At 31.3% G+C, this 72,089-nt stretch overlaps 3 protein-coding genes across 21 annotated transcripts in view; 2 read left to right on the top strand and 1 right to left on the bottom strand.

Moving 5' to 3' along the window:
- The window catches only part of LOC132757826 (very low-density lipoprotein receptor-like), a 10,801-nt gene extending 621 nt beyond the window's left edge, over positions 1-10,180 (bottom strand). Inside the window, exons 1-13 of the mRNA XM_060749268.1 lie at positions 10,026-10,180; positions 9,428-9,574; positions 8,363-8,494; positions 6,101-6,229; positions 5,494-5,610; positions 5,013-5,279; positions 4,679-4,795; positions 4,317-4,448; positions 3,964-3,981; positions 2,101-2,533; positions 1,699-1,938; positions 1,032-1,156; positions 606-887 (exon numbers count right to left, since the gene is read on the bottom strand). Of these exons, the coding sequence (XP_060605251.1) occupies positions 606-887; positions 1,032-1,156; positions 1,699-1,938; positions 2,101-2,533; positions 3,964-3,981; positions 4,317-4,448; positions 4,679-4,795; positions 5,013-5,279; positions 5,494-5,610; positions 6,101-6,229; positions 8,363-8,494; positions 9,428-9,574; positions 10,026-10,098 (2,212 nt within the window). The 5' untranslated portion in view covers positions 10,099-10,180. The remainder of the gene's footprint in view (positions 1-605; positions 888-1,031; positions 1,157-1,698; positions 1,939-2,100; positions 2,534-3,963; positions 3,982-4,316; positions 4,449-4,678; positions 4,796-5,012; positions 5,280-5,493; positions 5,611-6,100; positions 6,230-8,362; positions 8,495-9,427; positions 9,575-10,025) is intronic.
- A 5,656-nt stretch (positions 10,181-15,836) lies between these two features.
- On the top strand, positions 15,837-25,114 carry LOC132757816 (peroxiredoxin-like 2C). Its single transcript, XM_060749252.1, has 5 exons — positions 15,837-16,355; positions 16,750-16,872; positions 17,787-17,895; positions 18,465-18,587; positions 19,749-25,114. Exons 1-5 carry the CDS (start codon positions 16,146-16,148, stop codon positions 19,874-19,876), a joined length of 693 nt encoding a protein of 230 aa, XP_060605235.1. The 5' UTR covers positions 15,837-16,145; the 3' UTR covers positions 19,877-25,114.
- A 4,344-nt stretch (positions 25,115-29,458) lies between these two features.
- LOC132757814 (dual specificity protein phosphatase CDC14A-like) lies at positions 29,459-71,085 on the top strand. 19 transcript variants are annotated; one of them, XM_060749233.1, is made up of 18 exons: positions 29,460-29,804; positions 36,183-36,273; positions 36,681-36,756; positions 39,825-39,917; positions 46,318-46,397; positions 47,455-47,521; positions 48,280-48,342; positions 50,175-50,262; positions 55,873-56,103; positions 56,406-56,596; positions 57,036-57,158; positions 57,756-57,874; positions 60,081-60,272; positions 60,868-60,918; positions 63,833-63,986; positions 65,630-65,671; positions 66,163-66,192; positions 66,961-71,085. In XM_060749233.1, exons 1-17 carry the CDS (start codon positions 29,756-29,758, stop codon positions 66,175-66,177), a joined length of 1,725 nt encoding a protein of 574 aa, XP_060605216.1. In that variant the 5' UTR covers positions 29,460-29,755; the 3' UTR covers positions 66,178-66,192; positions 66,961-71,085. The 19 variants fall into 19 exon arrangements, with proteins under 19 accessions (XP_060605227.1, XP_060605231.1, XP_060605216.1 ...); XM_060749232.1 differs by lacking the exons at positions 50,175-50,262; positions 66,163-66,192 and adding an exon at positions 51,434-51,521; XM_060749231.1 differs by lacking the exon at positions 66,163-66,192.
- The last annotated feature ends 1,004 nt before the right edge of the window (positions 71,086-72,089 follow it).

Raw genomic sequence — 72,089 nt, 5'->3', positions numbered from 1 at the left:
AATAATTATTTTTAATTATTTTTTTTTTTTTTTTTAAATTATTTATTTACTATTTATTTAAAGGGATACTAATGGCAAATATATGACAAAATATTAAATTTACCATATTTACTTAACTTACGCTAAAATGAAGTTTAAAAAGTGATTAAAAGTCCCTGCATGTTTTTCGTCTGTATAAATACTTTATAATGTGAGTTTAAAACCTAAATAAGTCTACATATGTTGAATGAAATGACGACGCAGAAAGAACTAATGAGTAGTTTTAAAACAAGTCATTTTGACAATTACAATCCCTAGAAGTTAACAAAACAAATATTGTAGATATTGTAAGATTAAAACAAGCCTAAGTCGCTCATTTGACAGGTTCTTTTACGTTTTTATAGTTCACGGTGATAACTATGGTGAAATCTAAATGCTGTAACTTGACCCGCGTGGGTCAGGTTAGGAAACCAACATTTTTTTCTTTATATGGAAAAAATTTTTGTTCCAAGGACTGCTTAGTCTATTCATTTCGATGACATTTATAGAATATTGGATAAAAAATTAAAATCTAAAATATGAAAATTTTGACTGTGTCTCCCTTTAATGATTTTATCTGTTCTTACCTCGAACTTGTCTGAGCTCATGATACACCTTGATGTCCATCACTGAATATGAACCAAGTGATAATGTCTTAGGATTTCTACCAGTAACCTTGTGGATAGAACGGATGGAGTTAGTATGCCAGTCTGTCCAGTACAGAGAATCTTCAAACACAGAGATGGAGAATGGTCGTCTAATCTCAGAAGAGTCCACTAGAACATGGCGCTGGTCACTTCCATCCATGTTAGCAGTTCCAATCTTGTGAAGTTTTGAATCAATCCAATATATACGCTTCCCGATGTAATCTGGAAAAGAGAAAATTCATTCTGTATAAATCTGTTAAACACTCCTCTGTCATAAATGCCTACCTCTAAATTACAATACACAAAAGTATAATTCTTATAAATTCACAGAAAAATGCAGGAGTTGTTTGATAAATAAAGCCTTACCAATAGTAAGACCGTTTGGCCACTGTAAGTCATCACCACCTTCGACAATAGTTTTCCTGTTTTCACCATTCATACCACATCTCTCAATCTTGGGTTCATGTCCCCAATCTGTCCAGTACATATATCTACAAAATAAGATAATTCAAATTGTTAATTAATAACAGGATACTTTATAATCCACTTTATCACATAAACCACGGCACAGGAGTGTAATAAAGCCATTTAATAAAAACGGTATTACACTAGACGCTATTACACTAGTGTAATAACACTTTGACGTCACGTCATTTGCGCTATAAACATAGCGTTAAAGCGCGCTAATGTTAGCGTTACACTTCTAGGCGCGTCAAACAAAAATGACTCTTGATAACAGTTTACCGTTCTTATTTTATATATTTGATAAATAGAATATTATATTCGTGTAGATTCAATGCTAAATTTATTGAACTCGTTGAATAAAACAATATTATGCTCGCCAGAGGCTCGCATAATATGATTTTATTCAACTCTTTCAATAAATTTAGTATTAAACCTACACTCATTCAATATCCTCTATATGTTGTATAAATCCTATTGCAAATAACAATACTTGTCATAAACATTAAAATCTGACAAGAAAACTAACATTTATACACATTATAGGTAAAACAATAACCTTTTAACTTACCCATTTTCTGGATCCACACATATAGCTCTTGGATCATCAAGATCTTCAGAAATCAATGTCTTAGATTTGTCACCAGCATAAGTTGCAACGCTGATGGTATTAGATCCAGTGTCTGTCCAGTAGAAATTCTTGTTAAGCCAATCTACAGCTATACCATCAGTGGAAAAGGGATCTCCTTTTATATTACTTATCACTGCCTGGATATCATTAGCAAGTACTGCATCACCACCAACCTTAGCTCTGTAAAAATAAGTAAATATATCTGTAAAATACTTTACACAACTACCTATGTTATATTCTTCTAGTGTCCCTTTAGACGATTTACTTAAGAAAGAAAAGAAAACATCCAGGTGTCCACAATGTTATTGCAAAGGAAATAAGAAATTCAAAGTAATTATATACCTCATTATTTTTTCAGTTCCACCATCTGTCCAGAACATCAGGCCATCTTCATAATCAATATCTAAAGCAATGCTGTTAGTTGTTTCTTCTACAATTATCTCCATGTATCTAGAGTCTGTTCTCAATCTACGGATATCCCTACGGTTTGCATAGTACAACCACGCTTGTTCACCATCGGCCCGACAGAAGTAGTGCCTCTGAAGAGTGTAGCCAGGATTACAATCACATTTATATCCACCACGAGTGTTGATGCAAATCTGAGAACAAAGACCCGGCTCTTCACATTCATCAATGTCTTTACATAACTGCTCATCTTCCACCCATCTATATCCACTATCACATTCACATATAGCTTGAAATGTGTTATTGTGAAATGCTTTTCTAACACAATGCGAGTCATGAGTGCAATTATGATTCAGGCATGGGTTTCGTTCTGAAAACAAAAAAAAGTTCCATGAACATTTAGTAATGCAAGCAGATATATTTAAACTAAATAATACAGATAGGAATTCAAACTTGAATTCTATTTTTTCAATCATTAAATCTCAGTATTTTCTAAAAGGATTCAGTTAGATGAAATATGATTGTAAATGTGATATACATGTATTAAGCTCATTAATGTACGATTTATTTTAAAATATTGTTTTCATTAATTCAATTTTACAATCCAAGATAGATTTGAAGTATCTGTCAAGTCATCCCAATATGCAAATAACTTTTAAATGAGAACATTATAAGTAGAACAAATGAACAACAAAAGCTTTTACATTATCAAATTATTATATTAAAACATTGGTAATTCCAAATTTAATGAATATTTCATTTATTGTTTGTTTTACATTTAAAATAGTCCATTCCTTGAATTACACACAATTATCTAGTGTTATTTGATACATGAATTTTGTATAATGAAGGTTTTCTGGTTTGTTAGTTAATATATTATCTCAGCCAAGGAGAATACAGTAACTTTAAGGGCTTAAAATAAACCTTTGGTAAACACAACAAATATAAATGAACATGTGGATTCTTCTCTTTATCACTTCAAACTAGCAAGAATTCATTTTCAAAATTTCTTTTTAGAACAAAAAAGATTTCAAAATTCATATATGATGTCTACATGCCAATAAAAAAGTAACAGAAAGTTAATATTTTCAATACACCAGTACTATTTTCAGACATTCAATAAACAAAAATGCTATAAAAATTTCAATGCATCAAAAAACAATAAAGAAGCAAAATATATCTAAATACTATCTAATGAAAGCAAACAGCGTTTAATACTTGGCATTTTCCAATATAGACTGATAACAATGTAAAAAGCAAATTTCTTTTTTTAAATCACAAATTGAAACATATTAAAGTGCACTATCATACTAGTATTATCTATTATTTTTGGCATCAGTTAACCAAGGACCAGATGATGGCAATGAATATTGTACAAACATCTTCATCTCCATATAATTCTTTCCCCTAATATAATTCTTTATCATTTACTTAATTCATGTGTTTTTTCCCCAAATCTAAACAACATAAATGCCAATCTATAAACATTTGAAAATAAGTATAAATATAAAAAATGCAATTAGATACTTTTTAATGCAAAAAAAAGAAGAAGACAAAAAAAAACCCAAAAAACAAGATTTAAAATAGAAGAATTTAATTTCATGCCATTCAGAGAACAATCATTCATATTACATGGATTTAACTATCAACAAAAATAGGTAGTCACAATGGACAACAACAGAAAAGTAAAATAAGGATATGAAAATGTTTGTACTTCACACAAAGAATTTAAGCATGCACAGAAATTATGAGACACAATATACTATAAAGGGAATGACACTTGTATAGGCAGAATCATACCAGGTAAATCCTCTTTGGCTATAAATAAAACAAAACTGAGTGAAAATATCATGATACCCATGATAGATGTTAATATGAAATCTAAAATGACAGTTTGTAGGTTAATAAATATGGGTGAAACGGTGAAGCGTGTTATTAAAATCTGCAGATGATGCAACTGTCCTCTACCCATGAAACATTATGGCCGTTGAGCAATACATGTATTTCTTGCGAAAAAAAAGGGGGAAAAAAAGAAGAGAAAAATGATCAATAGATGAAAAATGGGAATTATATATAAGTATATCAATCAAATTTAATGTGGAAAACAGTAAAACCCACCACACAAAAAAACAATGTTTTGTAGAAAAACTTACTATGACAAAGAAAAGGGTCCTCATCTTCTCTACGCTGACAGTCATTTTTACCATCACAAACTTTATGCTCCGGAATACAGAATGAGCCATCTCCATTACAATCAAATTCATCTATTTCATCACATGTTCTCGCTACCACAAAATAAAAGGGACAAATACAAGCAGATTTCCAAAACTTGCTAATAATTTTCAAAAATCCATGAAATTCCCATGTACATGAAAGTGTTAAATATTAAGTAATTTACATAATGACAACATTTTCATGAAAATCTATAGCATAAAACATATGCATCAATTAACAAGCAGGTATATTAACTTTCGTATCATAACATTTACTGGTATATATCATTAATTAAACTTACTACATTCTTTTTCATCAGATCCTTCTAAGCAGTCCTCATTCCCATCACATTTCAAGCTATTTGATATGCAAACATGGTTTTCACACATAAACTGATCATCTCTGCATGTGTAATTACCTGAAATGTCCAAAAGAAAAACATTTTTCAGAAATCAAAGTATATCCATGTACAAAATATGCCAAAATTATTATTTTCAAATTAAAAGAATCCTTTTAGGAAAAGTAAACTGGATGCCTAAAATGATTTAAAATAATTTATGGAATGAAATTAAATGTTGAATATCTTAATCAACCGGATAAATACAATCTTTGAACGAGTCTGTGTATGTACTTACAATTTTTGCCTTCATCAGAGCTATCAGTACAGTCCGGATCACCATCACACTGCCATGACTTGTGTATACATTCCCCAGATGTGAGACACTTGAATTCTGATGTTGGATTGCAGACTTCTGGTTCTTCTGAGTGAGTGTGACTGTGTGTACAATTGCTAGTTTCATCTGTGTGATCACCACAATCAAAGTCACCATCACATTTCCATTTGATATCAATACATCTTGATTTATCATCACATTTGAATTCATCACTTGTGCATACTTTCTCTATAAAAGAAGACATAATGTAAAGTATTCTGAAATAAATTATCTCCAGCAAGTTAAGTAAACAACTGCCAAATACCGAATAAAAACGAAACAGTTGTAGCCAACAATACATGTACATTCAGTCCTCAATTCTACAAAGTTTAAGAAGCAACAACACTAAAGTTTATCACTTTACACAATAATGAAAGATATATTAAAGACTTGAAGTACAAACCTCCACAATTTTCCTCATCTGACATGTCTAAACAATCATGATCACCATCACAATGCCATGAACTTGAAATGCATCGGCCATCTTGACACATAAACATTTGTTCATCACAAGTTTTAGCTGAAATATTATAATAATTTCTGGAACTGTTTATACCACACTTTTAGATACAAATCAGGTACATTTATTCTTATTACTTATGATAAAAAAACAATAACTGTTTTTATCAAGAATCTCCATCAAGATTGAAGTAGCTCATTAAAATTTAATAGTAGCTTATCTGCTGGTGGTATAATCCAGGGCATACTTTTGGAAAAGGGGTCTCAAATTTAAAACAAACTTTTTACAAGTTCTTTAAAATAGAAAAGTAAAAAGCACTGGGAAATACTAATAAGACCTTAATTCAACACCATCATTTTTGTTCTTAATTCTATAGGAAATTTCAAAAGACTGGGGAATTTTGAGGACTAAACTTGGAAAAAAAGAGGTAGTTTCCTTGGGGAAGCAGCCTATATTCAGCCTCTACAAAGAAGGTTTTTTGGCCCTGTAATCACATGCAATGTTTATAAAAAAAACTATAACTGAACGTCTTAAAAGTAGGAAGTCTTACTGCAGTTCTGTTCATCAGCTCCATTTTCGCAATCTTCAACACCATCACACCTCCACTCATTGCTTACACAGTTGCCATCCCCACAGGAGAACTCGTTATGTGGACAAATCTCTGTGCTATTTCTTTTCTCTAAAAATTGAAGAAACCATATGTTTGAAATTTACAGAACTGTAATTTAATTAGCAATTTTTTGTACTGTATCTATGTTTGAATCTAACGAACACAAATACTATAAATAACACTTAGTTTTATTTAGTTCTTAAAGATATTTAAATAAATAGAACCATTTGACCATGGATATTACAACAAAAACAATAACAAAATGAAAAGACATAAGAAATTTCACCAGAAAGTAATATTATATCAGACAGAAATTTAGTGAAAACAATTTACATTGTATTTGGAAATACATGATGCCCTTATGTCATACAAAAAACAAACAAACACAAAACTCATAACTATCACATGATTTCTACAAAGAGGTAGAAATGCGTTAATAAATAAATGAAGTTCATCAGCTATGATAGGAAATACAAATAGATATATCAAATAATCAAATCAGTCCAAGTAGAACTTTGATAAACCCACTCAAGCATATTTTAACAGAGTGTAGTCTTACAGTCAGAACAGTGTTTTGAAGAAATAAAATGCACTTTGCGGAAGATGATTTATGTTTAAAATTAGATAGAGAGTAATATTGGATGTGTGATCTTATTTAGAATTGATTTACCAGTCCTCTTCAAGCGTTGCATGTCAGTCTATGCAAAAGACTTCAGAGTTTTACTGGACAGTAGGTCCTGTAAACTGAAAATTTTTACTGGACCAAACATGATTTTACTGGACCGAAAAAAAAAACCTGATTGGTATAGCATTTTGAGTCACTTGTTAAGTGTCAGCAGTCAAAAAATTTGTGTACAAAAAGAAAATTATATTATCAACGAAGTGAAGTTATCTTTTTTCACCGCAATCAAATTGTAAACATAAATATTGTTATACATGTATTCAATGGATTTTGCTATTTAAACTTTAATTCCATACAGACTATATATACTAGCAAAATGAGAGGGTAAATTTCAGCAACAGTCTGGCATATGTATGTAAACATAATTATATATATCGGTAATTTAGTTAAGTTGACAGATTTAATAATTGTTCAATGATTTTGGCACCTTCACAGTATAGTTTAATTTTTGTCAACATCTTGGACGATCTTTCATATCCGTTATTGGCTGCTAAACACCAGTTGAGCACATGTGTAATTTAGCATTACTCTAAGTCTGTGGATTAAAGACGTAAATTGTTTCAATTAATACACTGACACTTTCAACTGTGTAAACAAGCTAATAGTGGGTGACCTTTCACATCTGGGCCGCTTATGTAATTTACGCAGCCACTTATTGACTTTTAATTGTACTAGTTGTCGGATATTTTTATCTTACGTTGTTACATAAAAGTTTGCATTATGAGAATGCATAACAGTTGACAAGCATTGCATGAGCTTACATTATCTAATGACAACATTTTGAATTTAGGTAAATGATCAGCCTTTGCAAAATGTTGAATGTAAGGTTTTTATAAAAGTTAAAAACCTTAATTTTTTACCGGACCGTTGGGCCGTCAATACATATATTTTTATCGGACCTTCTGATTTTTTACCGGTCAGGGCCGACGGTCTTTCGGAAAGACTGGCATGTGCAGTTGGGCTGTAATTTTACAAGTCTCGTTAAATTAATCAATCAACAAGTATATTTGAAAAAATGAAGAAAGTAAAATTGTTTATCACCGAGTCTGTTCCTTTCAGTTATATAGTGTACAAATTAAAGATCTACTCTAAAACAATTTGCCACTACCAGTGTTTTTTTTTCACCAAAATATTCGGCGAAATTCTCCCTATTCCCCACTCAAAATAGTATGTTTTTTTCCCCCCTCAAAGCTGAAATTTCCCCCTATAATATGGCAGCCCAAGTTTGCCTGCAATAAATATCATTTTTTTGCAACTAACTGCCGAAAAATGCGTTATTTTATGCCTGTAAGACTTACTGTTAAGCAAGGTTTTTCATATAGGTAAGGGGAGCTACTCCTGGTATCCCAACAAGTTTATCATGTGACACATCAATATTTTAGATCCGTATAAAAATCCCCCTCCTATTGCATTTTTCCCCCTCCAATGGGCACCGACCCCCTTCCCCCAAAAGTGAAAAAAAACACTGACTACTGCAATTCTAATACATTTTCACTGACCATGGAGAGAGAAATACTCACCACAGAGTAACTTATCTTCATCTTCTCCTTCATCACAGTCAGGGTCATTATCACATTTCCATCGGTTAGGGATACATCTGCCAGTGGAATTTTTAGAACAACTAAATTCTTCTTCAGCACATGTCTTAGGAGCTGTAATTAAAGCATCTTTAAATTTAAAAAGATAGTTTTGAATCAATTGAATAAAATCATGTAAATTTATAAAAAAAAATATATTTTATCCATCAGTTCATTGTAACAAAAGCCACAATTCTGGGGCAATTTGCCAGGGTTTTGCCTCATCTATTTGCCTCCTCGTTGCTTGATGTTTTGCATCAAAATATTTGGCACATTTTTCTACAGCAGTGCTGAAATTAATGGAGTATCCAACTCCATCCTTTACTAGGTAATTGAAAATCAAGTGTTCCTGCTGGGTGTGACAAGATTGAGTGATTGGTGCATTCATTATAAGATTAAAGACTTTACTGACAATTTATGAATCTATGAATTCTATATGATCTATCATAGAAATGAAACCTTGTTAATCATTATCACTGAATCGCCAAAATAAGCACTGTTAAATTATTATTTTCGGTAAAAATGGAAGGACAACAACTAATAATGGACAAATAGTTTTAATTTTATTTTAACTAGTTCTGAGGCCTTTGATTCCAGTTCAAACTTTTAGATTTGGATAAACATCAAATATATCAAACAAATGTACAAAATCTTTTCAACAACGTTGTTACTATTGATCATACCAAACACTCCAGGTAGTATACACACCCTCGCTTTTGATTGGTTAAAGAGTCAGACCATCTAGTATAAGCCAATCAAAAACCAGACAGGCTATGACCGACATTTTTTACCGGCATAGGCATCTATAGTGTGTTTCATAATAAACGTAACTTGCCACACCCCCTTGTAAATAACGATGTAATAGAGCTAATTCTTGGTAAAAAAGACCAAATATATTAATATATGTCCAAATATATAAAATATGTAAACATGAGGTGGTAAAACACAAATAAATTTTACAGGATAGATCTATCATTGATATGCTAATAGAGCTCTAATTCAACTCACGACAACTTTGTTCATCAGATTCGTCACCATCGCCACAATCTGGGTCTGAATCACATTTCCAGCTAAGTGGAATGCATTTTCCAGTTTTCAAGCACTTCCAATGTCCAAATCGACAATTTCCATCTTCGGTTTCTGCATTATCCTCAGCTGTCAAAAAAGAAACAGACTATAAATGTGCTACCGATTTGAATGTCAACTTATTTTCAGAACGTTACGTGGAAAAACAATTGAATTTAGTAAAGAAACAGACCTCCATTCTGTTGAATAGCTCGTTACAACTTACAGTTACTTCGGCCTTAATGATGATTTCTTTAATTTGAAAATAGACGTGTCACTTGAGAGAAATGAAACCGGTCACACATGTGCAATATTGCTGTGGCAATAGACTTAATAGTAAATTTCTATTTCGAAATGACAACAAAAAATAATAATTAGTTGAAAACTATTTGATATACAAGAGCATGCCAAATTAAATAGAGCTACTGAGGTATTAAATTGAGCCAGAAAAATATTAATCTTGCATCATCATACACATCAATTTATTTTTCACTATTAAAAGCATGATAAAATTCCACTCAAAAATAGCAAAAAAGCTCACCTCTCGTAATAAAAATGCAACCAAACACTAATAATAGAAGAAACAATCCATAATTTTGTATAAAATCCTTCATTTTCAAATAAATATTTGGTTGTTTCACAAATGTCTAAAATACAAATAGATCTAACTTATATGTGACCAGCTTAGGTGAAACTCGCTGTAATATGCTCGTACTTTGTGTTGTTAGGAAAGACGTTCATCCAATGAAACGACTGGCGCCAACGCTGGGGTATTAGAAACTGGAATCGAGCGCTATTCCATTTACTTTCTTGCACGAGAATATCTTTCGAATTCAAGTCATATACAAATGCATATAAATGCACAGTATAATTTAAAGTAACTACTGAACGAAAGTTTATGTTTTAGAATATAAATACAGGTCTATTAGCTCCTGATTGAAATAATGTAATATAAAATAGAGTAAGTTTTATTTTAACGATTAGTGTAACAGCCATTGAATATTAATGACATCACCCCACATTCTACTCATCAGACAGAAAGGTCACTATGAAAAATACCCATTCATGACAATGACCAATGTAATTACGTGTAGAAAATACAATAAATAGACGTGAATAAGTGAATTCATTTTTTTGTTTTGTGTATTCACATTTTACACATACTACTACATAAAAATGATAAACCAATGTCATTAACGCAAGATATTAATTTACCACGTGCGCACGTGAGGAATTTATGTCGGAATTCTATTAGATCTAGCGCTGTGCAAATTTTGAAGTTCTCAGTACAGTATGTACAGTATATTGTACTTTAGAGTAGTTTGTCTTCATATTTGGACTGGACAAGAGATTAATAAAATTTTAAATGGCCATGATCGTCGTATTCAATTTAATGCACTTTGCTTAATTTGTCATAACATAACATTATTATTAATAAGAAGTTTAATGCTTGGACAAAAAAGAAAATCTATGACAAAACTGATATAACAAATTAAGCATAGAGTATCTTAACTTTGTTAATTACTATTAATATTAATTATAATGGGCATATTTGATTGATACTGGGACAAAAACAGCACATAATGATATAACAACATTGGCATTATAAATAATAAAAGCATGACCTTGATATGATCGTAATTTATGAGTGACCTTGACCTTTTAGGTCAATATAATAAAAAATTGAATTTTGCTTGATATTTTTTTTTATAATTAGCTTCATTTAGAGTTCATTATACCTTTGCCATAAAGCCATTTGCGGTCTCATACTTTAACACAAATACCTCTAGGACGCTCGATTTGACATTGAATCGAAAGTGATATTGTTAGTAAAGGTCAAATTATTGAACATCATTTCAAAGTTTATTTTTCTTTGATTGGCCTCAACATTGTAAATAATACTTGGATAGGACACAATTTGACCTTGACCTTTATTTGCCCTTGACAATAATGGTTTAATTTGTTATTGAATTTTGCTCGATTTGCTAAAACTTTGTCATTTATTGATGAATTTTAGACTTGGAATGAACACTCACATCAAAACCGCATGTTGAGTCTGAGAGTAATTCAAATATAACCTTAAACTATAGACATGTATAATCTTGACCTCAAGCTTTAGCTTAGATTGTCATGATATATCTATTTGCGGATTTGGTTTATACATGGACAAAAGAACGCTGGATGATAAGCCATTGACTTTCAGCAGGGTCAAATCATTTTAATTTGCTGTGTATGGGTAATGAATAGATTTAAAACTTCATAATTTCAAGAACGATCGCGCTTCGTCTTTCACAATCTGAAAAGGCACAGACCCTCCTCAGTTTACTGAAAAAGGCTCTGGTAGTTCATGTTGCCATTCAAACCGCCTGTTCCTATGACAGCACAGAACAGGAACTTTATATATGTGCGTCGTTACACAGGCCGATGTTCTAACTGAAGCCGACTGCCAAGTAGCAACCGGAACTACGAGGAAGGTATAGTCTTGTCAAAGAGACACCGAGATACGGGCGCTGTCTTTGTTCCAACGGTTTGACAGTAAGAAAAAAAGTCTGTAAAATTGGTCGAACCGTTCACGCCGAATTAATTAGGCTACGAGGAAGGTTGCTATGGTGCATGAGTCAAGTGACTGCCCTTACATTGGCATCGTCGTTATTGTCACAGGGTGCCTATGGACCGCTGGATGGTGAACTAGCTTCGAATAAAAGTTCATTTCTTGGGCTAATTAATACGCTGTGAAAATTGCACAATAGAGCTTCAATATTGAACCTTACCGTCTCAAGCAGCACGATTCCAGATTCCTGGTAATTTTCACGAACATTTTGAAAATGTATTGAAAAGAAAAATAATGTAATGTAAGCAAAACAAATGATAAACACATTGCAAGCGGCACTTACAGTCAATGTAAAGTACCCAAAAGAGGTCAAAATATGCAAAAATAGCCCTTACTGTGTTGGTAACTCAGTAGAAATATGGTGAAAATACTGCAAAATACGTCATTAATCGCAAATGACATGGAAATAATTACTTTTATCTTGAATGTTTTTTACTTTTCTTAAATAAAGCTAAGTTTAATTTTCTTGAAATATTTTGGCTCATATGGAGGCATGCAACTTTAAGCATAGAATTATTTAGTGTCCTTCATTCATTAATTTTAGTACTTATGGCCCTTTTTGATAGATAACAAAATCAAAAAGTCAGAGTCAAAAACAACATCCTTTGTATAGAAAAAAGCAAAAGTTACATTTCATTCGGTTGAAAGTTAATAAACACGAGACTTGGGATTCCTTGATGCAAATGGCATACATGTATATACAAAACGGTTTACTCCCAAACAAATAAACCATACAAATTACAACTATAGATGCAAAATGCTGATATCGACCCACATGACAAATTTAATCATAATTAATACAAAATAATGTTTATTAACTCGAAGGACTGACAAATTGTTCTTGTAATATCTATTTACATTGACTTAATCAGCTTATTTGAATATATTGTGCCTTGATCTTTATTAACATATTCATACATGTATTATTTTCTTCTAGGCGAGTACCTGTACCCACCAATAAAACCCGATTAAAATTAAGTACTCAGTCATATTTGCTGAATATCTTCTTAAAGACGTCAACTTCGAATTCTGTTAAAATCAATACAAACATGGGAGTCTGGAAACTGACAAACAATGTATCCAATCGTATGACAAATAGAATAGCTCTGCATCGGCAGACGCGAATCATTCTAATAAATAATGCTAATGACGTCCATTTCGTTCCTAAACATAGAAATTCTCTTTCACCTTAAAATTCTGCACAAGATTGCATTTTTTCCAAACTTTCAAAAAAGGGGAAAAACAAAAAAACTAAGAAACTATATCAAATGTTTGTGTTGTTTGGAAATATTTTCACTGATTGTTAAAATACCCAATAAATTACTATTATCATTAATTTTATTTATTTGATTTATTTGTACATAGACCAAGGATACAACTATCTAGAAAAGAGAGTCCTGCATGGTACATTATAATTATATTTTTATTATTTTAACAGCTACGGAGTGTCCCGAAAAATGTACTCGTATACATGTGTGAAAGAAAGAGGAAAACTTTCCTCTCATTACTACAAAAATAATAATAGTAAAAAATAAAAAAAAAAACTAGTGAAATGTCACTCTTTTCGTCTTCCCAGCTCGAACAAGGCGGTATGCAGTCTTAGCCAGTCAATGCAAATTCACAACCCGTTTCTACTAGATCCCTCTTACACCAATATACAGAAGCACGTGCACCCTTAAGGAAAAAATAGAGGTTTTTTCCGGTTCAGTAGTTGTAATCAATGTAATCAAAGTTGACCCATTATTATTTTTTTAATCATTATGTGCACCGAGGGACTGGAGTATATGATACGTGTGACGAGTTGCTGTAGAGGGTTCGTTGCTTGGTTGTGGAAGCTACTTTTTATAAAAATTAAATGCACAAATTGCTTTTTTCGTAACATTAATTATGGTTCTAATCAAACGAGTCATTTCTAAATGTATTGGACGAAAATTATGTTTTTTGTTTATCTATTGTACATTAATTATAAACACAATTAATGACGGGTGACAGATTGAATTTAATTATAATTAGTGGTTGAAATCCAATTTTGTTCGGTGACATCATTCCAAATTACAAATTCTGTGTTAAATTCCATTTATTTTAATTCATTGCCATTTCATAGATCTATTATCCTATTAGCGTACTGTATGCATGCAGCTTTAAGTAAACTGCCATGCAAGAGAGGCGCAGCCAGTCGACAGATTTATTTTAAGCTGCATGACCCAAGAAGCCAGCATACTTCAAGAAAATAAAATGTGAGAGAAATGGTAGGCCTACTGTGGTTTAAAAAAACTAAAACGATTCAAGATTCAAGTAGGCCTAATACTTTACATGTTGTTTTAATTATATATTGAAATTTTCATGAAAATAAGCATGAATCTGGAGTTGCTAACGTTACAGCAGGGTTTTTAAATTGAAATTCTATTTGAAAGACCCTGCTAACACGTAGATCTATTAACCTATTGTCTTTGAAATAATATTTTTGAAATTTTACACAGTGTATGATATACGCTGACTTTTAAAACAGAGAATATCCATATGTAACGCTCTAGATAATGTTTTAACTGTATGTACAGTAGGCCTATATACTGTACGTACAGATGTGTCTACAGTACCGAAGATTTTTTTTTTTTAATTGAAAGGATCTTATTGGACAAATCACAGGGACCCAGCACAGTGTTGGGATAGTGTAAAAAAGTAATTAAAAAAAAATATATTGTATACTGTGCTCCTCTTAGTTCACGGTACTTAACACTTTAAAACAGTAAAGAACACAAACAATAAACTTACACTACAAAAACTGTCATAAACTGTATCATTTAGTCATTTTTCTGCTATATGGCACAAGGAAACAACAATATATTCAATCAAAATTAGTTTTAATTTGTCAGATGTAGACCGTGTGTCGGCCATTTTGAAAACAGTATGTCATCATTTAACTCGCGGTAATGGTGTTTTATTTCAGTTTTTTTCATGTTTCAGTTAAAATTTCTTTATGTTATTTTTGCATAATTTTTTAATATTAAAAGTATCTTTACATTCTAACTCAAAATTTATTTTTTCAACACACAAAAAACATTTAGAAAATGATGATTGTTTTCAGAGGTATGCACAAATTTAATGGACAATTGTTGTTTTTTTTGCCGAAGTTTTGAAAATGTTTGTTCAGTTTTACGTAAAAATCTATAGATTTAGATTATTTTGCACAAAAACTTTGTTGTTAAGGTGTTTGAATAAAATATGTCAATTCTGACCAATTTTAATGCTGGTCACATGAAAATATGCCCTTACCGTGAGATTAGTGATGACGCGGAATTAGTGATGTTGAGTATATATATAATATATTATATATAAAGTGTAATTTGTTTTCTAGAATTACTTTTTTTACACTATCCCAACACTGTGCCGGGTCCCTTTGGGACAAATATATAATTTAAAAAACATGAAAATTGCAGACTGTTTGATCACGGATTTATATTCCATGGTTTCATCAAGTCTTTGTATCATGAGGGATAACAAAAAGTGAAAATTTCTGGAAAAAAGTGATCCCTCGGCTCGGAAGCATCAAAAAAGCAAAATTACATGAAAATTGCAGACTCGGTTACCCACTAAATTTAAACCACTAAAGGGAAGTAAATGATACACTTTATTAAATAGATCATGATATGTTTAAGGTCACACGGGTTGCTTCCCATTACACCCCTTAGTTACGCGTTGCTATTATAAACATTTATTAGAGACAGGGAGGTAATTCAATTGTGAATTATTTAGCGGTTTTAAATGTAAAAATTAAACGCCCGTAAGTGATAAGTTTCATGTTTATAATAATGAACATGTATCGTAAGTATATTAATATGTTTAAATAGAGATTTACAATAAAAGAAAATACTTGACATTATTTTATTTTTGTACACTGTCAAGAAAATTAGAGTGATCTCCCCTGGATCACCTGTTCACTTCCTGTGTTTTGACATGTTATTTCATGCGAAATACATGTGAGAATTTGCACTAATAACATAGTCTACCGGCTCAGTTTTCGTTGTCTAGTCAAATAACAATAACAAAAAAATGGCTGATGAAAAAGATGTTGTCACAGATCCTAATGAAGAAGGAATTCTGAAGACAGTTGATGACTTGAAAATGTCCAGGACAGAAGAACCCGAGTACACTGTGGACTTTGAGAAGCTTAGGGACAAAATAGTGTATGATGGAATGGGGAACAAAATCAAGTTTGGAGACATTTATAAAATGCAGAAAACTATTATTGTATTTGTTCGGGTAATTTTCATATTTGCAACTTTATTTTTTATGCATATTCAAACATTTTAATTAGAAACAGTGTGGTTTGTAAGCTGAATGTTATAGTTATATATAATTTATGTCTTATATTTAGTAATGTTTATAATATTATCCATATATATAATTATTCTTATATTTAGTAATGTTTATAATATTATCCATATATATAATTATTGCATTGCTTAATTATGTTGTATAATTTGCATGCTCATACTCAAACTGTGAATAGTTGGGCAAAAAAGTTTCACCACTAAAACTGGAAAAGTCCATTTGTTATGTACATGGATGTCTATTATTCTCATAATGATAAATGAAACAGGCTGCCTGTGTGTCCTCAATAATTTAAATATCAGACATTGCTTTTCTTCCTTAGCATTTGTTGGATTTTGTAACAAAGGACTATGTGGAGGACCTGGGTATGATACCATTAGAGTACTTGCAAGCTTCTGATGTAAGACTGGTGGCCATTGGACCAGCACCATATAAATTTATCAATGTAAGTACTTCATATATTTTATAAGATATAGCAGTCCTTTTTTTATTTGATTAAGATGGTGTGGTTGAACCTCTTGATTGGGAATGTTCTCAATTATGTTGTATTAACATGTATTTAATTTAAGTGTTCCATGAATATACATTTGTCATGAAAAAACCTATTATGATTGTTGCATCAATGTTATTGTGTCATTGTCATATAAACCATTACTCAAACATGTTAAATATATCAACATGAAACTTGAAGTAAAATGCAAGATGAAGTGTAAGACAATGGGCATTATTTTTGGAGTTAGCTGCAAAACGGTATTCCAAGGGTCCCGGGTTCAAGTCACGGTCAGGCAGCACATTTTTCTCACCCTGTGTTTGCAGTGTTTTCCCCTTCTTAACATAGAATATTTGTTAAAATTGCTTATTAATAGAATAATTTTAAAACTAAATGTATTAATATGAAATTCACAATATTTGCCTACCATGATAAGGCAAAGTTTTGGAACAGGGTAGTTATTCTATATGTCTTACATACCTTTTTAAATTAGAAGTTTTGTGAAACTACTAGCAAGGTATCAAGAAGAAACTTTGAATACTTGATCATCATGGCAAGGTGTTAGACAAAAAGCATTATCTTTGGCTCAATACATGTAAAGTTATTGTATAACAACTTTATACCATATATACAATTTATACATTTATCAGACGTTGTAATTTAACTGCAAGTTTGCTGCTCTTTACCAGAGTCTAAGTGGTCTCTTATAACAAGTGATCTTTTTACACTTAAGTTTTACAAACTTTCACTACAGTATGATAGATAGAAAATTATCATTTGTGGGAGTAAAGACTTTACCAGAACATTCAGTGTTGTTGATAATTACTTATGATAATTTGATTTTAAAGTTTGTGTGTTTTAAATTTCAGGATTTTAAAAAGGAAACTGGTTTCAATTACACATTTTACTGTGATCCTGAGAGAGAATTGTATAAGGAGTTACAATTAGGTCAGGATTTAGAGCCTACAGATGTTAGCAGTAAGTCAGTTTTATATCAAAATTTTGCAGTATTATATGCATTATTGGGGTCGTTAACATTGTCAGTGTGATTTGAAATCAAACTAGGGTTTACTCCAGAAAGTTGACTTCATTAGTTCTTTGAATGCTAATGCTAATTCTGGTTGGTGAAAGCCATTAAGTCATTCTAGTCTGCATATTCATGCTTAACTTGAACTTTTTGAAATCCTTTAAAATTAAGGCAGGTCAGTTCGAGATCTGGAGATCACCAATGCTAATTACGAAAATGTATTTAAAAGTAAAGTAAATAAAAAAAAGTAATTTTCACATTGCAAATGGCTCTTACAATCTACATAAATCACAAGAAAGAGGTCAAAATATGTAAAAATACCCCATATAGTATTAGTCACATAGTAGAAATATGGTGATAAGTAATGCAAAACAAGTCACACATAACATGTAAATTATTAATTTAATCTCCTCTTAAAATCGTAGTACAATGTTCTTAAGTTTGATTTTCTTGCAATATAAATTTTGGCTTTTCTTGAGGCGTGCAACTTTAAAGTATATTTTTTATGTTCTTATTCTAGAAAGCAAACATGTAAAACAGAATTCATTAATGGGTGTGTTAAGAGGAATGTGGAAAATAATGCGTGTTCAGGAATGGCAAGGAGATGTAAAACAACAAGGGGGTGCTTTTATAATTGGGCCAGGTAAGTTTAGGAACTTATTTGTCAGGATTGTTACTCCAAAACCTATTTAAATATGTTGACCATATGTATCTTTTGACATAGCGACTATGACAGGTGTATGTCATGTACAGCATCTGTGTAATTATAGGCTTTTATTATATAAAGTTATAAAATAATTCTCTGAGTGTTTATCTGAAACTAGTTATTATATACATTGTACATGTATCTACACTTTTTTTAGGAGAAAAAAATAGAGTATTAGATTATCAGTGTTTACATAAGTCTTTTTATATGAGAAAGATCTACTGGCTGTGGCTTCAGTTACTTTTTCCACTTTTTGCTTCTTTCAATGCATTTTGTTTGTAGATCACAGTCATGTTTTGTAATATTTGTTTTACTGACACTCATTATGCTACATTTTACTATGGAACTACTTTATTCATACATTAAAGAAAGAAGTTGGACAAAAAATTTTCATATTGTCTTAATGGTAGCACCTTTATTATTGTTGAAAATCATGTTACTTTGTTAATTGTTCTCTTCATTGTAAGAACACATTTTGAACAGGCCCATATGATATGGCCAATATCTTGTCATGATTATCATTTAGTCTGTCTAATCCTGTTGGTGATAAATGAAGTAACAAATTGTTGTCTAAATAATTGATTAATACATAAGGCTGTAGGGACCTGGCTTTTCTCTATGAGTAGACTAACTAGACTTGATACATGTACTTTTCTTCTTTATTTTATCTCTGCAAACATGTAGATAATGTAAATAATGTAATCTGAGCTTATTTATATGTATATAACATATAACAAGCAAAACATAACAAATTATGAAAATGAGTAACACAGTCTTCATACAGCCTTCATAATTGATTGTATGTATTTGTATATTTGTTTTCTAAAGTTCAAGATAATATCAGAAGATCAAAGATCAAAATAATTTACTTCAATACATATATAAGTGATGGATTAAATGATGGATTTTATAACTTAAAAGGTTTAATATTGTGTATTTTTCTTGAAATTGGTTATGTTTTGTCACAAGTCAAAGTCACACATGATATGGATGTCAAATTCTGATATTGAAACATAAAAGTAAAAAGAGCACATGTTTAGAATATAATCATTTGTAACATTTATTTTAAAATATCATTTTGTCTTATTTTTTTTACAGGAGAAGTTGTACATTACACTCACATAGATAGGAACCAGATAGATCATGCACCAATTAATGATTTACTTAAAAAAGCTGGGGTACAGCAAGTTAGTTTTCCTAAAGACCCGAGAGTACAGGACTTGTAGCTTATTATTATGTATATATGTGGCCAGGATTACCACATATATTAGGCAATGAGGATACTGCTGCTGTTGTTTGTAGAGTTATGGAGCATCTATAATACAACAGAAAAACATGAAAAAGTGCAATTACTCAGGAAATCCTATGTGGAACAGAAAGTGTTATTTTGTAAAGTTAAGATATGCTGTTAAGTGGGACGTACTTCCATAGTTAATTACATGCATGTTGTATAGATAACAACAAGCAATTTTATCACATACCCATACCACTTTTGCAACTGGTATTAGACAGCTGTGTATTTATTTTGATGTGACATCATTTGCATTATACAGTTATAGTGTATCAGCATTACACTTTAGGTGCATTAATGAAAATTGATTCTTTTTCACTTACAACAGTCTTAATTTTGGGTAATGTGATAAATTAAATATTATCTTCATGTAGGTTCAAAATTTAAATTTATCACTCACCCGTGCCGATTTTGCGACTCCGTAGATATGGTATTGGCATGGCTATGCATATATTTTGACGTGACGTCATTAGCGTTATACAAACATAGTGTAAAGATGCGCTAAATGTTTAGCGTAAATCTATAGGCGTGTCAATGAAAAATGACTCTTATTTCACTTTAAACGGTCTTTATTTTGGGTATGTGATAAATAGAATATTAAATTCGTGTAAGTTCATTACTGAATTTATTGCACTCGTTGAATAAAATAATATTATGCTCGCCAGAGGCTCGCATAATATAATTTAATTCAACTTGTGCAATAAATTCAGTATTGAACTTACACTTTTTCAATATCCTCTATTTATGAAGAAATTTAATAAAATAATATAATACTTGCCAAAGGCTTGCATAACATAATTTTATTCAGTTTGTTCAATAATTCAGTATTGAAATTACCATATACATAATATATGAATGGTAAAGAGAAAAACATGTCTTCTGGTATTATAATAAGTTTAATGATATCTAAATACATTTACTTAATCTCAGTGTAGTAGTCTAAGAGTATGATTACCGGATAAGTTGGTGCAGGGGAATGGGAAATTTTGCATAATTTATTGTCTTTCATGTTTCTAATCATAAAATGATCATAAGTCTGATATTTGCAGTATATAACTGCTGTATGTTTATCATGACATATCATGTACTCTCATGAAAACTTCATTTCAAAGTTTGTAAAGGTTAGTGTTTTGAGAACATTGGCATAAATAATTGATATATAATTTATCAAAATATTATGATAGGTAGAATTTATAAGCAGATGAATTGCTAAATGTTGAATGATTTCATTGATAGAAGTCAAAAATATATCTTGACAAAATATACCTTTAATGCTGATTTATTTTACCATGTCTGTATATTTTGAAGAATGGTTTTCACTATGAATGTCTTTGATTAAAACCTTAGTTTAAGGTGATTTTATTGTAATTGTGTATGGTTTATATACAATTTATAAATCATTTCATATAGATAATGAATTACAAATGTTAATCTAATGTTAACCAAAATATCTCTGTAATATCAATAAATGATATAGAAAATGTGCACATGTAGCACTCTACATGTACTTAACTACTTTTGACATCACCATTTTTAATTTAATTGACAACCACAACTTTAAGTGGACAACCTTATCTTTAATCTCATTTCAAAGTTGACAGTGCAATCTAAAACTTTACTTCCTCATTATAAAATTGCAAATTCATATTGCAAGTTCATATTGCAAGTGTTGTCATCTAAAACTTGACATTCTCATCTTTAAACTTGACATCCTAATCTAAAATTTGACATTATCATCCAAATGTCCTCATGTCCAACTCTCATCTTAAAGTTGACATATCATCTAAAATTTGACATTCTCATCTAAAAGTAGACGATGTCATCTGAAAAATTGACAGTGTAATCTAAACATTGGACGTTGTTGTTACTTACCTAAACGTTCATATCCTCCATTTAAATTTGGTCATATAGAATCATTATCCATGCCAGATGGAATAAAGTTGAGCATTAATTTCATTTTACCCCTCATTAATATATACAAATATTTATATAGTCAAGAAGGTTTTGTAAATACCCCATACTTTGCACACAAACTGTATCAAACCAGCTGATTTTTTTATGGTTGTAAGGTATTTTATATAATGTTCAAGATTGCATTGATGTGAAAAAATAAAAAATGATGTGATTTTATGCTATAATTCAGACAAGCTTTACACTTATCTTTTGCAAACCAAAATATTTTACAGATGTAAAAGCTTAGATTGACCAATAATATCATAAATTGTCTTTTATTTACTATTCATAATCATTTTGATCGAGTACATTATATCCAGTTATCTTTGTTTTGATCTCACACATTTGCACACATTGTGTGTTCTAGCACTGGTTGCATTGTGATGTTGACTATATTCTCTATTTTTCTGCTGTTTTTTGCATGAAATGTACTTTACTTGTCTTGAATGATTTTAAATGTTTTCTGTAGATCTATTTTGTTCCACTTGTAATCATAGTACTTGTAGTTTATAGTTTTTTTAGCTCACCTGTCACAAAGTGACAGGGTGAGCTTTTGTGATCGCTTTTCGTCCGGCGTCCGTCCGTCCGGCGTCCGTCCGTAAACTTTTGCTTTAAATGACATCTCCTCATAAACCACTGAGCCAATTTCATCCAAACTTCACAGGAATGTTCCTTTGGTGGTCATCTTTAAAAATTGTTCAAAGAATTTAATTCCATGCAGAACTCTGGTTGCCATGGCAACCAAAAGAAAAATCTTTAAATATCTTCTTTTAAAGAACCATAAGAGCTAGAGCTTAGATATTTGGCATGAAACATCTTCTAGTAAGTGTCTACCAAGTTTGTTCAAATAAAAGCCCTGGGGTCAAAATTGGCCCCGCCCCAGGGGGTCATTGATTTTCCCTATATGCATATAGTAAAAACTGAAAAATTCTTCTTTTAAAGAACCGTAAGAGCTAGAGCTTAGATATTAGGCATGAAACATCTTCTAGTGAATGTCTACCAAGTTTGTTCAAATAAAAGCCCTGGGGTCAAAATTGGCCCCGCCCCGGGGGGTCATTGATTTTCCCTATATGCATATAGTAAAAACTTAAAAAATCTTCTTTTAAAGAACCTTAAGAGCTAGAGCTTAGATATTAAGCATGAAACATCTTCTAGTGAATGTCTACCAAGTTTGTTCAAATAAAAGCCCTGGGGTCAAAATTGGCCCCGCCCCGGGGGGTCATAGATTTTCCCTATATGCATATAGTAAAAACTTAAAAAATCTTCTTTTAAAGAACCGTAAGAGCTAGAGCTAAGATATTAAGCATGAAACATGTTCTAGTGAGTGTCTACCAAGTTTGTTCAAATTAAAGCCCTGGGGTCAAAATTGGCCCCGCCCCGAGGGGTCATTGATTTTCCCTATATGCATATAGTAAAAACTTAAAAAATCTTCTTTTAAAGAACCGTAAGAGCTAGAGCTTAGATATTAAGCATGAAACATCTTCTAGTGAATGTCTACCAAGTTTGTTCAAATAAAAGCCCTGGGGTCAAAATTGGCCCCGACCCGGGGGGTCATAGATTTTCCCTATATGCAAATAGTAAAAACTTAAAAAATCTTCTTTTAAAGAACCCAAAGAGCTAAAGCTAAGATATTAAGCATGAAACATCTTCTAGTGAGTGTCTACCAAGTTTGTTCAAATTAAAACCCTGGGGTCAAAATTGGCCCCGCCCCGGGGGGTCATTGATTTTCCCTATATGCATATAGTAAAAACTTAAAAAATCTTCTTTTAAAGAACCATAAGAGCTAGAGCTTAGATATTTGGCATGAAACATCTTCTAGTGAATGTCTACCAAGTTTGTTCAAATAAAAGCCCTGGGGTCAAAATTGACCCCGCCCCAGGGGGTCATAGATTTTCCCTATATGCATATAGTAAAAACTTAAAAAATCTTCTTTTAAAGAACCCAAAGAGCTAGAGCTAAGATATTTAGCATGAAACATGTTCTAATGGGTGTCTACGAAGTATGTTCAAATAAAAGCCCTGGGGTCAAAACTGGCCTCGCCCCGGGGGGGGGGGGGTCATTGATTTTCCTTATATGTGTTATAATAGCAAAAACTTAAAAATCTTCTTTGAAAAAACCCAAATAGCTAGAGTTTAGATATTAAGCATGAAACATCTTTAAGTAAATATCTACAAAGTTTGTTCAAATAAAAGCCCGGGGGTCAAAACTGGCTCTGCCCCAGGGGTGTCATTGTTTTAAACTATATGTGTATAGTAAAAACTTTAAAAATCTTCTTTTAAAAAACCCAATGAGCTAGAACTTAGATGTTTAGCATGAAACATCTTCTTATGGGTGTCTACCAAGTCTGTTCAAATAAACAAATAAAAGCCCTTGGGTAAAAATTGGCCCGGGGGTGGGGGGGGACCTATATACAGGTGAGCGACCTCAGGGCCATCATGGCCCTCTTGTTTTTCATTTTCATAGAATTTCTGTCTGAAAAAAATGAAATCCAATAAATTGATTGTATTTGTATATTATCATCTAAATATTTATTATATATTTTATGTTTTTTTTATTTACATTGCATGCAATGTACTTTTTTGAGATTAATCAAATTATTATCTGTATACTAAAGCTCTGAGATCTACGTTAAAACATTGTGTGAAAACAGTGTTAATCTTTTATAAGTAATAAAAGGGAATGCTTCATTTTTCCTTGTCTGTTAGATGAAATTAGTATATTTTTTACATTTAGAAATATTGCTTTAGTAAAGGTGTCTGCTGACAAAATATTCTGATACTATAATGTTTTTTCTGTAGAATTGTGTCCTTTTATGCCTCAAAAATACTCCTTTTTCCAGCTATGCAAGCCAACTTCTAAGAAGGACATTGGTTGAATCACAATCAGTGATACTTCTAGTTTTATCTTTCCATATTAAAGGATTTGGTAACATATCAGTTAAAAACATTAAAATTTAATTAAACTTTAAAGACACAATACATCTATGATCTATATTTGTATTAGAATAACAAAACAAAGAGATAAATAAATTTAAGAAATGAAGACTGACAAAAAATCAGTAATTGATTTCCTAGATTTGTACTGCAGCATTACCCTTTTTTGGTTCTTGTTGTCCTTAATTAAGTGTTTTTGAAGTATTTATATATTATACTTACAAATGTAATTCATATTTACACATTTGTATATATGCTCATGCAATAAAACATTATTATAAACTTTATTTGAAGTTTATCTTTTATTGTCTTTCATTGTTACAGGCTGAAACTTTAGGACTGTTGATACAGTATACTGCATACTGATGTTCCGTGTACTGGTGTTTTACATGTTTAAATAAAGCAAGAAAAAAGTCGTGATGGTCATGCGATAAAACAGTTACAGAATAAATACTCAGACTTCACCGGCTGGTATCAGCGCATGGGGCGACAAAAGGGTCAATCATGGAAATTAATCTCGACGTTCCGTCTCGATTAATTTCCTATGATTGACCCTTGTTGTCGCCCCATGCGCTGATACCAGCCGGTAAAGTCCTCGTATATATTCTATAACTATTACATATAAAAATTTTAAGAAGTACCCACAGAAATACACCCATTAGATGCCGTTGAAGAAGCTGAACATAAATAACCATTTCACGAGGTAAGTTGATGCATTTTTTCTAAATTGCGAAATAATAGTCATCTTTCCAGCTCATTTTCAAAATATAATCTAGGAAATATTGTCCATAAGTATTCGGTTGTATATTTCAGAGGTATATCTTGTACGCGTATTTTTTAAAACTAACGACAATGTAGTGATTTTTACTTAAAGGCACATTAAATTATGCCTCAGAAATCCTTCTTTATTAAATTCTTTAGAAATATAAAACACATGTTTAATAATGTTTTAATAATGAATTTAGAACATGTAAGATATTTAACAGCTGAAGAAAGTAGTGCTGAATGTGCAGTAATGTGTCGTAAAGGTAGCAAAGTGTAAACAAATAGTATTTTGACTTCCATACAAAATACTAGTTCTGGCTTCCAAAACTTTATAAGCCGCTTTTTAACATTTTTGTTTTTCATCAGATGCGGCATGTCATATATATAAACGGGTACGCTGAAGACCTTAAGCTAACAAAATACTAATTCATTATAATTATACCAATTGCCAGCAAAGCAAAAGATGCAAAGATAGTTCATTTATATGGCAAATAAGTATTTTTTGTGGAACTTGCAACAAGACACCAAATATTTAAAATTTTGAGAAATAAAAATGATAGCATTTCTGACGCATAATGTGCCTTTAACACTACTTCCATCTATTAATAATTACGCTAGAATATTATGTTCATATACGTGTAGTGATTTACTGAATGGCTTACTGGTCAGAATCTCCTGTAAAACGAAGGCATTGTTTAAAGCAAAAAAAGAAAGAATACTTTGATCATTGTTTCAGGTTTGTCCTCGAGGTCAGGATGCATAAAATGGCGATTACTTTCCACTGGAGTCAACATCTTTATAATAACTGCATTTTCAGATTTTGAAAAAAAAAAAGATCGAGATAATGTTTAAATATTAGAAAAAGTCTGTAAACTGTGTAATGTTTTGTTTTGCTCTTTTTCAGGTATGCTCACTTTATTATTTGAAATAAAATAATAAACTGGGCATGCGCGAGAAAGTGTACTGATACCTCATTTAGAGCACCCCAAAGCGTACTGATACCTCATTTAGAGCACCCCAAAGTTTTCCAATACTGAAATTTAGAGAACGCCGATCTTCAAAGGAAAGTTGTGGCGGTCATGCGATAACAATGCAAATGTAAGAAATGTTATAATACTACTTAAGACAAGGGAGCCATTTGCCCAAATGCCCTCACTTTAGGACAAACTTATTTGTGTAGGTAGTGTATTGCAAGAATTTGAACGATGGTGGTCACTAGACTATACTATATGCAAATTTTACCTACATTGATTGTCCTAATTTCATAGCTGTACAACAAACAACAAAAAAGTAGGTCACTAGGTCAATATTTAGGTCAACAAACATCAGAGTTTAATTATACACTTTAAACTGCACATGGTCGAAACTTCATAGCACAAGCTCAAGAAAGTAGTCAACTTGGTTAAAGACTATGTCAGCTGATATCAACGACTATTTTTACATCTAAAACTGTACAAATTGTCCTAATTTCATAGCTGTACATCAAAGGAGAGGAAAGTTGGTCACTATGTCAAAATCAAGTCCGGCTCATATCAAAGTTCAATTCTATGTCTAAAACTGTGCGCATGTTGCAAATGCCATAGCTGCATATCAAATAACAAAAAAGTAAGTCACTGAGACCCCTAATACAGGTCAAGTGTTTACCCCCCGGCTTTAAATTCAAAAATATTTTATATAGGTCCCCAGGCAATCTTCTTGTAAATTCTAAAACTGGCTGTCTCGGTTTCAGAGAAAATTTTTGTTTTTTTGTTTTAAATGCATTTAAAATTCTGACCCCCAGGGGGGATTATTTTTAACCCTGGGTAAAGGTAAAAACTTTTTTATGTTCGTCATATATTAATTAACTTAGAAAAACTTTAGAGGGTAATTTTCCTTAAAAATTTTTTTTATGTGTAAAAGAAAGGGGAAAAGCTGTTTGCGAAGTTTTTGCTCAATTAGTGTGAGCGTTTTGCAAATCGCCAAAAGGGGAAGATAGAATAGAATAATTTTTCCAGTTTAGAAAAACGAAGCATATCATTAGTCCTGTTAGGTAAGATAACCTAATACTAAAATTTGGATCAATCACAAATTTGTTTGCATTTTTGGATTGTTTAAAACAATAAAAAGCTATGATCATAGCGGCGAGTCAATCGAATCCACTGCCGTCTGCGTTGAAATATTTTATTTTATAAACATGCAATAATAATTTCCCATATTTCCAAATTATGGTTAATTTGTGAAAGTATCATTCAATACGATGCGGTGCCGTTGTATTATGGGGTCGTTTTGCACACATTTATAAGTACGTGTTTCAACCAAAATTAGGCAAAAGTGGCGTCCCCTCGTCAAACTGTACAGAAGGTTTTGCATAAACGGCAATGAATTGCATCGTGTGCGTGTAATAAGTTGAAAGAGCACATACATGTGACTCCAGTCTCACTATAAGTGTTTCCAGTAAAACATTAAAACATAAAACAAAATTCAGTCATATACTTATACCGACAACAGCGAACGGTCATATTTTATCCACCGCTTCTGCGACGAATACTCCACCGCCGCTGCGATGGACCCACCACTTCTGCGAAAGCTATGGCCAGTGTTGGCAACATGTCATTTTAGATTACATAATCGTCAACATTTACCAAAAATATCCACAAGTAAATGTTTTGTAAACGCTCCAAAACCATACATATAAACACATTTTTGTTAAAAAAAGAACACATTTACTTATGCTTCAATGATTTGGTTAAGAATAAACTAAACTCATAAATTCACTGGTTTACGATTACTAAATTGGTATCGCTAATTATGAAATTACTATTTCTTAGCTCAATTAATTCGTCATCTCATGACAGTGCTTTCAATGGATCACAAACAATTTTAAAGTTCCGGGTGTGCTTAACTTATTTCCAAGTGTATATATAGTAAGTGATCTGGTACATTTTTTTTTTTAAATACTACATGCACATAATGTGTCTTTACTCTTTTATTCAAAAGAAGGCCAGCGAAGATCTACCTTCATGATAATGGGAAATATCGCGGTCTCTTTTGGCCATTTCATTTGATATTGTATGTGGGTTCCAAACTGTGAACACAATGGGTAAATGCGTCTATACTTCATGAGCTCGCAAGAAAGGATACATCTTGAATTAAATTAACTTGCAATAAATCATACAGTGGTGCCTGTTCTCGCAGTAAACCATATACATCGAATTATAAAAAGTAGAATGAAATGATTCAGTGTTTTCCCGTTTACCCACTGTGGTAAATGTATAGGGACCTACTTGTCCGGTCGAATCTATCTATCTTTCATGATATCTTTCATACTTTTGAAATCATTCTACTAAATATGCAATTTTGAGAACAATTCTTAGTTAACAAAGCCGCGGATTTATGCGTGACAAAGAATATTGTAACTCTAAAACTACTATACTGTAGATCTATATTGTTTTCATGATAATATTAATGTCCCCTGTTTGTGCACAAGTGCTCCAAAATTCACTTGTTTTGAAATCATTCAACGTAGAGGTCCAGATAATTAATTTAATAAACTCTTTTGACAAAAAAAGACAAAAATTCTAAAGAAAAAGGGGTATATAACATTGCTTTCAGAATAATACTGTCTGATAAATGCTTCTTGTCATGATGAGCAGGCATTTCAACCATTAAATAGTTTGAGTAATGGGCAGCATAGCCGTTCAACAGACTATATAGAGTTCCTTCCATAGAAGAACTAACTCCTTCAGAACTGTCGTAACAGTATTCGCGATTTATCTCCCTTCTCACACATTGATGGCTTGTTATTACTTGATTATGAAAGCGTTAGTCCCATTGGCTGAAATTTGAATTGTCATGACGACTGTTGTTGTTTAGTAATTGATTGGTCTAGACATGTTCACGTGACTGGTTTTACGTTCGATTTCAAACATGGCCGCTGTGGATAAATAAAGATTTGTGACAGAAGATTTTATCGATTTATCCAAAACTTCAGGATTTATTTCAGATTCTCGAATATGGAGATATAATTTCTAAATGGTTTGAAGAGTGTGTTATTATTTTAATTTTCATACGATCAAAAATTCCGACAGGAGCCGATAAACTTTTGACCCTAATAAATTTGTTCGAATTGGCTCAACAAACGTCAAATAACTAAACATAAAACGGCCCTTGCATTGTTATCAAAAATGGCAGACGAGCAAGATATCATTGGCAGTGCGTCGGAATTTATTAAAGGTGAGAAATAAGTATTAGAATAAAGTAAATTGTATGATTTGTTGAAAAGTGTATGTCGCTAGTAACATACATACGGATGACCTTGGTATTTTTCGTATACAGAGTTAAAAAGTAAATTGATTAGTGAATTTGAAAGAATTGCAAAAAGTGTTCTTTTACTGTATTGTTATTTTCTTAATTTATTTTTGCTTCATGATTTTGGCTTTTGCTCTGATGTAGTTTTAATCTGCTCTGACTTTGTACAGACCTTTTTATTTTATTTAGAAGGGTAGCAGAATGAAATATATTACAAGAATGTCCTAGGAGGTATTTTAGGGACCTTTGTGCCTCCTTACCAGAATGGGCCTATACAACTAGCTTCTACAGTGTACATATATGGCTAATAAGTCACTAGTCCAAATATTTATATTTAAACCGCAGATTTGAAGCTATTTTGTTTATTGGTCAAATCCGCTTTATCTATTTAAAAGTCCATGCACAATCATTCAAATTTCCCATGTATAACAGGGTTCTCGGGGACGCTTATTTCGGCGTCCCGGTACGCATGTTTATTACAGCTGGACGCAAATATTTCAGAGCAAGGACTCCACGTACGCTTAATTTTGCCTGGGCGCATAAACATTACCGATTGTTTACAACCACAAATGCGGCAGCGCGTGTCAGTCTAAAGATAGGCGGTCCTATGCACATCGACCCGTGAAGCGATTAGCCAATCAGCGATAACGCTTCCCAGGGTTTTACATCTCTTTGAAATTTTAGGGGTCCAGTGGATGCACAGCCTAGAAAAGTAGGGGTCCAGGCCTGAATTTTAGGGGTCCGAAATTATATTCACTATAAAAGACTATGAAGACCACTCTATTTTGCATAAAATCACTTACCTGTGAGAAATATGCATGTATATTGTATGTTTTCATAACTTAAGAAGTATGATTTCAATATCTTTTATCACTAGGTTTTTTATAGCCCTTTACAAAATGTCATGTGCTATTTCCAAGGCTTATTTAAGTCTTTGAGTGGCTGGAATGTCAAGTTTTAGTAGCATATTTTGTTATTGATAAGGTGATTACACCAACAGACTGAAAATTTGTACTGATCTATTTGTAAATATTTTAGCTGAACTAGTAATCACACAATAGATATCTTTACAGACCAGTCAGCTAAATATGTTGCGTTTTTAAAAATATCATACAAAAAGGCCGACGAAACCGCTTTTGCACCTCCTCATAATTTAAGTTCCCTGAAACCATTATATTTATAACACCAACGATAATAACATACCCAGTAACTTAATTTCTTTAACACTACATGAAAATAGGTTTGCAAAAAGCACTACTTTTTTATTATTGCCGTTCATGTACAAAATACATTCGCCGAACTGGTAGATCGACATTTTGGATACGCTAACCAATAGTAATTGCTTGTTATAAATAGTCTGTCTAAATATAGCAACAGAAAAACCAAAAACGGCTACCTAAAATAGATTTTACGGTAAGCGTCATCAGTTACTGTAGCTTGCACGATAAACGTCATCAGTTTCTGCAGCGGGCACTTGCAAATAGCATGCACAGTAGATTTCAATTATGTTAACTTCAGAAATAAACAAATGCAAGCATTTCTGCACGCTGTATTAGATTAAAATGGAATTTTGTGAGCTTCGAGAAGAAAGAGATAAAATCATGTTGGGTCAGAAACAATAATATCTATTGTCTAGGATTATTTTTGTGCGTACACTTGGACGCAAGTGGATAACTTATATGCGTACATGTCAAAATTTATGCGTATAGGGACGCAGAATTCTGCGTCCCGTAAAACCCTGCACTTCCGATCATTATCATGCTAATTGATCAGACTAATGTATACACGCGCTGCACAGTACATGTAATTACCAGATATAACACGAGGTGATAATTTTATATCTTTGATCAACAGTTGATTGGAAATTAGCAAATTTTACTGACAAAAGGATAAAATTATCGACTATTTACGCCGCAAGTTTAAAGACTGTTTTCTCAAATTACAAATGAGTGTAATTTTGAATGATTGTCGAATATTTTGGGCATTTTCTAGGCACAATTTTGCTTTAGTTTCATTCTTGCAAAAACTTTCTATAAGAGTATTAAGAATTTAAGATATTGTGCCGAAATGTCAGGACAACAAACCAAAATACACATACGCTTTTCTTTGATATTTAGATTTATCCCGAACATCGACGATTTCACGTTCGTCAGAAACCCTAAAATTTCACAAAATTTCTCGGTTTCCAAGGCAAACATGCGAAAGAATTGTCCCTTAATTATTTAATCAACATTAAATCTTTAAATATCGATCTTCAATTTGCCCCCTTTTGAAGATATTTGCTAAAATAATTGTCGATCGGATGAATCTCTTACACACTGTGTGAAGCTGTACACTTTTTTTCTATTCATTACGCTAAACGCTGCCTATATACATTTACGTTTTTTTTTACAAATATAAACTTTTTGTCTTTAGAGTGGACTTATTTAACCAGAATAAAATTTGATTTGGTATAAAAGTGAAAAAAAAAAACAAAAAAAAAACGATTTCCATGTGTTGTTGCATTATAATGAAATAATTTCATAATAAATATTAACAACAAAAGTTAACAATATTTATACTATGTAGTTTAGAGTTTCTTTTGAATAACTATAAACTTTGGAAGTCTCTTGAAGATTCAAAATATCAGCAATACTATTGTGAGCATTATATGACTAATCTGTAAACATATTAATTGCGATGCGCTTTTGGACTCCAACTTCTTCAGGGTTGGGAGTCCATGTACTCCATGTTTTAAAGTCCTAGTGAGAACCCTGTATAATGTTACAAATAATGCTTGGTATTCATAATCCTATCACAAATGTGTAATTTTTCATTCTCAAAAACAACTGATACAACTTTTACACAATCTGGTGTAAACAGCCTCCATATTGGTGTGTACTGCGTATAGCAATGATTACAATAACCTTTTTTTTAGACAAAATTTTTACTGCATGCTTCTGTCAGCGCCTAAACACAAGAGAAAAAATTTCCTTCAGACTAATTTCGTATTATGTTTTACAAGTGACATCATAGTGCAACGTGGTATTTCCAATATTTGTGGTCAACTCAAAATCATTAAATGTCTTTCATACATGTGTCTTCTTGAATAAATAAATAAACCTATCTAAGTAATTTTTGCATATTTATACAGTTTGGAGAAAAAATGCTTCTTTTTTTTGCAATCAGTTTTTGTGATAAATAACATTTAAGTTGCGATTTACCAGTAAATTCAAATCGACTTGAGAAGCATGTCATTCTATGAAGGACTAGTCACTCACATACGGCTAGAAATTTTAGCTAGAAGTACAGGCCTGTACTGCCAGACACATGCTTCTAAATGGGAAAAAATAGCTCTGGTAAAGTAAAGTTTTATGACAAAAAACATTAATGAGAATACAAACTTGTGTTTCTAGAAGACTTTACATAATATAATGAAATATGAACTTTTAGAGGTTTTCTGCTTGATATATATATAAATTCTTAATCATCATTATTTCTGTAGACAATATAGATCATAAGATGTATGACACTTGAAAAAAAATTATATGACTTGTGAAAATTTTGGCCAAAGAGTCTTTGACTCGTGAAATTTTGACCCTACAAAGAGCCCTGTTGTGACACATCATGACAATGTTGTATAACTGTTAACTGTTTTTACTAACAGTTCATTATGCATAGAAAAGCAAGTTTTGCTAAGGATTTTGTGGACCTTTTTGAACTTTTGAAAATTCTTCATTGTCCAGGCTCTCCTTTTTAGCTCGACTTTTCTATGAAAAGGGGAGCTATCCTACTCGCCCCGGCGTCGGCGTTGGCGTCACACCTTGGTTAAGTTTTTCGTACCACCCCACTTTATTTCAGAAGTATTACAAGTATGGCTTTGAAACTTACCATACTTGTTCACCATCATAACCTCCATCTACAGACAAGAGTACATAACTCTGTCAAGGTTTTTGACAGAATTATGGCCCTTTTTTGACTTAGAAAGTGTATTGAGCTTGGTTAAGTTTTTTGTACCACCTCACTTTATTTCAAAACCATTGGAGGTATTGCTTTGAAACTGACCATACTTGTTTACCATCACGACCTTCATCAACAGACAAGAGGACATAACTCTGTCAAGGTTTTTGACAGAATTATGCCCCTTTTTGACTTAGAAAATACATTGAATATGGGTAAAATCCACTTATTGCCTTAACCCTTTGAGATATTGCTTTGAAACTTTTAATGCTATTTCACATCATTACCCCCATCTGTACGCAAGAGAAGGTAACTCTGTCAAGGATTTGTTTTAAAAATTAAGGCCTTTTATCGACTTAGAATTAAATTTATTTAAGGCTCAACTCAGTTTTTTTTTCTTTCTTACCAGCCCTCTTTTGACTTAAACATTTCAAACTTTGCTGCAGTGTTCAAGGGTATCACACAATTCAGTAAAATAATTCTTCACTAAATATCTTAATGCTCATGGCCATTGTTCACTTTAAAAATACAGAGATTCTTGTATTGCCTTTTACTGCAAAAACTTTTTTTATTGGCAAGCAATAAAAAAGTCGAGCGCGCTGTCTTACGGACAGCTCTTGTTCTATCAAGCATTGCGAATAGTCCTATCAACAGTTCTTGTTTCATTTTACCAACTGGATGGGTAGTGCTTTAAGCTTTAGTTTAAAATCGCATTATTTTGACTTTTTCCAGGGTATGTTGTTTTGTATGTTCAAAGCAACTTATTTCTTATACCCCGGTCACATATTCACGGAATACGCCCACAGAAGAGCCACGGATAAATTCCAGCATCGTCCGTAGCTACCCGTACTGGTCAGTAGCTCTTCGTATTGTAACTGTAATCAATTGTAGTAGTCCTTGTATATCCGTAGCGATCCTTGACAATTTTTGATCATGCACAAAAATTTGCTACGGAAAAATCAACCATAGCGTATCCCTGATAGTCCGTATTAAACCGTACTGATACGTACTAGTCCGTACGAAAACCGTACAAGTCCGTATTGATTCGTAGTCAACCAACTTGCCAAGGATTTCCACGGTTTGGTACAGAGAACTACGTATTTGTACGGTTACCCTACGTATAAGCTACGGTTAAAATACGGATTAATAAGGAATTGTCACGGAAAGCCAAGATCGTAATACGTTGTACTACAGAGAGGCAGGGATTAGCACAGTCTTATACGGTTTATTGCGTTGCAACACGAAACGGTACGGAATGGTACGGTCCACCACTGTTAAGTACGGATGAATTAAGTATCATGTACTTTTTCAAGGGTATAAATACTACCTTCTTGTTAAAAACAGACATATTTGCGGGAACATTCAATAAATGATAATTGCCATTTACTGGCTGCAACTTAATGTTAAAATGGCTCAGAATGAGGAGGCAGTGGTCGAGCTGCTTGATGACATGCATAGAGGTAAAAATATATTAATATCGTACTACAATTCAAAAGTTATAGAATAACATTTAATGTTACATATTTTACAAACATTGGATCGTGAAATTGGAGTAAATATGTACATAAAACGAAGTGTCTCATAAGCCTCGGGCGCTGGCCCATGAGTGATAAGATTAATTAACAAGTTTTTACATATTTATAAACGTAAACATTCACGATGATTAATATAATTGTAAAAGGAACAGCAAATTTTAAAATTAAAAGAGAAGCAGTATTGCTTAATGATTACTAGTCCATATCTAATCAGGTAAGACAGACGAGATGGTGGACTAGAGATGAGCTTTTACGAAGACCGCTTCATGTTTAGTATGAGGCTCTCATGGCAAACTTGTTGTGGATCCAGATTCACTTTTATCTGACCTGATGTGTCTCGGGGTTCGGACGCGATTAGGCCGAAACCTCTCCGCCAAAATCATTGAACTCTGCAATTTGTTTTCTAGGTGTTCTTTTCTTGTGAGGCATTTTGAAAATGAGCATGCAAGAAGTTGTGGACGGATGTATAATTAGGTCCGTATAGATCTGTGGCAATTCGTTCTTCTCCGTATCAGACCGTACTTATTCGTACTAACCTGTGCTTATACCCTAGCAGACCGTAGTGCGTCCGTCCTGATTCGTATCGCTCCGTATCAAGCCGTGTCGGTCCGTAACAATTTGTGTCTCTCCGGGTGCTTTTGGTGGGAAATCCGTCAGACTCCGTACTCATACCGTTGTGTGTCCGTACTGGAACCGTAGCGGACTACGGAATTTCACATTTCCGTAGTAATCCGTGAACGATTAGACCGTAGCTCTTCCGTGGCATTATCCGTGAATATGTGACCGGGACATTACCAATAACTAAACCTAAAATTGTGTTTTCTTTCAGATCGTCTTTACTTTGCAACTCTTAGAACACGGCCACGTTCATCAGCACACACTCACTATTTCTGTATAGATGAAGAATTGGTTTACGAAAAGTAAGTTGATTTTCCTTATATATAAATGTTAAACATTATTTAATTGTATTATATGAATTTGTGAACAACTACCTGTCATATCTGGTGTTTGTGAGAATTATTAGTTCTTGCAAAAATGATCCAATTACATCAGTGACTAACTACATGTATTGAAGAAAGAGAATACATATTTTGTTGAACAGTTTGGTAACTCTTTTACATGATTAATTGTGATTAACAATAACATTCAATATAGAAAAAAAAAACCTTTTGTTATTTTGTACAAACTGTGGTTATTTAAGTTAGAAGTTGCCAGGTTGAGGTAATTTAGGTTGAGGAATTTACATGTACAAGAATTGGTTTAGGTTTTGATATGATTCTGATTTGTTATATACATGTGAAAAAGTAAATCTTCTGTATCATTTCAGTTTTTATGCAGACTTTGGGCCTCTGAATATGTCAATGTTATACAGATATTGTTGTAAACTCAATAAAAAATTAAAGGTGAGTTTGTTTTTTCTAAAGCAGTTATATTGTAACCTCTGACAGAACAATAATTATGAACATTTAGGAATTACATTACTCAACAGGCACTGTTACTATATTAAGCTTTTATGAAATATATACAAATAATCAAAGTTATAATAGAAAGCTTTTACTGGAATTGTCATATTTTGTTTTTTTTAAAGAAAATCATGAATGAAAAAATCCCACCAATACAAATGTATCAGTCTTCATCAGTACATGACATTATAAACAAAAATAACAGGAAATGACATCAAAATGTAAAACTTTTCTTGCAACCTAATCAGCAGCAAAACATACAAAAAAATGCATTATAAAAAACAACATACAGTGTAATAAGTGAAATGATATTAAGCCTCATGAATAATGAATTTATCAATACTGATTGAAAATTCCATTAGATATCATTAATAAAAGATAGTTAATTTACTTTATTTTTAACAGTTTATGTACTATGTATTGTCACATAAAACCAGCCCTATTGATTTTGAGCAATGTTATTCCATCTCATTTTATTTAGAATCTGCTTATATATACAATCATATACATGTATATTAAGTAATAAATAGCAACACCTTATAATTCTTCAGATCAACATCAATTAATGATTTTAAATGTTTTCCCCCCTTTCTTAACTAACCAATTCTGGTTCTGTTAATTTATTTTGATATTTTTGAAAATACCTAACATCATAATTGTAGAGAATTTTCAAACCTCCCATGTACATGGCCTGTAAATTATACATTCAGTTTAATTCAAATATAAGAATATATTTGGGTGAACAAATAAGTTTGTTTACAAACCTAGTAAGGTTATATACATGTACAGTGTTGATATATCTACTGTTTACTACCTGTTACAGTGAGTGTGAAGTAGGTTAATGGTTTCAGTATGTAACCATGTCAGTTACCTATGTAATCTCTTCATTTCATGTTTTTCTCATCTTACTACAGGTAAATAGTGTACACAAATTAGCTACTGTTTGGGATTGGGCAATATTGCATCTGGTTAACAATTGTTACTATATTTATGTCAGAAATGGTTTTCATACACAAGAGAGGTGTTGTTACTGTTCTACATGTCCTTTATTTTCACATCTGTGCATCAAGCTGCATACTAAACAATTTCCTGTAATATTAGGGAATTAATACATATAACTTCACTGTCCTGCTGTTAATCAATGAAAAAAAAGAAGATACATATAGAAATATTAAATCTAGATTAAGAAAGAATGCAGGATTGTTTGGTTATGATATCAAGCAATATATATATATCTAATTTATAAACAGAAAATATCATGTTATTTCCATATTCTTTTTTATCACTTCCCAAAAGAGTGATAACATTTCTCTGGGTATGAATATTGGACATAGAACATAAACATAATTAAATGTTTTTGGGATGAAATGCTGCTTTTAACTTAAGTAGGGTTTTTTACTTTAAAGGACATATATATATACAAACATATTTTTATCAAATAGATGTTTTAGAAGTATTCTTTTTCAAAATTCAAACAATTATTTTGTAAACTATAACAGCAGTTTATAGCTTTATACACTTAAGTATAGAAAACTATTCCCTGGTCTAACCTGCCTAATGAAGTTTGTGTTTATACTGCTAGGAAGCCTTCTAGTACTTCAAAATGTAAATGTCTCGCAAGTAATCTGTGTTACTCTGCTTGCTTTCTACTTTGATTGTAAAATCATTCTTGTTGCCACCATGATTAAAGAAAACAATATCATATGGCAGACTTGTGAGATACATATCATGGTCTGAAGTGTATTGATTTTGCCCTTACTAGATGTATATTTAAATGATATCATTATTTTTTTCATTTTTTTTTTTGAAAGACGAGTGCCTTTTTAGCATTGAAAACAAGGTTCACATGTGATTGGGGTTGAGGAATGAATTTTACCTGCAGTTGTACATGTCAGCTGTTATCATACATTAAATCCATATGTTGGACTGTACAATATTTTTATTAGCCTAAGAGATTAGAAGGTCATACAGAGTTCTAATCCTGTAAGTTTGTTCTCATGTAGTATATCTTACCTTGGAGATATGTCATGTAATTCTCTGGAAATATTATGTTTCTGTAATACAACTTTATAACTAAATTATTGATAGTGTACTTCACTCTGACTTGAACTGCTGTATTCCTGCCCCTCTCTTCCCCCATCATTTTAAGTTGGTCAGTATTCGTCTAGCTTGACCCTCTGATAAAAATGACAAGTAGAATATATCGGTATAATTAATGTAAGGTTTGTCTCTCAAATATGTTTGTTCATAGCAACACTATTAAAGTAATTGTAGTATTGTATTGAGATAATGTTGGACTGTCATGATGCCTGCCTTAATCATTTGTCAGAATTATTTACAAATAATAAATATGGACACTTGATAACTGAATGATGTGGTTTAGTATGCTTAATTTGTCTGGAGCACAATTTGTAGTGGTGCTGGGGTATTCAAATGATTTTATCTAATATTTTGTATTTTTTGTTTCATATTATATTAGAAGTTATTGATAACTAGTCTAGTTTGTATGTTGAACTGTCCAGAATAAGAAAATCTATGTCAGATTAACATGCTAAATGAAGGCTCTAATTTCATCATTTATTGACTGTCATTTGTATGATACAATCAAAACCCTTGAAGCAATTTGTGGTAAATTGGAAAACAATTTGCCACTGTTATCATATTAATCAAGTTATGACATTTACTGGCTGCTTGCCATTGTAATCATATCTGTCTCGTTAACAAGATTTGAGTGTGTTAGTGGACAAAACTGTTTATGTTATAAGTGGTACACAAACATGACATTTTAAGGTGCTCTGCATCAAAATCATAAATGTGTAAGGTCATTTCAGGACAGGCAGACTGTGTCACATGTATTAGAAACCATCTTGCTTAAATATTAACATGCACAGTAATGTGTTTTCATACTGTTTTAAATTTTAAACAGGTACTCAAAGCTGCTGAAATATCGCTGAACATTTAAATTATAAATGTACAAAAATAGTTTAAAAAATATTTTATATTTTCAGTCATTTTCATTGGCAAAGAAAAGAATAGTACATTACACAAGTTTTGATGCCAGAAAAAGGGCAAATGCTGCCTGTCTCATAGCCAGTTATGCAGTAAGTATTAAAAGTTATTGACTTGACTTGATATGAAACAATAGAACTGCATTACAGTATGAATGTGTTTAGCAGCAGTTTGTTGTAGTGTTATAGCTATATACTGTTCCATGACAGCTGCTGACCTGTCCCCATAAATAACAGAGGAACCTAGTCCTTTCTAAATGAAAATTTCAAATTATTGAATTAGTTGTGAAGGAAAATATTTAGTGTAAGGTATGATCTGATCAAATTGTCCTTGAAAAATGAGTTTTGCCTAGTTTCAGAATTCACATCTTAGTCATACTGACTTACATTGACTGGCTAAATTAATCAGATGTATATTTTAATAACAAAACTGGAAAAAAGTATAGGTAGAAGATGTATATTAAGTTTAAAACTGCCATTGAATTTAACGATAGCTCAAAGTGTACAAATACACTTATACAAAAAACGTAAAAAATTACTGTACATGAGTTGTCTATAGTGTTTGTATTATGCTTAGCCTGGCACACATGTTGGTGTGTGTAAATATACTTATTCATAGGGGAATTTATGACTGTAATACCTGATTTTACTATTTAAATAAGTTCCTTACATGATATTTCTTGTGCTCATGGTTAACTGATTGTGTAATCTTTATTATGTCATTTAGATTGTAAAAGAGTTTGTTTACATAATGATATTTATTCAAGAATACATAAGTTGAATCTATAAGCACTGCAGTTGTGATGTTTTTGCTGGTAGAGCAGGAAAAAAGTCCTTGTTAATTTTTATTCTATCAGATTATTATATTTTGATATATTTCAATTATGTTTGATTCATTTTGCAAATTAAAACGTTTTAAATTAACCTGTACATGCACCTGCTTGAAATTGATGTCTTTGCTTTATAAATTCAAGTTGGCCATCATCATTTTATGTGTTAGCAATTTCAAAATTGTAAAAGAAAGCTACAAAAGTATTCCCTTTGCGTAGGATGTCACGGTTACAAATGACAAGTGCATACATGTTTATTGAATTGAATATTTGAATTGAATTTAAGATGATCAATTTCTCTGGTAAGTAATCTCTATTACTGACCAGTAGTAGCTTATTGAAAATACTTGTTCTTGACTGGTATTTTATCTACCAAATCAGTCTTGAGATATATTGATTTATAAGTGAAAAGGTTAAACCTGAACAAATTTAACAGCAAAACAATGCCCCCTTTATGAAAATACATGAAGGTGTTAACACACTTATACATATTATATAGCAGTATTAATGAATAATGAGATCATAGTGTCGCTATGTTTGACCTAATGTACAATATTTTGTCCTGTTTCATGGTGATCAGTAAGTGTAGGGTTTAAAGTTATTGATAAAGTCTATCATTTCCAAAAATAATTTGTGTTAAGGCATTTACAGTTTGTATTATTGATCGTTAAATTGAATAGATTCAATCAGTTAACAGCGATATAGAGTACACTTCAACTGGAATGCTTTCATGTACAAGGCATTTAATGTAGACACTATATGCATAGTCACACAGCTTTAAATATTTTATTGTTATGTTTATCAATAGATATGTTATATAATTATATATTTTACATGAAATTCAAGTTATAACTACACATAATTTGAATATTTTGAACTTTCTGTTTCACTAAAAAACACACCCAGCAGTGTGATTGAATTACATGAATATTTTATAAATGTACTTTCCAAATGATTTAACATTAGAACTAGATTAATGGGTTCTTAAAACTTTTATGAGGAAATAATTACAAGCTGTTGAAACCTGATAGTTATAGCCAAAATTATTTTAACATGTAATAGACCATGCACCAGTATTTAAATAGCAAAGAATTGGTTTAGGATCATTATAATTTTATAATTAAATATAAATCAATATGATATATATGTTCAGCAACCTACGGTCATACATGTATATTTATCAATTGTAATGGTCCATTAATGATATGAAATGGATTTTATTAGATTGATGCCTACGTACATTTGTATGTAATGATTAATTTTATGAAATTGTTAAAGTTTCTTTAATTTTTAGCTCGACTTTTTTTTTTGAAAAAAAAATAGAGGTATTGCTACAGTCAGGTCGGCGTTGCCGTTGCCGTTGCCGTTGCCGTTGCCGTTGCCGTCCGAAAACTTGTACCTGGATCATAACTTTTTTATTTCTTTGTGTATTGTCTTCATACTTGGCCACAACAACCCTTGGGACAAGACCTTTCAGTAGACCACACTAACCTTGACCTTCATCCATAAATGACCTTGACCTTCAAGGTTAAAAGTCCAATTTTTGCTTGTTCATGCTGTTATTGGCTGTAACTTTGTTATTTTTTGAATGGATTGTCTTCAAACTTGAACATAATAATCTTTAAGGATATCCCTTAAAAATAACCAGCCAGACCTTGACCTTCACTCATAAAAGACCTTGACTTTTTGAAGGTCAAATTATTGAAATTTTCATTTTTTTTGGCTTTTATTGGCTGTAAGTTTGTTATTTTTGAATGGATTGTCCTGAAACTTGAACATAATAATCTTCAAAGATTACTGTTAAAGATATACCGGAAGACCTTGACCTTCACACATTAATGACATTGTCTTTGAAGGTCAAATTATTGAAATTTTCATTGTTTTGGCGGTCACTGACTGTAACTTTGCTATTATTGAAGGGATCAACTTCATATTATTAGAGAACATTCTTAAGGACCAGACCTTGTTGTTTATCAAACCCAACTTTGCTTGGGCTCTTAAATGACCTTGACCTTGAAGGTTAAATTACTGAATTTTCTCAGATTTGTGCAGTAAATGACCATATTTAAATATTTATTGGTGTGTGTGTGTCTATATATATATATTTACAAAAACAACAACAATAACTAAAATTGTGTCATTGTTTCTATTTATAGAATTGCGTCATTGTTTCTATTTATAGAATTGCGTCATTGTTTCTATTTAGAGAAATTGGGTCATTGTTTTTTTTGGGTTTTTTTTATAGAAATGCGTCATTGTTCTATTTTTAGAGATTGCATCATTTTTTCTATTTTTAGAAATTGCATCATAATTTCTATTTTTTAGAAATTGCATCATTTTTTCTATTTTTTAGATATTGCGTCATAATTTCTATTTTTAGTATTTTTAGAGATTGCATCATTTTTTCTATTTTTAGAAATTGTGTCATAATTTCTATTTTTAGAAATTGCGTCATAATTTCTATTTTTAGAAATTGCGTCATTGGTGCTATTTTTAGATATTGCGTCATTTTTTCTATTTTTAGAAATTGCGTCATAATTTCTATTTTTAGTATTTTTAGAGATTGCATCATTTTTTTCTATTTTTAGAAATTGCGTCATAATTTCTATTTTTAGAAATTGCATCATTGGTGCTATTTTTAGAAACTGTGTCATAATTTCTATTTTTATAAATTGCGTCGTAATTTCTATTTTTTAGAAATTGCGTCATTGGTGCTATTTTTAGATATTGCGTCATTTTTTCTATTTTTTAGAAATTGCGTCATAATTTCTATTTTTAGTATTTTTAGAGATTGCATCATTTTTGCTATTTTTAGAAATTGCGTCATAATTTCTGTTTTTAGAAATTGCATCATTGGTGCTATTTTTAGAATTTGCGTCATTGTTGCTATTTTTAGAAAATGCGTCATTGTTTCTAATTTTAGAGATTGTGTCATTTTTTCTATTTTTAGAAATTGCGTCATAATTTCTATTTTTAGAAATTGCGTCATTTTTTCTATTTTTAGAAATTGCGTCATTTTTTCTATTTTTAGAAATTGCGTCATAATTTCTATTTTTAGAAATTGCGTCATTGGTGCTATTTTTAGAAATTGCGTCATTTTTTCTATTTTTAGAAATTGCGTCATAATTCTATTTTTAGAAATTGCGTCATTGGTGCTATTTTTAGAAATTGCGTCATTTTTTCTATTTTTAGAAATTGCGTCATAATTTCTATTTTTAGAAATTGCGTCATTTTTTCTATTTTTAGAAATTGCGTCATTGGTGCTATTTTTAGAAATTGCGTCATTTTTTAGAAATTGCGTCATAATTTCTATTTTTAGAAATTGCGTCATAATTTCTATTTTTAGAAATTGCGTCATTGGTGCTATTTTTAGAAATTGCGTCATTTTTTCTACTTTTAGAAATTGCGTCATAATTTCTATTTTTAGATATTGCGTCATAATTTCTATTTTAGTATATCTAGAAATTGCGTCATTTTTTTCTTTTTTTAGAAATTGCTTCATTTTTTCTATTTTTAGAAATTGCGTCAATTTTTCTATTTTTAGAAATTGCATCATTGTTGCTATTTTTATGCCCCCGCCATGTAATGGCCGGGGCATATAGTGTTACCCTGTTCCGTCCTTCCGTCATTCCGTCATTCCGTCCTTCCGTCATTCCGTCCTTCCGTCATTCTGTCATTCCGTCATCATCAGTTTCCGTTCATTATCTTAGTAACCGTTGCACATATTCAACTCAAATTTGACATATGGATATGTCATGAGAAAATACAGGTCAAGTTCGAATTTGGTCATGGTTCAATGATTTTTGGCAGAGTTATGCCCCTTTTACTTTGAAAATAATATGAAATTTTCAGTTTCCGTTCATTATCTCCCCAACGGTACAACACATTCAACTCAAATTTGACATATGGATATGTCATGAGAAAATACAGGTCAAGTTCGAATTTGGTCATGGTTCAACGATTTTTGGCAGAGTTATGCCCCTTTTACTTTGAAAATAATATGAAATTTTCAGTTTCCGTTCATTATCTCCCCAACCGTACAACACATTCAACTCAAATTTGACATATGGATATGTCATGAGAAAATACAGGTCAAGTTCGAATTTGGTCATGATTCGATGATTTTTGGCAGAGTTTTTATGCTCCTTTTACTTTGAAAATAATATGAAATTTTCAGTTTCTGTTTATTATCTCCCCAACAGTACAACACATTCAACTCAAATTTGACATATGGATATTTTTTTGGAATGCCAAGGTCAAGTTCGAATTTGGTCATGGTTCAATAATTTTTGGCAGAGTAATGCCCTTTTCACTCCGAAAAAAATATGAAATTTACAGTTTCTGTTCATTATCTACCCAACAGTGTTACATATTCAACTAAAATTTGACATATGGATATGTCAAATGAATGGGCAGGTCAAGTTGGAATTTGGTCATGGTTCGATGATTTTTTGGCAGAGTTATGTCCCTTTCACTTCGAAAATAATATAGATACATCTTAGGAATAGGCAGTTTAAGTTTGAATTTGGTTGTGGTTCAATGATTTTGGACAAACTTATCTTTCTTGAATATTGGAAAAAATTTTGAACTTTCAGATTCAGCACTCATACTTATGTGGAAATGTATGTAGCCATTATTTTGGCTACAAATATGAAATATGCTATTTTCAAAAGGTTAAGACTGATAATTTCAGTGCTTTGAACATTGTATGAAAATGGTTTGTGTTAACATTGAAAAGTTTTAAGGGCTTTGAACTTAAAATGAAAAAAATAATTTGTGCAAACAAATTTGGAACTAAATATAATAACATCTGAAATTTTGGCTGCATGCGGGGGCATCCGTGGCATGATGACACATTTCTAGTTAGAAATTGCATCACTTTTTTATTTTTAGAAATTATGTCATTTTTTGTATTTTTAGAAATTGCGTCATTTTTTCTATATTGAGAAATTGCGTCATGTTGCTATTTTAAGAAATTGCGTACTGTTGCTATTTTTAGAAATATGCTTAATGTTTCTATTCATATATATACAAAATATATAAAGAAAACTAATGTGACAAGACAGACAAACTAAATTTATAAAAAGGAAACGTTAATATATGTTCAAACCTTTCTATGTTTGCGTTTAGAAAAAGTAAAAAGTCGAGCGTTGCCCCCGCCCGGCGGTGGCTCTTGTTATTTTATGTTTGCAATATCAAATTATAAAGTCTTAGATTTAGATTAAAGAAATGATTTGAAAAAGAAATCTCCGTGTACTTTGATTTTTTTAACATACGGTATACATGTAAGAACTTGAATGCTTGTAATATCGGTACTTTATAAGCAGAAGTTAATGCATCAAGTCTGGTCTAGTCTATCAGAATGGAATCATTTCGAAGTGGAAAGATGTGCAGTTTGACCAGGCCCTATACTTTAATTCCTATTAGCTGTTGAACTTTAGTAGTATTTTAATCTGATAAGAACTTATCATTTATATATGATCAACTACTTGTAACATTGAAATATAAATCCTGGTGAATTGACTAGTTTCAGCTACAACTGGTTTTGCATGTTTTGTAAAATTTCATTTAGATGCTCATTAAGTATGTTACTAATTTTAGTTGATATATTATCTCAACAGAATAATATAGTTAATGATTTTTTTAACTGTTTTTTATTTCAGATTATATATTTAAAAAAGACACCAGAAGAAGCATACAGACCGTTGGTTGCTGGTTCAAACCCACCGTTTTTACCCTTTAGGTAATTTTATCATGACTTTCACATGTCATAAATAAACAGTGTTTAAGTTTCATTTAGTAAGAAGAAACTGTTTTAAAGTGACATTATGCTCATATTTTCATAGTCAAAGTGTGCTGAATTGACAATATATTTCATAAGATGAGTGTTAAAATGGTGTTTGACCAACAGTTTATTTTGGAAAATGTTTAGGATAAAATTTAAAATCTGCCTAAAAAATAAAAAGACTGCCCCACTCTTTTTATAAACTAAATGTTTCAGGTAAGTTCTAATTGATATTTTCGGAAATTTCGTTTCGATCCTGGGTTTATTTATTGTTTATGTGAAGTAAATAATTAAATTAAAAGGAATAATGGCAATATAAAAACTTATTTTGACTTTCACCTGTTCACTCACTGTATACCCTGGAATAGGCATAATGTCACTAAGTTTTTTATCTTCATGAAGATATTTGTGTTTTTTTTTAGCCTTGTTTTTTACCATTTTTTTTTTCACCCTTTGTATATAATATTTACCTCGTGGCCCATTTTTCTTCTTTAAGAATAAGCAATAGTTAAGCTATATTTTGGTCAATATTGAAGAATCTTTTTGTTTGATTATGCTTGTACTGTGACAACAATGTTCTGCAGCATTGCTTTCAGTCATTTTAATAGGTATGAAAGCATGAAACATACCAAAAATATTTTGTTGAATTGAGCTTAACTGTAATAGCCTACAGCAATACGTTGGTACAGTAAGATAAATGTTTATTGATGATGTACCAAGATAAATAACTTCAAATTTAGGTCATGGTCTGTCATATTCTTAGATATATATGTAACTGACTGGTCCTTATTTAATTTTAACCTATTAAAATAGTTTACTCAACGTATAGTGGTATACAACTGTGTTGCTATTATATTAAAGGCTTTTTAAGGCTCATATGTAATCTTTGGGTTGATAAGAGTTTTTTTGTATTTATTGAATTTTCAGATACAACAAGGTTTTAGTGATTTGTTTTGAAAAATTGATTGTTATGACAGTTCTGTAGCATTTTCATCAAATGATGCTTACATTTCAGGGATGCCTCCTTTGGTGCCTGTACATATAACCTCACATTATTAGATGTTTTACATGGTTTAAATAAAGTAAGTTTTCCTATTATGTTGTTTTTGTTTTTGGTACATTTAAAAAATTATAACAGACTGACTGTGGGCAATACATTGCATATTATGTAGGTAGGTTGTTCAAATAGCCACACTTCTCAAGTCTTTTTGAAAAGTTTGGCAGTTTAAATCTTAAAGTCAACTGATAATCGAATATGTAAACATCATTGAAATTATTCAAACAGTATAATTGAAATACAAGAAGTACTTAAACTAGTTTAATTGAAATTGTATATGGAAGGTATATAATTTAAGTTTTCCATTTAAATAGCATGTTATTACTTTTAATAGAACATAGAAGTAAAATAAATCAGGCTTTGTCTATTTAAATATACATGTATAGCATAGTATTTTTGTGTGAAGAGATTGAAGGCTGAATACAGGGGGCAGTCAATTTATGTTTTACCTCTCTGGCGTGGGTTCGATCCCCGTGAGATGCTTTGGTAGTTTAGCGCAGAGGAAGGTAGTCTAGTACTGGTGTAACTCTCCAGGAACGATGGTTAGGAAACTACCAGCCTATATGACTGAAATACTGTTGGAAAAAGGCGTAAAATGAAACAAACAAACAAACAATTTATGTTTTTGTATCAGTATTAAATCATAACCTACTGGCTTGATTGATTGAGCATTATTTATGATACATATCTTTTTTTACATATTATAGTTGAAGATAAAGAATTTTCTTAATTATATTATTTATCCTTTCATTTTGTAGTTATTTGTTTCTCTCTTATTTTCAGGCATTAGCAAATGGATTTTTTAATTTTGATACATTTGATGTGGATGAATATGAACATTATGAGGTAAGAAACATTAGTGTATTGTGTTTAATTCTCTTGTCCAATCATCATATACTAATATAGGAGAGTTAAGCTGGATTGGTACACCTGACTAAGCAGATAAATGTACATTTCTATTACATGTCCGGATTGTCATGATTAATTTCATGAGTTGGCCGTAATCTAGACTTAAAGATTTGACAGTCTGGGTTAAATACTATTCATTGAAATAATTTGGTAATTTAGAAAAGCCAGTTCATAGGTTATTTGTATCATTCTTCCTTTAATGAGATTTTAAAAAAGTTAACATGGATGAAGAAAAATAAAGTATATTTATTATACAATTTTTTTTCAAGATTTTATTTTCAAAACACCAGATGGTCACAGACCCATGTGGCCGGTATTTACGCACTATATATGGCTACAGTAATGTAACATAATTTTTAGCCCCAAAGTATCATAATAACATATTCAAACATACGAATATACATGCATACACACTTATACATGTATATACATAAAATGATATATACACCCACCCCACACATATACATGTATATACATAAAATGATATATACACCCACCCATGTATACACATACACTGTACATCCACACAAGCATAAACACTCTTATATGTGAAGGATAACACATGAAAGATATCAAAATAATATTTAGAACAGATGTACACTTAAAGATAGCACTACTGTAAAAGTTTGAAACAATTTTGCATTGATCATTTTGAGACAGAGCTGAAATGGGTGTTATACCCAGTTATTTACATTTTTTTCAGCATTTTGAACTTTATTCATTTTAAGTCAAAACGCACAAAATCTTGCAAAACAAATATCTTGGTACTTCCACATAAATAGCTACAAAGTTCAAACTATCTTGTAATATCTAGATAAGTCTGTTTACATGAGGTATCTAAACATAGAAACATCTAATATGTTGCTATTTGTTGGATTTTTGTTTTATTTGCACAAATTTATAAAGTATTAGCAACATAATGTATGTTTTGACTGAGACAGAGTACAGGTAATGTTTCTGGGCATCCAGCCATATAATCATTCATTCATCTAGCTTTCTTCTCTTATAACATTATCCTGTATTTACTGTGCATTAACTGCAGTCAGACAAAATTAGGCTAATCAGAGTTGACAGGGTTTATATAGTGGTTGCACTATATGTCTTAAAATAGGAACAGAGAAAACCAGTTTTTGTTGGTTTATGATGATAATGTATCTAACAGACTATAGCACATGAAGTGTATATGTCTGCTTATTATATACAATGCTAGCATCCTAGTTGTTTATGTTGCATACAGTTAATTTTGACTCGAACTTGTTTGTGTGAATTGTTACTATACTTATAGGTATAAGATTATAAGAATTAAATTTTTATGGCATCAAGTAAATGACATTACATCTGTGAAACGAACAAACTGTTAATAGATTAAATATTGTAAATTGTAACATAGGGCACAAGTTTCCCTGAAGTAAATTTTATATTCATATGATATTTTAAACACAGGTTGATTATTCCCGAAGAGTAATTATTAATTTGAACAGTGAACAGAACATATAAATTGGCATTTGATAGCGTTTGATAATAAAAGAAGTCACAAGTAACAGATTGTCAGTCTTCTGACAAGAATTTAAAAAACAATACTTTGTTATATTTGTAGCAGCATTGCGAATTCCTTTAATATTACTAATTAATATCAATCAAATGTTACTGTCAATATGATTGATTTTATAAATTAATGATTATCACACAGCAATATTTCATATTCCAATCACAAAGTTTTCATGTTTTCATCTATTTCATTGATTATACATCATAATTTGCATTTGCAGAAGGTAGAAAATGGAGATTTCAACTGGATTGTGCCAAATAAATTCCTAGCTTTCTGTGGACCACACCCCAAAACCAAGATAGAAAATGGTAAACTATCAACAGAGCCTGCATGTAGTTATAGAGCCCAACAGTCCCTGGGTTTTTGCCTTCACCATCCATAATTTCTACTAACACTTCCATCAATAGTTTTCAACTAACTTTCATCAATGTTGACTCTACTTTACACATGCTCAGCATCTAATTTAATGCAATAATTTTGAAAATCGGTATTGCAATACCTTTTTATTCTGTATCATACTTGTACTGTACATATTAATTCACAATTATAAATGTTGAATTTCTGTTGTGCTAAATTGGATTGTCTCTGAAAAGAAATGTGTGAGACATTTTTTTTACTGTTTTTTTTCTTGTATAAATTGTTGTAAAGTAAGATGCTCAGATTAGCCTGTTAAAGAAGGGTCATGTCTGTTAAAGCTGTTTAAAAAAACAACACAAATAACAAGTAAACAAAAACAAAAAACACAACAAATGCTCAATTCGGAATTATATGAGACAGCTTTATCAGACAGTATATCAGAGAAACAGGTGGAAATATTGTCTAGCATGCTATTTAATGTGGAGGAAGGGAGACAACTTGACATGTTTCTCTGATACTTTTCACCTGTCATGACATGTTTTCTAACAAATACCAGTAGTGACAATAACTAGATGCTTTCATATATATCCCCTATATAACTGTATCACTATACCTTCTACTATGGATATATACATTATGTTATAACAGGTGGTGCATTCAAACTTTAGTTAATTTACTCTTCAGAAATTCACTAGTTCATAAGTTGATCATTGCGATAATCACAAACCTTGCTGCAAAGTTGCCAGCATTTTCATCTAATAAACAGTATGTTGTTGAAAAAAAAGAGGCCCAGTAATTTATCATTACTGCAAAACTGGGCAAAAATTTTATGCTTATTTTACATGGGACGCACATCTAGATTAAGCTCTGAGAAGCAAAAGAAATTTTTGAAAAAAAAATGGAAATGAAAACAAGGGAGAAAATTTGCAAGCTGTGTATCAGTTCTTGTTATAAACATATATGATATATCCATAGTGTTATTATTACAGCCTCTCTCTCCAGCCGGACACCAAACTCCTCATCATCGATCTGTCATCCTTCATCTGTGTTAACATATGAGCATAGTTATAATGTTGTAACTGTCTATTTTAACTGTTTTATTTTTTCCCTTCTCTGTAACAGAGGGTAGAAAATGGTGATCTTAACTGGATCATACCAGACAAGTTCCTAGCATTTAGTGGACCTCACCCAAAGAGCAAGATAGAAAATGGTAGGTTATTGTAGCCATATTAAGGTAACAACTTGAGTGGCCAAAATATGGTTTGATATTGTGTTGATTGAACACTGTAACACAGCCTTTAATTTCTGCCGTACTTGAGTTATTAAAAAAAAAATGCTCTTGTTGTTGCTTATTTTGCTTTTACTAATTTACAGTTGTTTTTGCTACTGTTACTGCTTCACAATATTACATTCCTAATTTGTGTCAAAGAAGTTGACTATTGTAAATGTTTTTATTTCCATACCAAATATACTTCTAAGTTGGCAATATGGGTGTGACATCACTTGAAAATTTGATTTACAATAACTACATGTATATTGTTCCACTGATTATTTCCTAAAATAGTTTTCTTCGTTCACCAGTTTGTGATATAATTTGAAATTATGTATAGTTTTATACATGTAATGCTATAATTTGCATGTTATGTTCCTTTGTTTGCATTCTTTATTATGTATACTATTGTATGGCAACTTATTTATGTGTTGGCCGTTCAGAATTGTAGTATTGAGAGAATGTAGCAGTACATATATATCTGTAAGTACTTGTAAACATAATTGGGGGTTATTTATAGAGCAGTGACAGACAAATCTGTGTCAAAACTTTGATGATTAGCCAAGGTTTTTGTTAGATTCATAACTACTTAAACTGGTAAACAAAATATCAAATCATCTAATTGGAAAACAGGATGGTTGTTAGATATGCTTGTCAATTTTTTTTATTTTTTTTTCCCTAACTCAATAATATTTAACAAAATATCTGCCTGTCAACCCAGGGATCATGAGTTGAAGCTCTCCTGGTGCCACAATCAAGTTTCCTCCTATCATTATGACACCAGTACTGGTTAGTTCCAGGTAGCAGATTCATTAATACATATTAACAAAATTTATAACCTACCTGTGATAATTAGTAAATTTTATATCTCTGTCATAATCTATACCGGTATTCACTCGAGCATGTAATAGATAATGAACACTAATATTTCATGAAATATTTTTATAAATTTATTAACAGAAACATTGTATTTTTTCCATAATCTTATGGTCGATTCTTGAAAGAATTGTAACATAAAATGTGTCTGGAAATTGTACAGAAACAGAATAAAATGTTCTGGGAAACAAAATATTACGCTGCTAATTAAAGTTGGGTTTTAACCGTTTAACAATGATTAATTGCATGCATCATTCACTTTTAAGGAAGTGTACTACGATAATTCCTCCATACAAGCATTCTGGGTATATATATTTTTTTAATTCAAACAATAATTTTTGCAGCGGATATATAGTTTTATACACTTTAGCCTTGAATGATACATGTTTAAAATAAAATGATCATATAATATTTCTAGAAGTTTCAATATATTTTCCATTTTCCCCAATAACAATTTACTGACCATTACAAATAGAAATTGTTTTAAAATTTTGAATTTTTTTTTCAACTCTTTTCAAACTTTAGTCAGGTATCTGTAAGAAAGATTATGAAAAAAAAAATGACTTTAATAATTTCCTTTAAACAAAGATTTTGCTGAAATTTGTAAGATTCATTGAAGGCAGGAAGATAATTTTTTGCTGTCTTTCATTCATGAAATACGTTTTTAGCTCACCTGTCACAAAGTGACAGGGTGAGCTTTTGTGATCGCTTTTCGTCCGGCGTCCGGCGTCCGTCCGGCGTCCGTCCGTAAACATTTGCTTTAACATCTCCTCATAAACCACTGAGCCAATTTCATCCAAACTTCACAGGAATGTTCCTTTGGTGGTCACCTTTAAAAATTGTTCAAAGAATTTAATTCCATGCAGAACTCTGGTTGCCATGGCAACCGAAAGAAAAATCTTTAAATATCTTCTTTTAAACAACCCTAAGAGCTAGAGCTTAGATATTTGGCATGAAACATCTTCTAGTGAGTGTCTACCAAGTTTGTTCAAATAAAAGCCCTGGGGTCAAAATTGGCCCCGCCCCAGGGGGTCATTGATTTTCCCTATATGCATATAGTAAAAACTTAAAAAATCTTCTTTTAAAGAACCCAAAGAGCTAGAGCTAAGATATTTGGCATGAAACATCTTCTAGTGAGTGTCTACCAAGTTTGTTCAAATAAAAGCCCTGGGGTCAAAATTGGCCCCGCCCCTGGGGGTCATTGATTTTCCCTATATGCATATAGTAAAAACTTAAAAAATCTTCTTTTAAAGAACCGTAAGAGCTAGAGCTTAGATATTAAGCATGAAACATCTTCTAATGGGTGTATACCAAGTTTGTTCAAATAAAAGCCCTGGGGTCAAAATTGGCCCCGCTCAAGGGGGTCATTGATTTTCCCTATATGCATATAGTAAAAACTTAAAAAATCTTCTTTTAAAGAACCCAAAGAGCTAGAGCTAAGATATTAAGCATGAAACATTTGCTAGTGAGTGTCTACCAAGTTTGTTCAAATTAAAGCCCTGTGGTCAAAATTGGCCCCACCCCAGGGGGTCATTGATTTTCCCTATATGCATATAGTAAAAACTTAAAAAATCTTCTTTTAAAGAACCATAAGAGCTAGAGCTTAGATATTTGGCATGAAACATCTTCTAGTGAATGTCTACCAAGTTTGTTCAAATAAAAGCCCTGGGGTCAAAATTGACCCCGCCCCAGGGGGTCATAGATTTTCCCTATATGCATATAGTAAAAACTTAAAAAATCTTCTGTTAAAGAACCCAAAGAGCTAGAGCTAAGATATTTAGCATGAAACATCTTCTAATGAGTGTCTACCAAGTTTGTTCAAATAAAAGCCCTGGGGTCAAAATTGGCCCCGCCCCAGGGGGTCTTGATTTTCCCTATATGCATATAGTAAAAACTTAAAAAATCTTCTTTTAAAGAACCCAAAGAGCTAGAGCTAAGATATTTAGCATGAAACATCTTCTAATGAGTGTCTACCAAGTTTGTTCAAATAAAAGCCCTGGGGTCAAAATTGGCCCGGCCCCAGGGGGTCATTGATTTTCCCTATATGCATATAGTAAAATCTTAAAAAAATCTTCTTTTAAAGAACCCAAAGAGCTAGAGCTAAGATATTTAGCATGAAACATGTTCTAATGGGTGTCTACCAAGTATGTTCAAATAAAGCCCTGGGGTCAAAACTGGCCCCGCCCGGGGGGGGGGGGGGTCATTGATTTTCCTTATAATTTATGTGTATAGCAAAAACTTAAAAATCTTGCTAGAGTTTAGATATTAAGCATGAAACATCTTTAAGTAAATATCTACAAAGTTTGTTCAAATAAAAGCTCGGGGGTCAAAACTGGCCCTGCCCCAGGGGTGTCATTGTTTTTAACTATATGTGTATAGTAAAAACTTTAAAAATCTTCTTTTAAAAAACCCAATGAGCTAGAACTTAGATGTTTAGCATGAAACAACTTCTTATGGGTGTCTACCAAGTCTGTTCAAATAAACAAATAAAAGCCCTTGGGTAAAAATTGGCCCGGGGGTCGGGGGCCTATATACAGGTGAGCGACCTCAGGGCCATCATGGCCCTCTTTTTTTATGTTTCAGCCACAAAACTCTTTTATATTGCTAAACCATGAGGTGTTTTGTTTCCTTTCCAAAACTGGTTACAGTATTTTTGTTTATAGTTTATTAAGTTGCCTTATTTGTTAAAAAAGGGTATATGAAGAACTGTTAAGATTCCAGAGCAAGTAATATTAATATTTTCTTTTATGGTCAAAATCATGTTAGACCACTTAAAATGTTTTTTTCTTTCATAAACAGCAAATTTTGCTACATTTGTATTTCTAATTCTAGTTTTAGAACCTAGTATCTCCCAAGTCTTGATATCATGTTTATTATTAGTAGCTTATAATGGTGTACTCGTGCTGTACTTCTGACCTGTGTGTTATAACAAACAAGATATGAAGTCATGTAAATAATACACTATCTATTATCAGAATTTATATAAACAATACTGATGATGCTGGGAGATAAAAAGATTTGAACTTATGACTGGTTTATGAACTTTATTCATACATTCATGAAGGCCAAACCAGTTGGTGATAATATCTTACTCTTGCAAGTTTCTATTTCACCTTGAAAAAGTTATAGAATAGATTTTTTTATCTTGAAAACTTTGAATGATATTTGCCTTTCATGTTGTGATAAGACTTACTTTCTGTAAAGGAGAACATTTTGAAGTTGATTACTTTTCCATTCATATGTATTATATGTCGAGATAAAGTTGAACTAGATTATACATGTACATGACTGTATGTATACAAAGGGAGAGGAAGTTTGCACTTATTATTAAAACATATGTATACCAGGTTGACTCCCCTTATTTGTTTAGTTTAAAGACATACAAGTAATTTGAAGTGTTTTTATTAATTTGTAGGTTACCCATTACATGCTCCTGAGGCCTACTTCCCGTACTTCAGAAAACACAATGTTACATCAATTGTGCGTTTGAACAAGAAAATATATGATGCACGTCGGTTCACAGATGCTGGTTTTGACCATTTTGATCTCTTCTTCATTGACGGAAGTGTTCCTAGTGACACTATAGTGCGGCAGTTTCTAGAACTCTCGGAAAATGCTGAAGGTGGTATAGCTATTCACTGTAAAGGTAAGTTATTTAGAATTTGTACATGTTGTAACTATCCCATCTACTAAATAATTCAACATAAGCAATAAAAGAAAATAAGAAAAGTTAGTGTTACTGATGTACTGAAGTATTTGTACTTTTATAGTATACATACATCATTGTGTTTGTTATTTCTAAAATAAGTCTCTGTTCTTATATTAAGATAACTGATGTCACTAAAATGTTACACTAGGTAAACTTGATATATTTGGACATTTAAACAAGAAAACATAGCAATATCTTAACTTGTACTTTGAACATTGATATATGACTTTATATTACAGCTGGTTTAGGTAGAACTGGTACACTGATCGCATGTTATATGATGAAGCATTACAAGTTTACAGCAGCAGAGGCCATTGGTTGGTGTAGGGTATGTCGGCCAGGCTCAATTATAGGACCACAACAAAACTTCCTTGAGGAAAAACAAGCATGGTTGTGGATGCAAGGCGATTTATATAGGGCCAAAGTGAAGGTTTGTGCACTACATAGAGTTTTCCTCCTCATTTTCTTTTATTCCCTTTGAAGATAAATTGTGACGTTATTGAGGAAGTTAGAAAATTTAAAAAAGTGGGTTGATCAAAAACTTTGTCAACTCGAAAGTAAAAATTCATTTTGATGGAGAGGTAGGAACATAATAAACTTAGAGCATCTTTTTAAATTATGTACATACAGAATAACTTGATGGAAGTTTACTGTGTTTCAAGGCAGGTGCTTTCTTGTCCCTGAATTAAGTCGCAGAAGGACTTCTTGTGCTTTCCTAAATGAGTTAAAGGGTGGAAAGTCACTTTTTGACCTTATTACTGTTGATCCAAACAAAACATAAAGATTTGAAGTACTATGCCGGCAAAATAAACACCCCTGAATAAAGTATAAAAAGTTTAATGAAATGCTATTGTTGTATTGTGTTACAGGAAGGAGACAAGAGGAGAGAGAGACATCATAGTGTCTCTAAACTATTGACTGGTGTAGATGACATGAGAATACAGGACTCACTAGATGTTGGTTATGTCAATGCTTGGAGCAATGAAGATGATGTATGATAACTACAAGACAATTTATTTAAAGGCCCATTATGCCTAGAAATGCTTAAATCATTATTTCTCAAAAGCTTTTTACTTTTGGTGTCCTGTTATACTTGGCAAAATATTACTCATTGACAAATTACCTGAACCATATTTTTCTTATGTTGCCTTTTGGTATTTAGTACAGTTATGGTGATTAAGTACTTTGTATGGAAGTCAATTTACTATTTTGTTTCACATTCAGTGCTTCTTTCTTCATGTGATTAGCATCTAACATGCTCTTAAACCATTATTTAAAAGTTATAAACCTCATGTTTGCCCTTTTTAAAGAAGAAAAAAAGATTCCTTTCTGAGGCATAATGTGCCTTTAGAAAAAAGCAATATTTTGTAAAATGCTAAAGTAACAATTGATTAAGGTTTATCATATAAACATTTTTTTACTCATATTATTGAAATTGAATGACATATTTATGCTTTTGTTAGACTTAAAGAGAAATTCAGATGATATATTGATTTGATATACATTCATATTTTTAATTAAACTTATTTTTGGATGCAGTTTTAAGATACAAATGTAGTCTGGTATTGTACATGAATATTATATTATAGAGAATATACACTGGCCCAGTAACAAGAGGAACTAGAATTGAAACACAGGGTGATAAACTGAATCAGCTGAAGCTACTACGGGGTAAACACACACGGTCTGCCACTACAGGAGGTTTAGGGTAAGAGCCTTACATTGATTTAAAATATACATTTATTGAAGAAATAAAGCTCTGTGTCGTAGGCAAGGCAATAATAGAGTACATCCATCTGTTTAGAGTAGTCAAGTAAGTATTAGCTTGAATAGTTGAGTAATAGATTTGTATAAAATACAGAGTCACTAATAGTTTAATAAAGCAGGGAGGCTTTTATTCTGTATAAAGGTAAGTGTTTCTGAAAGATAAATCTTACTGAAGGTAAGTTTTCCTCAAAAGTATGGGAACCACTTAGATTTTCTTCTCATTTCAGGGTTTTACTCCCTCTTTAGTCTATTTTACATACCAAACTGTAGAAATAAAATTTATTGGTTTAGTCTTCATAAACTTTAATATCCTTTAGTATACTCTTCTTAGCCTAGAGTATTCTTATCATTTAACTGACTGCTACTCATGTCTGCAGTAAAAGAAATCTTTCCTGTTGCTCTTTTATTATAGACTTACAATGCTGTTACATTTTATTGCATTAGAAGCTAGCTTCCTTTTTATGGTGAAATTTAGACTATAGCACTGAAACAAATTCCATTCCTTTTTAAAACCTGACAACAGTTGATTAAGATCATTCATTGTTGATCTGGTCCAAACATTCATTATAAAAATCCCAAATTGTGTTTACTCTTAGACATATTTTCATGAATTTATCTTAGCATACCGTTTCATGATTTTATCTCAGCATTCCCATTCATGAATTTATCACAGCATTCACATAGCATTCCCTTCCTGAATGTATCTCTGCATTCACATTCATGAATTTATCTCAACATTCGCATTCATGAACTCGACACAACATACAATTTCATGAATTAATTCACACATGCTGTTCATGAATTGGTTTCATTCTTTATGTTTGAATTGATCTTGTGATACATTTTCATGGAGTAATATCTCAACATACTTGTGCACAAATTAACATCTACATTTTTGTAATTCATGAATTACTGTCTGAACAGTCTTATACACACAGTATCATCTACATTTTGTCAAATCAGTAATTGGTTTCAAAATTTGACATGAGTCATGAGATTATCGCAACATTCTTAAATTGCCATTTACATTTTGCAAGACATAATTGGGGTATTCAATCTGCTTTCTTAAAATTGATATCTGCTAATTTTCATTGAATTGACCTCAGCATACATTCATGAATTGACCTCTACATTGTTTCACAATGAACAAACTTGTTTTGAACCAGCTGTCATATTAACATAAAAACTATTGTGAAAGTTGCTGCTACAGCTGTGTGTTTGATGAAGTTTTCGACTGTGCTGCTCTTCTGTAATACAGTTTTGCTGTTTTAGAATTGACACTGTATATTTAACAGACTCTAATATTGTGTCCTGTGTTATATTGTTATACAGATGTTAATGATAGTCTAGTTCGCATTATAAAATTTCAGGCAAGAATGAAAAAAATATGATAAGTGATAGTATTCACATAGTCATGATTGAGATAGAGAATTTATACATGTAATACAGGACACATATAGCCTGTTTATGTTTTTATCCTTTTGAATTTTTATGATATTAACATGTCTTATTTTTCTTCATTTTGTAATTTTAGCATTTTCTTCTTTTTACTAGTCCTAACATATAAAAGGGACATAACTGACTTGAGCCATAGTGTGTAATACTCTGTCTATTTTGATGAGTGAATTGAGGAAAATATCTTATTTTAGTTACCATCAATTTACAGAGATCATTGAAGTGAGCCCAAGTATTAATATTGATACTAGATCATTTATATATCAAAAGTTGTATTGAATTTATAGTCATGAAGATAAATTGAAAGGCCGTGTGTGTGACTAATAATTTTAGAGACTTCTTAGATAGCCAGTATTTTGTTGTAAAAAATTTGGATATGTTGGATAGTGATGAGGTCATTAGAATGCTTACCCATCTAATTATCTGTTTTTAAAAATGATTCAAGGTTTTGTTATGGAGTAGGATATTTTTTAAAGGAAACAAAATTATTGTTGAAGTTTTGTGCAAAGACAGAGTTAATATTCTTCAAGTCTTTAGTAATAACTGTCATTAAGCTTTTATTTTATCTAAGCTGCTTAAGACAGTTTGTCTGTTTATTTTAAGTGATATATCGAGTGGGAAGTTTTATCACAGACAATGATCTCTGTATAATCTACACATATATCACAATCCTGCATGTTTTACCCTATCAGGCACGAGGATGTAAAAAGTCACAAAAGATCCACAACTCAGCCCCTCCGAACAACCTCAAAAAGTGCACATGGGTCTGTTATGTCCCCCCTGAAAGCCAGTAAAGTTAGTTCAGTGCTCACCAACAACCATGCCAACACGAGTTCCATGAAGAGAGGCACAAGACATTCAGGGTCAACCACAAGTGCCAAGAGGTCAGTATTTTACGTGAGCTGAATTCATACAAAAACCCTTTATGCTGTGTTTTTTATATAATCATTTGAGAAATTCTTGAAGTTTTCTAATTAGTGTTTGATTCCTGTTTATATAGAGTAAAATAGATAATTGATTGAATTGTTCTATGTTTAAGCTGAAATTTATTTTCTCTCACTTTAAAAGAGAAGAGGTTTTATGTTGAGTATTCATCCTCTCACAGATTCTGTTTTTCCTGTAGATGTGAAATTTAATCCACAGCTAAAAAACCATCACAGTAACTTCTTGCTTTTTTAAAATATATTTACCAATGAAGATGAAGAAATAAGAAAAGTTTATTTTATAGAAAATGTTAAAAAGTAAATACTTTGTGTTTGTTGAAGTATTGTATGTTTAAGTTATGTAAAAAAAGTCTGCATTTATTTTATGGTGTTTGTTAACAACATAGCATAGGGATGAATGTTTCATTTAATTAATATGAATTACATTTTCTTAGTGACATTGTCAGGAAATGATATTCATTTTTAGTTAACTGTAAATTTTTAAAGATGTTAAAGAAAGTGTGTTTTACATGAAATCACTACCTTGTTCTTGTAGAAAGCATACACACAATTATAGTTTGAGGAACACGAAAGGCGTGTCTCCTAGGTAGGCATTGACCAACCATCTCTCTCTGTCTTGACACGTTTGTTTCAGTGTGCACTTAATTTATTATTTTTGCTTCACCATTTATCATTTTCATGAGCAGAAAGTTTGTACCTGTTGATGGTGAGACAGGTGTAAATATTTTGCTTTGAAATGATACTACTCTGTACAAGATGGCAGTCAATGAATTTTAGATTTTGAATTTACTAGCCCGAATTCCAGTTTTGAATTTATTCTACTATATATTTAACTATATTCTTAAGATTTTCAGTGGCCCGAACTAATTTTCACTGGCCATGGGCCACCGGGCCAGTGCTAAATTCGTGACTGAGCTGGTATGTTGTAGTTAAGTACAATTATATCTCAAGGAAACTTGGGGCTGGGATGATTCTTTAAACCATCAGAATTGCTATTCAGGTTAATTACTGAAAAACAAATATAAAATTGGACCTTTTTGTTTGGTTTAGGATCAAAATTTGTAAAATATTTAATAGTTAACCTGTCTTATATATGTTTTGGTTAAGTGTATAATTTTTTTTTAAAGAAAGAATATGATTATGTTTGGTTATTGTATTTATATGAAAAATCAAATAAGGGGATATTTCATTTTTCTATGTGTTGGCTGTTTGGCAATACTTTTTTTTTACCTACAACATTAAATTGATATTTTTACAAGTCAGTTGATGAATAATGGAGAAGTTTGAAGCAATTGATATTTTGTGCAAAATGTTAGATATATTTCAACATTCACCTCTTTGTTTGTCGAACATCTTGGACAAGTAGCTTCCTCTCTTAATGTGCATCTGTCTTTAGTTAACCAGAGGTATTTTAAAGTTTGGTGCTCTGGGATGTGTTACGTAGATTATGAATGCATTTAGGGGATATTGTGACACCCTATAAGCATGGCCATCCCTTATTCATGCTACAGACTTTGATTTTACAAAGTCGTAAAATAGTTATGTATGCTATCCCTTATTTACCAGGGATTATTTTGTTGTCTGTTTTGGGCATATGATTTTAACGTGAATCCCCACTATGATTTAATTTGTTTTGTTTATTGTATAATGTATAGTTAAACTTTATCCTGTTCAGTTTATATAAGTAAACTGTTTTCTTATTTCGATTTGGATACTATCGTGCCGTTTTATTTTTGTTGTGTGTTTTACTGGTGTTTTGCTAACAGTGTTATTGCTATTATTTTTAAACTGCAGTTTTTATTGTTTAATATATATCTACCTCTTTGTATTGATCATTGTACTATATACTTACATTAGTTATATATGTATATTGTTTTATTGTAATTTATAAGGTATACATTGTATTTCTAGATTAAAAGATCTTTTCTCAGTCTCAAATAATGAAATTTAATGTAAAATGGCTTACAAATCATAGAGGATATTCAAGTTTTTTCTATAAATACATGATTTATTTTCATAGAGTGGTATGAAAATAAATATTTCATGAGTGGCGGTAGCCACGAGTGAAATATGGTAATTTTTATCTAACATAATGAAATTTAATGTAAAATGGCTTACAAATCACTTTGCTTATTACTTTAATAGAAAATTAAAGCTTTATTCATTATTAAAATATAAAAATTACTGTTAACATACTAAATTTGTAAATCTTGCATGTTAAAGAGTCAAACTTTCATGATAAAGAATCTAATTATATGTGATAGGTTTTGTCAAGATATAATACTGAATTGAGAAATGTGAAGTTAAATGTTCTGTAAATATCAGGCTTTGAAATAATGTGACTATTATTGACAATATATAAATTGTGAAGGGAACATATCCTTCATGTATAAAAGGTAGCAAAGGACAGTAGGAGGATTATTTGTCCACACTTGTGTAATGAATCATGCATTTTTGATCAGGTTAGACAGGTTGATAACAAACTTTGGCGGAAATAGTCCTCTATTCCTTGCAAGTATAATGCTTGTTGTATACTTGTATATTTGTATTGTTTGGCAGTTTGAGATCAGTCCGCCTGTGATAAAATATGTTATAACAATGTTGCATTATATTTCATGCTTTATAATGTATGAGTATGTATGTTTTGTAACAACAGGAAAGGGTATTTATGTTTATCATCCGCTGTTTTTTTTATTTCTTGAAAATCTGTAGAAGCTGTAATGGAGTTCCGATACATACTTTGTCTTCTGTAAAAGGTCAATTACGTTTTTGAAATGAATAAAAATAAAGAAGAAAAAAACTAAGTTTTAGGCAGAAATGTGATTTTTAGGTACAAGTCAAATTTAGTTTTGTTATCTTGGTGATTTCTGTTATAAAATCTAATAAAATATTAAAATGATTTTATTGTAGTTAATACAGTGCTTTTTGAATGTGCAATTTTATGGATTTTTTTTAAAATGTAAATCTTGACAATTTTTAGTCAAACTAAGTCAAGTTCATCAAACAAGTAACCTTTAAATTTCAAATTTTTTGCTACGGAAACCAGTTATGTCATGTTATGAGTTATAGTGTGAAGGGAGCACTTGCAAGGTGTTTTATACTCACTGATTGATGTTATTCATTTAATATAAAATGCAGTTTTTGAATGGCTTAGATTTACTTTTTTTTTTACTTTTTTTAACAGAATTTATTTATTAAAAAATGTAACAATTTGTTAATTTGAATAATAGCATGGTGACAGCATTGTTCAGCAAAGCTTTGCTTTATGCTTATTTTAAAACATGATCTGTGGAGATTTTCCGTCTCATACACATTACTCAGACAAATACTTGATCACTTCTGCAGACATTATTTTCATTCATATTCTATTATACAGTAAATACCAACATCAAATTAAGGACATTTTGAAAAGTACCTGTTGTTTTGTTGTGGCCTATTGAACACTCGTGCAGTTTGTAATGTGTATTTAACGTTGAGTGTGACACTTTATATCACTACAGTTTGAGCCACGGAGACATCTCGCATGGCCTCCGGTCAAGTTACATCGATAATATGTCCATGGATTACAAATCTGCATCCCTGTATGACACTAACATCGAATATTCCTCCGTCTCTGGTACATGGCCGTACAAATATCAGTCTTACACGTCTACAGTAAGTTATGAAGGTGTTGAGCAGCATAAACCTTTTTGCTACACTCCTCCTTATATTTTCAATGAGCCTCTTAGTTCACCAGTTCGCCCTGATATTTTAGATTTTGAAGAATAACATGTCCACTGCAGTCTAATTATGTTTCATAGATAATTTTATGATAAATTTGAATTTGGCATTTTATTGTTTTAATTTCTAATAATATCTTTACGTTTTGTTGCTAAGAATTCAGATTTAGTTTAACCCAACAAGTTTTGTTTGAAATTTGACTCACTATTGTTATTAAATTTTATATGGCTGTAAGCTTTTAACATATTAAGATTTGTTAGTTCTGCGCTTTGTTGCTAGAACAGTATATAATGCAGTAAAATATTAGGCCTTCCAACTAATTTTAGATTATTATTTCAAAAAATGATAGAAAATATCAGGTGAACAATGGGCTACCATAGACTGGGTGTTGTCTGATATTTAGTGTGTACATCATAGCACGTTGTTTTTGAAAGCTTTATTTGATTGGTCAGTTCTAGAGGTGTGTACACTGCATGCTTTGTGTGAAATATCAAGATATACTCATTATATTGTGTTATATAGTTTCATATTCATCCAGTTTTTCTCATCTCATCTTGTATCATCATTATTGGTGTTGTAGGTTTTGTATACACCCTACTTATAGTTACAGTAAGTTTTTTATATATGAATACAGGAAGTGAAAAGACATTCTTTAACTCCCCCCATACATTCCCTCATCATTCAGCTCAGAAAATGTTTATTGTTTTTACGTCGTTTGGACTCTCGACTATAGCTGAACAATCCTTTGTTGCTGCTTGCAAATCTTAGGTTAGACAGCTGTATTTTGGTATGTGAAGAGTATTGGTTTGTGAAACACAGCACTTATAAAGCTATCATAAAAACATATCTTTATGTTTCAAGTATATCCGTTTTTATTGTAGGATAATTATAATTGGTTGGAATCAATTTCGTTTCAATTTCTAATATACTGTGTTTTTTTATTGATATGGTCAAGTAGTTGTCTTAGTAATGTGATAAGAATTATACTTAAATAGCTACATTGAAATTATGAGTTTTGTTCACTTCTATGAAAGCCAGTGATGCATGCACAGAATAATTTGCAATAATAATTAAATTATCTATGGCTGCATTTTTGACCACATTTGACTTGCTAAGATTGAAGTATATAATCAGTTCAATGAAAACAAACACTTTTCTTTAGCTTTGGACACTAGTCTTCTTCAGAAAAAATTCTTTTTTTTTTAATTCTTTAAAAAAGAAAAAATTTTTAAGATTGATAAGAAAATGCTATGTCAGATCTAGCTAGTATTTAATATTTTTAGGTTTGGATAAAAAGATACTGTTAGCAAAACACCAATAACACCAGAGGTCAGAATAATAATAGGATTTGTTCTTACATAGGTGGCATATAATTCTACGCTTTGCAAGATTTTATAGCGATAAATCTACATTTTTTCTCCCCTGAGAAACATGCCTATTATGTTTTGTTAAGAAAATGTAAGTAAGGCATGTGTTATTGTTGTAATATATGTCAGAGAGTAGATCATTCTACAGTCACTCTAATCATTATTCATACACATTTCATCTCATTTCATTTCTTTCTTTGCTGTTCACAGTCTAGCAATAGAGAGAGAGAATATGCCGTTAGGGAAAGACCGGTAGGTAGTTTCTTCATTGTCCATTCACATGTACGTAGGCTATTATACTACCTGCAATTATGATATAATTATATACTAACAATTCATTCCTCTTGTCTTTGTTAGTATCATCAAAGTTATTATTGGATTATAGTTAAGTCAATTTTCATCCAACGATCCTCTGCACTGCCTAGAAGATGCTAGATGCTATGGTACTTACTGCTGTCAATTAACAATGCTGAGATTAGGGGGTTTATTAAGCAAAATAGAGCTGAATTTTTCACAAATTTTTCCTATAAAGCTTTAGTATGTATATGGTTTTCAACTTTGCCTTGACGCTAGTTTACATATTCCCTCTTAAGGGTTCCGTATAGCATCAAAGCTTTTAAAAGAGCATGGGTGAAACAGTATATAATTTTGTTTTAGAGTGCCGAGAGGAATTACACCTTTTGTACAGTCTTTAGAAAAATCCAGTATTTCTGTATATGAAAACTTTGTTTTCTTTATATTAGAATTATGGAGAATAATAATACAAAATATTGGTAAGCTAAAATAGTTGTGTATATGGATGGTGTGATAGGTGTATTTTGATAAGTTAATAATACACATATTATATGGTGATGGTTGCACACATTCATATTGCTTCATACAGTGTTTTAAGGTGGAGATATATAAGCAGAGCTGTCTCAATGATTAGACTGGCGCAGGTATATCACACTCTGTGCTAGACTGTGTCATGCACTTCATGTTTAAGAAGCTGTCACAGAAAAACTTTTCCTTAGATATTCCTTATCTAAATTGTAATAAATGTATTTGTTTAATTTTTTTTAATGAGAAATTTAAAATTAATTCAGTATGGTAATAAAAAAAAAGTGTAAGGATGTGATGAATGCTATTATTTTGGAAGGGATATTTCAGTGACAGCTTCATCATGGATGTCCAGGAAAGTCATTTATTCATCATTTCACGTTCATAAAATCTGTTGTCATTGCATGCTCCATATGTGTGTTTATGTTGTGGTATAGCAATGATGAATATGTAGATTATTATCATTGTTTAAGTGTGGCTTGATGCAATCAGCTTCTTTACTAAACTTTCATAAGAAATCAGTAGAATGGCTTAATCTTGTATCACAAGCCTCATAGACTGTTACAACTTGAGTAAAATAACTTTAGATAAATATAAATATCACACTTTAATTTTGTATTTGAAGTTAGATATAGCTAGAGTGGGTGAATTTTCTCTTATAATTACATAAGAATGTTGTTATTTAACAGGTATATTGAAAATGAAATTTTGTCTAATTGCAGATCGGTTCCACATACCCGCAGTACTAAGGCCTCGCTGATACGGTGACCTTGTTTGGCTGACCCCATTTTGTTGTCAGGGCAACATAAATTTTGTTATTGAAGAAACTGTGATGTGGATGTGAAATTTCTATGCAGATACTGTTCAGGACTAAAAATTGATTGTTTTCATGTGTCTGTACAAACAAAAATCATGTTAAATGTAGAAACATTGTTCTAGTCCATTTCCCATTACTTGTAATCTTGCTTAAACAATAATGGTTTTATTTTCTTTTACTTTCTTACCTACTTACTATCAATGGTTTATTAGAAATTATATTTTACTGAAAATTTAAAACAAAAATTTATGAATTTTGATATTTTAAATTAATTTTACTTGGCATATTGCAACAATGTTATCTATATTTTTTATAAGAATTTAAATATTTTAACTTTTATAGCAATAATTATAGCAACTGTTGTTATGGTAACAGATGCCTTTTAAAATGAAATAAATATGCAAACTTTTGGTTCAGTTGTTTTATTGAAGGCTTGCAATAACTGGTGTGATTTGAGAACACCTGTTTTAACACAGACTAATTAAAGCTAAACTGGTTACGTAAACAATCATATAGAAATTTCCCCCAGTATTTTAAGATTTTTGAAAAAATATGCTGTTATTCATAACTAACACGGAAATAAAATTGTTTGGGTGAAAATAATGAAATTCCATATCTGTTATTTTGCATTATAATGCATTTAGAACAACACAACATGTTTACATGTTTTATGTACGGTGTTTGTTTTTGTGTGGCAAGAACTTAAATTTTAACCACAAGGTTATTAATTCATTTTATCATTGGTTTTACATGTTTCTGAAGTTGTTTACGGGAAATTGTCATTGACGTTCATCAATGAGTTGTATATTTTAAATCACTGTACATTGCCTGTACTCTTTCTATCTATCTATATATATATGACCATTTATATTTGTTGTTTAATAAACTTTATTTATTTTAGAATGTTATATGGACTGTTTTATACATGTATAAACTATTTTCGACATGTGTATTGGATATTTTAATTGTGCAAACTGAATTGTTGAAGTCTGTGATATCTAACAATCAGTAATGGCAATGAGTGAACTGTATCTGTTATTCTCATGAAATGGCCTATTCATGTTAACGTTAGGGTAAAGTGATTGAGCAATTCTTTAAAAAAATTCTTTATATTGACCTAATAGTATTATTTCAACACTGATAAAGGACATTTGTATAAATATTTGATGTCACTGCATCTTAATTGTAGCTTAAGTAGTTTAGTTCTGACTTACTTACATGTTCCTTTGCATTTAATTCCTCGTTAAGGGTATCATTCTTTTTATAAAAGACTGCCAAACAGGTAATGTATGGAAAATAAAGGTTCCTGTCTAGATTTACGAGGGTTTGTATACATTTCATAATAAAACAAACGTTTCATCACCTTAGTGCAATAACTGGTTAACTCCTTTTAAATTTAGAAGGATTTAAACTGTTACTGCACTAAGGTGACAATTTTATGATCTATGTCATAACTTCTAGCAAGATTTCTAACATAAGAAGTTTTATATTGACAAATTGGTTCTTATATTAAGGTAATTTTATAATATTGTAATCAGTTCACACATTGCCATTAGTGAATAGAGATTTTTATATGTATATAGAGGTCACAGATTACTAGTGTTGTAAATTTTGTGTAATGAAATTGATGTAGAGGTACTGAATTGTAATTGTATATTGAATCAGTGTATTTTCCTCTTTTTAAGTTTAAAACAATAATTGATGGAATGGCATGAATTATTATTGAATTATACCTACAGTTGTTTTTGTTAATTCATTATATACCATGACGTACATAACATTTGTATGGTCAGCTTGAGAAAGAACTTTGTATAAAAAAAAGAAAAGAAAATTATATGTTTACATGAAATTATATATTTTTGAAATGGCAATGTGCTATGAAGTATGTTTTTTAGGAGACACACACAAAAATGTAATCAAGAATTCTTAATAGTAATGACTATGTAACTTAACGAGATATTACTGTCTCAGCCAGTCTTTTGTAGAAGATTATCTGTAACATGTCCCCTCCATGCAACAGTCATTGTACATGTATTTACAAAATGTAATATCTTCTTTGTTTTTCTTTTAATTTTTATTAGATTTCCTGTACTTGAAAATAGAAGATTTTACTTTATAATTACCATACTATTTTATTAAAATATTTATGATATTTTAGAGAGATCATACATGTTTATATTGCTTGAGAATATTTGTATGGCAATGACATGGTAGTAAGTATGACATGTAGGTGACCGGGCTCACCATTCAGTGCCTACATTGACAGGTCTGTAAAACTTTGAAACCAGAAATTCCTTCACTTGACAGCTATCTTTTGTACAATAATTTTGATGTGATAGTTTATAGTGGTCAGTAATGTGTTACTGTGTATGGGAGGTAGAGAGAGATTTACATGTATATAAATGCATTTCCTTACTGCTGTATGCATACTTTTATAGATAATTTTATATTTAGGATATGAAGAGCATTATTTTTAGAAAGGAAAAACTGGGACATCTGAATGAATTGAAGAAGGAAACTCTCCTCAAATTATATATATATACTACACATGTTATTCCAGCACCTAGTAAATTGAAATAATTTGAAGTGTGCACTCTTTTCAATCACATTTTTGTATGGAAATGTTTCATTAAACAAATCATGTAGAATAAAGATAAATAATCATTTCGCTACTTGCTAGAACACAGTGATAATGCAGCATTTTTGGGTGTTTTGTTGAACATTTAGACATGTTAAGTTATTAACAGTATTTACACATTAACATGTTGTTAACTGTGACTTTAGTCGCAGGGTTTTTAAGTTATTTCCTTTTAAAGCTTAAACTGGACTATTTAGGATGTGTATTTTATTTACTTCAACCTAAGGGATTAGTAAATGGGTCTGTAATTCTTTAATTGGGGGATAACTTTTAAACATTTGTTTTTATATATTTCCTGTAGACTTGATTATACAAATTAGAGTTCATTGTATTTTAGTAAAATGTTTTATTGTTCTTTTTTACATGTAAAATCTTTATTCATTTAGATCAAACTTTATTAGTTTTGCTATGTAGTTGTTTAATGTTATCATTTTTATTTTAAGTAAATAACAATTAATTTTCAAATGCATGATCCACCCTGATCAGTCTGTCACATACTGACTTAATTAACAATGTAATATTTTGACTCGACTTTCAGTCATATTGGTATAAAAGGTTTCCCGAACATAACTAATATATTAGAGGGAAAACAACAATACTGTGACCTAAAAATATATGCATTTGTTCAGCATTTTGCTGCAAAGTAAGAGTTAAAACATGAAAACAAATATGTACGTTTTAAGGAGTGTGCCCTTAAGTGTTGCTAGTTTGATTTGTTGCAAGTACATACTTGACTTATTAACAGGTTCTTGTCATGCAGAATCTTTAGACAGGTTTTATTGAAATAATATTAGTTTTCTTACACTTTGCAAGTTACCAGGATTACGGCCTGGGCAGATTATTTATGTTTTCTAAAACCTGCGAAGTTGCTATTTGTTTAGCAGGTAATAAACTATGATACCATAGTTTGCTCTCAGAACTGAACTAGGTTACAGGTAGATTGACATTGTGATGTTTAACTGTGTCATGTCCACAGCAGTGGTATTAACTGATATATGAATTAATACAATACAATAAGGACATTATAGTTGTAATAATGGTGGCATTCACCACCAGCTGAAACGTTTTATAGCACTAAAATATCTTAATCATGAAGTATTGTTTTGTTCTACATATAATTCAGCATGACAAGAACCATGTTATTAAACTACAATATTTACATGTTTGTTGCACATGGAGCATTTTATGTTGTTCTGCTCTAGTTGTATGAATACAGTCCTATTATAACTGTAAGGTTGCAGTGTTACTACAAATTTATGTACATTTGTCCAACTGGGACACTGTTTAAACACCTCTATGTAGCAACAATGTATTTTATTCCATTTTTTCTAATACATAGAGGTAATAGATATTAAATGAGCTTCTCAAAATAAAAAAATGATACTAGATAAACATGTTTTGTTTTCTGTCATACCCACCGTATCATATTTTGTCTTAGTTTCATAAAACAGGCTGTGAAACACAGCTTCTTGGACTACATTTGTAGGTCCTACAGACCAACCTGAAATCAAGTGTGTATTAATATGGAATTTAACTTATAATTGATTCTATATGCTTCATGCTATTTCCTTATTAAACAGATAGGGCAGTCAAATGCATTTAGGGTGTGTTAATTAGGAAATAGATATCAATTTTGAGTGCAATGTTATAAAATATTGCATATTTATTTCAAGTTCAAATGCATAGGAATATATATTAATTACACAACATTAAAAGGATAAACTGAATTATTGTACTAAAATGCAATAATAATATCCCTTTCCATGCTAACAAGCTTATTTTTACTTCCAGTACAAAATCACTATACACAACTTTATTAATGACCGAAAGCAATTTCAGTGATCTGGCAAATGAACTAACAGTAGGCTAAATATAGAAAGCTGAAATAACATTTTTGTGCCCCCACGTTAGTGGCGGGCATTTAGATTTACCCTTGTCCGTCCGTCCGTCCTTCCGTCCGTTCACTTTTGTGTCGCACGTAACTCAAAAAGTATTTGACCTAGAGTCATGAAACTTTACAGGAATGTTGATCAGCATGTGTAGTTGTGCACCTGGGTATTTTCGTCTGGATATTTTTAGTATTTTCAGAGTTATTGCCCTTGACTTAGTAAAATTTTGCAATTTTCAACTTGTGTCGCATGTAACTCAAAAAATATTTGACCTAGAGTCATTAAACTTTTCAGGAATGTTGATCAGCATGTGTAGTTGTGCACCTGGGTATTTTCGTCTGGATATTATTTGTATTTTCAGACTTATTGCCCTTGACTTAGTAAAATTTTGCAATTTTCAACTTGTGTCGCATGTAACTCAAAAAGTATTTGACCTACAGTCATGAAACTTTACAGGAATGTTGATCAGCATGTGTAGTTGTGCACCTGGGTATTTTCGTCTGGATA

Source organism: Ruditapes philippinarum, unplaced genomic scaffold, assembly GCF_026571515.1.
Source record: "Ruditapes philippinarum isolate M1 unplaced genomic scaffold, ASM2657151v2 ctg252_1_1_1_1, whole genome shotgun sequence".
In the NCBI taxonomy this organism is placed as follows: Eukaryota; Metazoa; Mollusca; class Bivalvia; order Venerida; family Veneridae; genus Ruditapes; species Ruditapes philippinarum.
This window is presented reverse-complemented; position numbering and strand designations above follow the sequence as displayed.

Coding starts and splice junctions, on each gene's coding strand:
- LOC132757816 (XM_060749252.1), top strand. CDS start 16,146: ATGGCTGATGAAAAAGATGTTGTCACAGATCCTAATGAAGAAGGAATT. Junction 16,356..16,749: donor CTATTATTGTATTTGTTCGG/GTAATTTTCATA, acceptor TTTCTTCCTTAG/CATTTGTTGGATTTTGTAAC. Junction 18,588..19,748: donor TGCTTTTATAATTGGGCCAG/GTAAGTTTAGGA, acceptor TTTTTTTTACAG/GAGAAGTTGTACATTACACT.
- LOC132757814 (XM_060749232.1), top strand. CDS start 29,756: ATGGCAGACGAGCAAGATATCATTGGCAGTGCGTCGGAATTTATTAAA. Junction 60,273..60,867: donor TCAACCACAAGTGCCAAGAG/GTCAGTATTTTA, acceptor TTGTTCTTGTAG/AAAGCATACACACAATTATA. Junction 65,672..66,960: donor ATGCCGTTAGGGAAAGACCG/GTAGGTAGTTTC, acceptor GTCTAATTGCAG/ATCGGTTCCACATACCCGCA.